General features: G+C 50.9%; 2 protein-coding genes across 3 annotated transcripts; both read right to left on the reverse strand.

Moving 5' to 3' along the window:
* Positions 1-675: 675 nt before the first annotated feature.
* On the reverse strand, positions 676-34573 carry LOC122377512 (furin-like protease 2). The gene is made up of 16 exons (XM_043357600.1): positions 34444-34573; positions 14665-14855; positions 13750-13854; positions 13298-13504; positions 11027-11161; positions 9496-9655; positions 8315-8487; positions 7776-7906; positions 7096-7241; positions 6401-6565; positions 5506-5623; positions 4771-5170; positions 2561-2712; positions 2255-2442; positions 1850-1991; positions 676-1529 (listed from the first exon to the last, which is right to left on the reverse strand). The coding sequence occupies exons 2-16, from the start codon at positions 14848-14850 to the stop codon at positions 1391-1393; spliced, it is 2547 nt and encodes an 848-aa protein (XP_043213535.1). The 5' UTR covers positions 14851-14855; positions 34444-34573; the 3' UTR covers positions 676-1390.
* Positions 34574-52506: 17933 nt separating this feature from the next.
* On the reverse strand, positions 52507-66806 carry LOC122377514 (non-lysosomal glucosylceramidase-like). Of its 2 annotated transcripts, XM_043357604.1 has the most exons (17): positions 66520-66789; positions 63267-63355; positions 62959-63029; positions 62692-62721; positions 62310-62424; positions 61942-62066; positions 61604-61721; positions 61325-61448; positions 60679-60804; positions 60398-60514; positions 59983-60136; positions 59617-59716; positions 59252-59337; positions 58736-59054; positions 58273-58391; positions 57465-57650; positions 52507-52855 (listed from the first exon to the last, which is right to left on the reverse strand). In XM_043357604.1, exons 1-17 carry the CDS (start codon positions 66630-66632, stop codon positions 52649-52651), a joined length of 2199 nt encoding a protein of 732 aa, XP_043213539.1. In that variant the 5' UTR covers positions 66633-66789; the 3' UTR covers positions 52507-52648. The 2 variants fall into 2 exon arrangements, with proteins under 2 accessions (XP_043213539.1, XP_043213538.1); XM_043357603.1 differs by having other exon boundaries at positions 62692-63029; positions 66520-66806.
* Between the last annotated feature and the right edge of the window lie 4797 nt (positions 66807-71603).

Below are 71603 nucleotides of genomic sequence, written 5' to 3' on the forward strand. Positions count from 1 at the left end.
CTCGGTAGGATGATCTCACATTTATTGGGGTTCACATCAAGACCAACCCGAGCCAAGGCAGGGATCACACGCTCCAAATCTTGGCAAACCGTTTCGATGTCACCTCCGATAACCGCATCGTCCAAGTACCATATGTTAAATGGAGACACCACTTCCTTTGACGCTGCTTGCACAGCAAGGGAGAAAACGGCTGGACCGCATGGGTCTCCTTGCTGCAGTCCTGTGGCCGACTCGATTCTGGTGGTGCCAAAGTACAGGGAGCTCGGCTGAGAATAGGCTTGCCACATCAAACGATACAGTGACGGCGCGTGTTGTCTGACGGCGCTAAGGAACTTGTCGCGTCTAACAGTGTTGAACGCATTCCGCATGTCAATCTTGACGAGTACTTCGTTATCAGGCAAGTTAGCTGAGAAATGCCGTACTGCATGCACTGCCGCTTCACAGCCACCAGGGCTGCCGTAGCCGAGCTGAATCGGCCTCAGCTGCTGACCTAGCTCCTGTGTAATTGACCTCAATGAGTTTAGACTTTAGTAATGACTTTAGTAAAGAGAGAATGAGTTTAGATGCAGATAGGTAGTAGATATGCATGGCATAACGCGTGTCTTGTGGCATTTCGGAAATTCGAGTGACTCATCTGAATCGGAATTTAAGCATTGCGCTCGCATCATCACAACCTTTCTCCTCTTTCACGTGTATTGACATTTAAACGATCAACAGCGAAACAATGCACGAAAACAGTCGACGTCACTACAATGGCCACCACCATAAAAATGTGTGGCGATGTATTACGACCGTTCTAGCCCGGCTGTCTGTCTGGTAAACAATGCGCAGAGTGGAGTCGGTCACGACCGCTGCCATTGCACAAACATTTGTCTGGCTGGAGGATCCGCCCTGTCCCACGCGCGTCCTCTACACCGCGGGCGCGCACTAAAGCTTGGATCACACAGCGGCCGGTGGCAGCACGGCGGGTCACTAAGCGCCGCCACTGAATCACTCAGCACAGCCGCGCCAGGATTCAGACATTCACAGTACTGTCCGACCCGGGTAGACTGCGGCCGGCGGCGTTTGTTGGCTCCCGGTGGTAGCGACTCTGACGCCCGCCGGTAGTCGCGGCGAGCACGGCGCCTCGTGATCAGCTCCGTCCGCCGGTCGGTTCAGCTCAGGGGCGGCCGTCGCACAGCCGCGGTCCGTGCGCTGCCGCCGACACCTTTCGTCATCGATCACCAGCCGCGCCGACAGACCTCCGTGGCCAGCCTCAGCGCGGCCGCCAGCTCTCCCTCCCAGCGGCGGCCAGCTCTCCCTCCCAGCGGCCGCCCGTGCTGTCCCGGTGTGAGCCGGGGAGGCCGCAGTCGGCGCCGGCGCTGCTCCCTGCGCGGTGACGAGATCGTGCTCAGGTGGCGCACGGCCGGCCGCCGGAGCAGACGGCCACACACCGGCCCCGGTGGGGCGCCAGGCCCGGCTGGCAGCGCAGACAGTCGGAGGCCGCCGGGCCCAGGCAGCTCTCGCAGCCGGCCGCACACGGCTCGCACCTGCCGCGGTCACCCGGTCAGACGGAGACATGAACAAACGCTTCACACAGACAGTGGCGGGAGAATGGACGGGTCAGGCCACAGTGGCTCAGTGGCTCACACAGCCGGCCGGCTGGGTCGAGACAGGTCAGGGTACCTCCGCCCATACGGTAATCTTTTCCAGCTGTTAACTGAAGTAAGACCCAACTTACAGCCCTCGCGACATTCAACATGCTATTATCGCAGAGCTCAAAAAGGCAAAAAATAAGACAGACTGTGACTAAATGTCAATACCGGGCTCTTGGTGTTGGAGCGCCCACTGCTCCCGCCACCTGACTGACCTCTGACTGAGCTGGAAGGTGCGCTCCGGACAGGCGGGCCAGCACTGTCCGTCGTGCAGCAGCAGCCGCGGCCCGCAGCGCGTGCACCGGCCGGCATCACAGGAGGCGCAGTCGGGCCGACACGGCTCACAGGCACCGCCCTCTGAAAATCCCACACACGCACTGTGACTGCCGCCAACCGACGCTAGGTAGTACACCGAACGAGCATCCAGGGCTAACCACTAACGGAGGGAGTAAGTTTCCATTACATGTGCCTCTAAATGTTTAACTGATACAGACTGCGTCAGTAAAATCCCCTGAGGGCTTAGAATAAACAGGATTCGGTAATTCCGATCATCCAGAATTAGCTGCGGTCCTTGGTGTTATTTGTCGACCTCTGAGCACGCTGCCCAGTATGCCACTGACCGTTGAAGTAGCCCTCGGGACAGCCGCTGGAGCATACCCCCAGCTGACGGACCAGCACGTTGGCCGGCGCGCAGCCCGTGCAGTGGGTGGGCTCGGGGCCCGTGCACGAGCCGCACGACTCGTGACAGCGCAGGCAGCCCTGCTCGCCGCCAAAGTACGAGCCCACCGGGCAGCTGGGGACGCACGAGCTGCGGCCGGACAGAGGAGAACGTCACCGAGACATAAGCGTTACATGACACCAACACCGGCCCGACGGATCGACACATCGCGCACATCATTGTAGCGGCGGGGGACTGGCGGACTGACCTTTTGTACTGCTTGCGGCAGCGTCGGCAGCCGGCCGCCGAGGGGTTGTCGTGGCACGTCTGGCGGCAGGCGGCGTCGCAGGGTCCGCCGTCGACCACGGCGCGGCCCTGGACGTCGACCACGGTGGGACGCAGCACCGAGCTGGAGCCGAACTGCGAACAGCGGGGCGACCGTCAGCTCTCGGGAACGGCGCGGCGAGGAAAACCAGCCGCAGACGGCGAATGCGTGAAGTTGAGGGAACTGGCCAGTAGGGACTTGTACACTCGGGGGCAGATTGATGTTCCACAACTCTTTATCTACCGGGTTCCTATGGCTCAGCATTGGCAGCAGCCGCCTGGTACCGGTAGACTGTGCCGCTTCACTTACTTGTCAAGCGGCACAGCCTACCCACCTGTATGACACCGGTCTGGGTCGGTGGCTGGAAGGCGATGTGGGCCGCCTGTGACGTCAGCGCAGCGGTGAGGGCCGAGCCCGGAGGCATGGCTCGGGTCGGCGCGTCGCGGCGGCTGGCGAGGACTGGGGAGTGAGGTGGGGTGGGAGCACGGACATCGCGTGGCTGGGCGAGTGTAGTTAACTTTCGCGTCTCAAGGCGCCAATAATTCTACCTAACAATTGTGCTAAAGCAGTTGTTAAAATGTCCTATCCCCAAGACAGCGCCTATCATCATACTTGCAATGCACATTACGACACACTTAAGCGTGGCAATGGGACAGCCGATAGAACTTATGTCACTCGTGCATCGAGGTGCGGAGCTATATTTTGTATAACATATTAGTATTAAGCCTTTGATTGAGCAGATTGGTGTCTATTGTTTCGCACGGCAATCGTCCAGAGACGTGGGAACTGGGGGTTATGAGTAGTGCCGCAGCCAACGCTCCAATTTAAAGCGATTATTACTGTTGCTCTAATATGTGGTCGCAGCCTCCAATAGCAAACCGTTCCAACTAGGAGCCAAAAAGTCGGCCATTCAGGGGGTTCGAACCGGGCTTCTCCCACCGGCCAATTCACGACACGAGCGTTCATCCACTGAGCTACCGAGAATGGTCCTCGTCTGCACAAAACAAAATGACATTCACCCGCTGACCGCCAATGACAGTATTGTGACATTTGATCGCGTTTGACCGCGGCGGGTGGTCGCTGGTTTCGGCAGCTCAGTGGATACAGGCTAGCGTCGTGGGGTGACCGGTTGGAGAAACCCGGTTCGAACCGTCCCAGGTGCGTGACTTATTTGTTCCTAGATGGAACGGTTTGCTTTTGGTGGCTGCGACCACACATTAGAGGAACATAAGAGTTGGGACGCCGCGCTATCCAAAAACCCCAGTTCCCACGTCTCTGGACGATTGCTGTGCGAAATAATAGACACCAATGAGCTCAATCAAGGCCTTAATACATATCTGTTAAAAACAATGTAGCTCCGCAACTCGATGCACGTGTGATATAAATTCTATCGGCTGTCCCAATGTCACGTTTAAGTGTGTCGTAATGTGCATGGCAAGTATGATGATAGGCGCTGTCTTGGGGATAGGACATTTTAACAACTGCTTTAGCACAATTGTTAGGTAGAATAATTGGCGCCTTGAGACGCGAAAGTTAACTACACTCGCTCAGCCGCGCGATGGTCCGTGCTCCCACCCCACCTCACTCCCCAGCCCTCGCCAGCCGCCGCGCCGCGCCGACCCGAGCCATGCCTCCGGGCTCGGCCCTCACCGCTGCGCTGACGTCACAGGCGGCCCACATCGCCTTACATCCACCGACCCAGACCGGTGGCATACGGTGTGGGTAGGCTGTGCCGCTTGACAAGTAAGTGAAGCGGCACAGTCTACCGGTACCAGGCGGCTGCTGCCAATGCTGAGCCATAGGAACCCGGTGGATAAAGAGTTGTGGAACATCAATCTGCCCCCGAGTGTACTAAGGGACTGGAGCTATAACTTGGGAACAGTAACGGTCTCCTTGCGTCTAAAACACACATAAATATTTACTCGTTAACACAGTTGACTGAGCAATCCTGGCACGCCCATTAGTCAACAGTCAGCCTTCGGGTACACTTTGACCGACCGTTGAGCAGCACCCACCTGTTCCTGCTGACCGTTCAGCAGCATCCGCCTGCTGAACCCTCTGACCGTTCACCAGCACCAACCCACCTGCTCCTGCTGACCGTTCAGCAGCATCCGCCTGCTGAACCCTCTGACCGTTCACCAGCACCAACCCACCTGCTCCTGCCGTGGCCGCAGCTGGATGGGCTGCGTCTCCGTGCCGTAAAAGATGAGCTGCCATTCCTTCAGCACGCCCTTGGTCTTTGGCGCGCGCGTGTGCGTGTTGATGATGGTCAGGTTCCAGACGCCCTCGGGCCGCTCGCCCCAGAAGTGGACCGACATGAAGGGCCACCGGTCGAAGCTGCTGCCGGTGACGTCGCGCGGCCGCTCGAACAGCAGCGTGGTCACCGTGCCCGACGGCGATGTGAGCAGGATGCGCAGGTTGCCGCGCGGCACGTAGTCGAGCGTCACCTTGCACTGCACGTGCTCCAGGTAGTTGACGGCCTGGCGCGAGTCGCCGCAGGCCGTCACCGGCATGGAGACGCGCAGCTGGCCGCCGTACTCGCTCGGAATCATACTACCGAGAGACGCGACGGTGCCGGGTTAGAGGCAGCAGAGCGACAGACGTGTGGGACTTCACGTGGAGTTTGAAGTCGGATTACACGCAGGACTGCTGAAGCGCGTCGAAGGGTTTCTTTACCGTTACCGTTACAGTTCCGGTGTGCCTGCGGTAGACATCCCAAATACTTGCGCTGGCATGTGCCTATGGTCAAAACTAACTTAGCAATCGCCTCCTCAGTATTCCAAGACAATTGTGATCATGGTTTACCAAGCATCTCCGTTATCGCGCCCTTCCCATTTATTTGGTCCTAGCATTTAGCCGTCGACGTGGAGGGTGGCACTGGGGCTCACCGCGGGGTGTCGTCCATGGGTGTAATGCAGATGTGCTGTGTGGGCACTGGCTTCCAGCGCTTGGCGAGCTCCACCATGGCGCCGGCGTCCATGAGGCCATAGCCGAACTTGTGGCTCACTGAGGAACATCAGACAGGGATTAGGCTATACGACTCTGCCCAGGCGATCGGAACCTCCATGCTGGCGTCAGCAGGGGATGAAACTCTTCAAAATAATGGGCCCTATCTCACTGCATTTTATCATTGCAATCACTTGCGGATCCAGGAGAGAGAGAGAGAGAGAGAGAGAGAGAGAGAGAGAGAGAGAGAGAGAGAGAGAGAGAGAGAGAGAGAGAGAGAGCGAGAGAGAGAGCGAGAGCGAGAGAGAGAGCGAGAGCGAGAGAGAAAGAGAGAGAAAGAGAGAGAGAGAGAGAGAGAGAGAGAGAGAGAGAGAGAGAGAGAGAGAGAGAATGAGAGAGAGGAGGGTCTGGATCCGCCAGTGATTGCAATCACATTTGCTGTGGCGTCTTGCTATATATTGCATTATCTATTTATTGGTTAGCCCGATGTGAACTTGCCTTCTTCCATTTGTCCGAGTCTGACGTAAATGCTGGCTTACCGCATCATACAAATTGACTGGTGGGCACTGTAATGCTTTTTATCCATCATGATCCTATACTAAGCCGTATTTGATCTACCTGCGCTACTCGAAAACTACTTACAACATTATCATCTAAGCCAATTCATCCGGAGTACCTACAACGGAATCTTCCAGTGGAGAGTTACACAACCATCTGTCCCACTGACGCACATAGTGCTCGCGTTAAGCTCGCCGTGCCCAAAATTCACCACCGCCCACCCCTCTGAGACCTCTGGCGACATCTCGTGCCCGCGGCCGGTCAGGCGCGGTCACCGACCTTTGCGTCCGACGCCGTTGGTGAGCCAGCCGAGCTCGTTGGACAGAGGCTCGGGCCGTGACGTCATCAGCACTATATACTGCATGTCGCGCCAGGTGAGCGACGGGTTGGCCTCCAGCGCCAGCGCGCACATACCGGCCGCCAGCGGCGCCGACGCCGAGGTCCCTGCGCGGGTCAGGGGGGGGGGGGGCAGGGGAGAGGTTAGACCGGGGTCAGGGTCAGATCAGCGCTGGGGTCCCTGCGGAGGAACAGAGGGGCGACACTAGCGGTCACACGAGTCGAAGCATTCCCAACAAACCTTGAATGAAAGCCATTTGCGTTATTTTCACGACCTTGAGCGTATCACCCATGACACTCACGCAGCTACGAGTTATCCCGTGTCGCATATACCCGTATAGTTACCGGCGTATACTTGTCCACCTGCACTGCTCCCTGCGTGCTTCCCGAGACCGATCCGTAACCTGTGTGTGACACGGTGCAGATGTGTTTGGGCCGGAGGGCGGCGTCTATAACAGAGACTCGCTGAGACCGCGCCGTACCTGTGTGTGACACGGTGCAGATGTGTTTGGGCCGGAGGGCGGCGTCTATAACAGAGACTCGCTGAGACCGCGCCGTACCTGTGTGTGACACGGTGCAGATGTGTTTGGGCCGGAGGGCGGCGTCTATAACAGAGACTCGCTGAGACCGCGCCGTACCTGTGTGTGACACGGTGCAGATGTGTTTGGGCCGGAGGGCGGCGTCCTGGTCGCAGGTGGCCATCGACTTGTCGTGCAGCGGCGTGCCCGAGCTGTACGTGGTGGCCAGAGTGGAGGCGCACTCCTCCAGGTACCACGGCTTGTTCCTGGGGATATCGGAGAGAGGGTGGGGTTACGTTCGGTACCACGGCTTGTTCCTGTGGGATGTCGGAGGGGTGGTGTTCGGTACCACGGATTGTTCCTGGGGATATCGGAGAGGGGTTTAAGTTTGTTATATTAGCCTGGAGCCACAGCTACGGTGGGATGCAGAATTGTAATAGAATACACGCCGATGAGTGCAGACCGTGAACATATAATTGCAATCAACTCCTCGTGGCTTTTAAGCGCTTACTGTCATGTACCCATAATCCAAGCAGCCAACGACTGTTCGACGGGCGCAATATCTGCCGTCACCGGCTCAGGCCAGGCACACGAACGCGGCTCTACATGTGTCTGTATTCCTACTCAGCTACCTCAGCCGTCGCCCAGCTCATCCGCCCCTTGCCCCCTCGCCCCGCTCATCCGCCCCATCTCCTCGCCCCCAGCTCACCCGCCCTGCCCCCGTCCCTCGCTCCAGCCCATTCGTCCCGTCCCCCAGCTCACCCGCCCTGCGTGCCCCCCCCCCCCCCCCCCCAGCTCACCCGCCCTGCGTGGCCGATGAGATGGAGAGCGTGAAGATGCTGTTGGTGTAGCCGTCACAGTTGCAGTTGTCCACGTACTGTCCGCCGTTCCCCGAGGCCCACACGAAGATGGAGCCCCGGCCTTTTCTTCCCTGCAACGGCCGTAACGGTACCGGTCAGGCCAGCGGCGGAAACGTTATAACTTCCGGGTCAATGGTCTGGGAGCGAACATACGTTGTCTAGAGATATGATAAACGTGCAACTGTAACACTGACAAATATCTTGAGTCGGCCAGGTGGGATTATTCAGGTTATATAACGTCGATTAGGCTCGGTAAACAGGTCACCAGGCGGTGTTTTATGTCCGGCCTGCTCGCAGAGTAGGTCGGCGTGCGTGCAGAGTCAAAATGCTCGCACACAATGCGGGTAACAATCCCTTAGTTACGTAATCAAACACGTCTGCAGCGTATTTTTACCTCCAGGTTCCGCATGTGACACATACCAGTTACCACTGGGTCGCTGCACTATTAGCGGGACGCCGGGCCGGCGCTGGGTGCCCACCTTGAGGACGCCCTCGATGAAGGCGCGCCGTGCCAGCGGGCCGGGCCCGTCCACCGTCTTGCCGTCGTCCTCGGGTCCCCAGCTGGCACTGTAAACGTCGATGTGATTCCGCCGGAAACTCAGCGCCTTCGCCTCGACGTAGTCGTTCACACCCCCGTCCAGCATACGAACGCCTGGCGTCACACAGGGCATGTTAGAGACGAGAGAGCTTGATAAATATGGCGATCTATCGCTTTATTTCGTTCCATTTTACTCCTTTATAAGACTCCTCCATGCCGTTGTGTGTGGTATTGATTAACCCGCCGATACGGCACAGAAGATTGACGAATTGTATAGCATAACGCACTGTGGCCTTGCACAATGACAGTACGACAGGCCAGCACGCACTGAACCGCACTGACCCAACAGCAATGTGCGTAAAAACACTGCACGCTCGCGAGTCTTGATGAGAAGTCATGGTTTAGCATCACGATTGAAGCCAGTATTCGGGAATGTGGAACAAGTTTTTGGATTCCCGAGGTCGTCGAGACGATAATTGTGCAAGCGGTTCAACCGCCAGTGAATATAGAACATGTAACGAGCAATCGTCCAAAGCAGCCCTTCTGGCCCGCTCCTGGACCAGACCGGCTGGGAAGGGGGGGGGGGAGTCCCAGGCCCGCGCACCCACCTCCGATACTGGCGTTGGGCGCCACGCCGACGCCGGGGGGGAGGAGTCCCAGGCCCGTGCACCCACCTCCGATGCTGGCGTTGGGCGCCACGCCGACGCCGGGGGGGAGGAGTCCCAGGCCCGCGGGCACCCACCTCCGATGCTGGCGTTGGGCGCCACGCCGACGCCGGGGGAGGGGGAGGAGTCCCAGGCCCGCGCACCCACCTCCGATGCTGGCTTTGGGCGCCACGCCGACCGGCTGGGAAGGGGAGGGGAGGAGGGGCCCGTGCACCCACCTCCGATGCTGGCGGGGGGGGGGGGGAGTCCCAGGCCCGCGCACCCACCTCCGATGCTGGCGTTGGGCGCGGGGGGGGAGTCCCAGGCCCGTGCACCCACCTCCGATGCTGGCGTTGGGCGCCACGCCGACGCCGGGGGGGGGGGGGAGTCCCAGGCCCGCGCACCCACCTCCGATGCTGGCGTTGGGCGCCACGCCGACGCCGGGGGAGGGCGAGGAGTCCCAGGCCCGCGCACCCACCTCCGATGCTGGCGTTGGGCGCCACGCCGACGCCACAGACCGTGTTGCCGGCCATGGCGGCCACCTCGCCGGCGCAGCGCGTGCCGTGCCGGTTGGTGCCGTCGTCGCGCGGCGTCGGGTCGTCGTCGTTATCGTTGATGTCGAGCGACGCCAGCGGGTCCTGCGGAGAGCGGGTGAGTCAGGTCAGACTTGGGCGTTTTGGTGGGGGGAGAGAGAGAGAGAGAGAGAGAGAGAGAGAGAGAGAGAGAGAGAGAGAGAGAGTCGGGCAAGGTGATATGATCCGCATAAGGTTTTGAAAGCGTTTCACCAACACAACTTACGATTGTCTTTAGTTTGAGGTGGCCTGTTTTAAATTAGAATTCCGGATGACCATCAATTCTATTGCAACATATGATGTCGGGGGTCAAGTATTCAAGCAATGGTATCCATGATCGGCATGCGGTCCGCTTCAATGGTGATTTTTCGTTGTATGGCTTGTCTGTAAAAATTTCCACGACCGGTTGAGAGCGTGTGTGGCAATAGTGCGAATTGCGACATCAATATACGTTGGTGTGTATTATTCGTGTACCGTTCATTCAGTTAATGTAGATTAATCATCGCATTCGACGCGGGTGGGCGTGATTTGTGTGATGGGTGCCGAAATAAACAATTTTTATGCTAAACGTTATAAGCGATCTGTGTTTACATTACAATTTGGTAACATTGTGTGGATAGACGGCGAATAAAGACAACGCGGCCTAATGAAAATGAAAAAAACTTCCGCCATGCCGAGGGAGAACAGTTAAAAGTAAGAAATCGGTTCTCACGCCAAATGCGCCGCTTGTCATCCTGCCCAGCGCACATATAGAACAAGGTTCTAATCCTAGCTCTAGCATTATAAAACTGGCGGTCTGTTATTTATCTGACGGGTTGAGTCTCTCGGACTAGCGAAGATGCTGCGGCCGCGTCCGGGGTAGCGTGCAGGCGCTTTGACGCTGTCCGGGGCTCCGGGGCCGTGTCCGGCGCTCCGGGCCCGTTCGGCGGTGTCCGCTGGGAGCCGGTGTCCTCGGTTTCGGACGGCCGCAGGTCCGGGTAGTGTCGGCCGGCCGTCTGGGGACCCGCCGGCCGCCTCTGACACGGCCGATGGAAAACCCGGCGCACCCCGCCACCGTAGTGGCCGTCAGGGACCGGCGCGGCGCCGGGCTGACCAGTGCTGCACCGAGAGGCGAGCGGAGACGGACAGCGGACAGTTCGGCACGGCCTCAGAGTGCGTGCAGTCGGCAAGGGACGGATTGGGTCGGCAAAGGGACGGATTGGGTCGGCAAAGGGACGGATTGGGTCGGCAAAGGGACGGATTGAGTCGGCCGTCTGAGCGTATTTGGCGAATAAACCACCGGAAGTTCAACGAGATCGGGGAACATAACGGGAAGTGCCACCCACAGCTGCACGGATGGACGTAGTTGAGGTCAATTCAGGCGGTTTGGCCCAACTGTCTGTGGTCGCGGACTGCGGAGTTGCGAAGAGCCTGTCGCTGAGCAGCCGTGTAACTCACGTAGTTGTCGATCAGGTCCGGGTGGTTGGGCTGGATCCCGTCGTCGAGGATGGACACCACCACGCCCTTGCCCGAGTAGCCCTGCTGCCAGGCGGGCAGCACGTTCATGTCGTTGCCGTCCTTGGCGCCTCCGTTCTGCAACACAAATCATAGAGGCTGTCACGGATACTGAGCCCAGCTGGGTGCCGTGGGGCTCACAGCTGCGAGCCAGTGGCAGCTGGCGCGGCCACTCAGTCTCCAGAAACACCAATGGGCACAGATTGACCGGATAATGGCTTTAGGATTGCGCAACCTCCACTCGGTCTTTAGCGCGCATGGCTGAACAGAGAACAGAGGTGAGTTGCAATGACTGCTCGATACGATCGGCGAATTCACGCAGTCATTACAAGATCAAGCTGTGAAACAGAGAGGTGCTGCAGCCTGCAACGCTGCCGTGTGGTGAAATAGCCGCCGGCCTGGCGAGCGTAAGAAACAAACAGTACAATGATTTTCAACTTAATCCTCACAGTATATACACAAATTATACAAAGGTTTGAGGTTTGAGGTTTGAGGTCTGAGGTTCACGCAACAATCGATCTCCCATAGCTTTATAGAATAACCTAATAGTTGTAGGTAAGTGTATTTTTTTTTCGTGTGGACTGTAACATAATAACGGTAGGTACCTACTACCTACAAAGCCTTCTTTAGCATGGTGCCACGCCAAAAATTATAGATCGAAATGACGATTCCTGCTATTTGTTGTTGAGCATCGTCGGGTGTGCTAGTGACTTTGTAATAGCAGATCATAGCCAGGAGGTTAGACGTACCTACCTATCTGCGGCTAGCCTAACTGAGAACCGCTAATATTAACAAAGATCCTGTATTGACATAGAGGAACATCATAGACGTGCGGACTGCGGGGATGCTATGTCGGCTCGTGTTTATAGACCAGACGCTAATATAAACCAGACACTATAGTATCGGACACTGGCTCGGCTGGAGATGTCTGCAGACGAAATGGCATCCGATTTATCAATTTCGAACAAGTGGCATGAGACTCTTGGGATTAAGTGACCTTTTACACTCACTGTGCATGACTGACGTTCATTTCTACACGGAGTCGTGGGTCGGACTGATAAATTTGACTGTATGATGTAAATCAATAGTGATTAGTAGTATACTGGCTAGGAGCTAAAAGGCCTGGCTCTGATGAACAACATGGCTCTGAAAACATTATAGGTATGTAAGTTTGCTAACTCAATGCTGCCATTCACGCTGTCTCTCGGTCACTATCCACCCTCCCCCGTTCAGCCCCCCCCCCCTCAAACGGTCGAGGTCAGCCCTGTAGATCAGTGTCGCCGCCTGTTCGGATCGTCACTTTCCCTTCCCGAGTGGCGACCGGGGGTTTGCCCGCCCCCCCACCGCCGCGGCCAGCGGGTCGTGACTTTTCGCAAGGTCTGCCGCGGCGGGCGCCGCGCTGCAAGCCTGCGTGAGCATGGGCGGGTCCAGGCCATGGCGACGGGAAGGCACTCCCGATAAGCAGATTGTGAAAGTGGGGTGCGTTATGTTGTACATATACTGTATGCTCTTTTTCGTAGCATTCTTACAAAGTTATAATGCGAAGCAAGCGAGATGAATATTATGGCGAGAATTAATACATGTTGAACAGCGCAAAGATGGCACATATACTAAACAGAAAACGGGATAAGGGTAGCATGATCGCAGAGATGTATGAGAGTTAATGATCTCCGAGCCGAAAGCGACGATGTTTGTGAAGGCAGACAAGGATCTGCTCTGATTGATAAGAATTTCCACAAAACCCCAGTGAGTGGGAGGAAACAGAGTACACACACGACTGGACAACTGCACACTCACAAGATGAATAATAAAAACGGCTCTTTGTAAACAAATTGACCTACAAAAGAGACGTCTTTTTACCAATCCTTTTCTTACCGCTAAAGGATAATATGACTGGTGTGTGCATTGAACTCTTATATCAATTACTTTGCAAACATTTAGGTGCTTTTTTCTGAGAGCTTGTGATGCTGCTCAGATAGGTAAACAGATTCTGGACCATCTCCAATGTCATTGTAACTCTTAGAAAACCAACATATCATGACTGAAATGAGTTCTTAATAAAACAAACAGTTAAAATGAAAATAAAATGTATAGTAGGTATGCATGAACATTTGCATGTTGTGTGGTACCAGCATGACATTACTACATAAAATGACATTACGCAACAATGTCAAGCGCTAGGTTTGTAACAGACTCGCGTCCCGCGCAACTCACCAGGTACCACTGCTCCTTGAAGAGCGGGTCCTTCCAGTAGGACTGGGTCCGCGGCCGAGGCGGACTGCCGTCGCCGCCGTTAAACTCCGAGCCGAACCCGGGCCCGAACGAAAACGGAAAACCGTTCTGGAACAAATTGCTGGGCAGAAAGCCGGCGCCATCGCGCTTCTTTCGCTTCTTGTAATATTGCTGGTCGGCCCAGATAATCTACAAAGAGGGACAGAGCGTGAAAAAAAAAACGGATAGAGCGTTAGGGTCTGGGTAGCTGTAATTAAGTGCCGCTTAGCTGCCTTCGAATCTATGAAGCGCCTTAATTATGGCAATAACGCTTTTGTAAATACAAGTAAACCTTCGTACTTGATGTGTGAAAAGCATTGTTCATTAATCTTTGATTCCGAGACAATATGTATGTACCTAAGACAGTCATTTGTACCTTCCGCCATCATACTCACGTCTTCTGAGCTCCTGAGTTTTGTAACATGGTGATGTGAGTGCTCTGTTGAACGTTTATGAATTCCATGACATTCTAATAGATAATGATCTTCTAAATCCCCTATCTGAAAGATGGAACAAACACAATGTGTCAGGCACGCCCGGGTCATCCAATTAGCAAACACAGCACGCGTCTTCACATTCCACAAGAATGGAAAACAAGCAGCCGTAACCTTGTGCTCAAACTATGTATCAACCTGTCCCGAATCTCCGCTAAGAACAAGGCCATGCAATACGAACAGCATGACTCGGAACCAGTTATTCCACTGTGACACTCACGGGTGCCGGCTGACCTTGACCAAGACACCGGTGACCTTGACCCGGTCAGTTACACTGAGTCAACCCCGTTCAGCCCTGTCACGTGCCGGAGGGAGGGGCTGGGAACAGCTTCACTCTCCGAGCCGACCTCGCTGTTATCGAAACATTTCTCAACGAGGCGGCCGGGTCGGCAAACAGGGGACACGGGTCTCCCTCGGACGGCGGCGGTCGACGGAGCGGACGGCTGGTAACGAGGCCAACGCGATAACGGCCGTGTCAAGGCCCGCACTCTTTGTTGAGTGCGTTTTTCGCCGCAGGGGACCAACAAACTCCAGACAAAGCTCCACATATACACTACAAACACATTGGCACACACACAAATGGAAATGCATAGTAACGCTGGCATGAAACAGCAGAACAAAGTCGAGGTCAGGCGAATGTTTCCCAGCATACAGCCTGGACAAGCTCACGCGGTCCCCGTTCGACCTCAGCACCCCGTGGGAGTTGGCTTGGTCACTGCCAGCCCCCCCCCCCCCTCCCCGGTCGGCACTGACAGAACTGCGGGGACGTGTCACTCGGGCACGCGTCTGACGTCACGGCCGTGACGGCCGCCTCACCGTGTCGATGACGGAGCAGTGGTGCTCCTTGGCGGCCCTCTCGGCGCGCGCCCGGCCTCCGGGCACCTCGACGGCGAACTGATTGGTGTAGTGGCCGTCATCGGCGGGCTGGCCGCCGGCGGCCGCCGAGCAGGCCGAGAGGAGCGCGCTAAGGGCGGCCAGCGCCCACTGCCGGCCGGCCACCATCGTGTCTGCCGCACACAGGAACACACAGATCTGAGACTGGTGCATATGAGGTTATCGTCACGGCCGCAGGGAGGTCAACATGTTAGCCCGGATTTGGCAATGGGCCGGCACGCATGTTGGGCAGCTGCAATATCGGTCAACAGTGACGAATAACAGACAGACTTACTAACCAACTGAGGAAGAAAGTCACCTACGCGATGCTGATATGTAGGTAAATAACCATCGCTTTGGAGACCTTTCATTGCTATATCTAAACAATTTGTCTCGCGGCTTTCAACATTATTCCCGTGGGCGGTTTGATGCAGACCCGGAACCTTCAACTCTGCACAGCACAATATCCGTCCTGTGGCCAAGCGTGATATTGCAGGTTGACGACCAGAATTTATTTACTGCACAACACAGCAGATGGTGTGAGGAGACAGAACTAGGCTATTGTCTCCTTAGAAAGTCGAATATTTCTGAAACATCTTCTGATTAAGGTGGACGGACGGTACAGGAATCAGTTTATTTTCAAGGACGCCCATAAGCTTGGTCTTATGGTGTACCTATTGTATTTGTGCGATCTTGATAAAAGACGACGGCAGCTGCAGAGATGCAATTATTTGCCTCTGGCTGAGTCCCGTCGTTGAGATCAGGATGCAAACCCAATAAAACTTGAGTTCCCTTGGAAAATAGGTATATTTGTTCTGTTGTATTTAAATGCTGCGAAGTTGTAGGGGTTCAATAGTGCTGTTATTGTATGACAAAACACGACACAGCTAAAAACTTTGTGGAGCTAGACAGCGCAATGAACTTCAGCATGATTTAAAAGGAAAAAACTAGTTTCAACGGCAAACAATGCGCTGGAGACAGCCGAGTCATCCCAACAGTGCACGATGACGACTCTTACAGGTTAATGCGCACTCAAATTCCAGCGATGGTGCAGCCAAACGATCATCATCGGGTCGAAACAGGTAAAAACCGGACCATTTCACAACCCGAGTCGAGTCGGGCCCAGCCGGTAATTGTCGTGCAAAAGTACCGGTCGGGGCTCCGCGGCCGAGCCGCACAACGCGTCTGGCTATCGGCAAAAATCGGCAGCGTAGGAGACGCGACCACTGACTGAACCAAGCCGACGGTGACGGCGGATTGGCGGCGCCGGTGCAGTATTGTGGGGCCGAACTGCAGCGGGAGACGAGAAAAAGCCACGACGACGTGAAAATTGGCCATAGAGACGGTCAACGGATACTTCTTGGCTGAGCTGACGTCGCGTCGGCGATGGCTCATTTTACTCAGCTTTGAGGATGATGACGATGTTTTTGCGATGCAGAAATTGCGGTGAAATATGGTGAAGCTAGCGATGTTTAGGGAGATCGGAGTGTGACGAATGGCTGCTGGATTCGGTGATTTACCTCAACAAGAAACCTGTCGCCGATAGGGTCAAAAATTGAAAATCGACGTAGTATACCTGTTATAAGAAAACAAACACCAGTAGGCGGGAGAGCAGCCTCGCAGGGGCTCGCTCGCCGCCGCCACGCGGCTCCGCTGATTGTCAGGGACACCTTCCGGTGGCATCCGAGCGCGGATCCAGAGTTCCGGACCGGCTGACCCGAGCTGAGCCGGGGGCCACAGATTGCGGCCGACGCGCCGCCACCAGTCGTAATCCGACGACGACCCTTGAGCGGCAATATCCGCAACAGTCGGCGAGCCTACCGGCCACCTCGGAACTGGGGCTCAGCACGGTCGCGATCCGGAACCAAAGGCGCCTGGTTTCTGGGGAGGGGTGGGAGCTGGGAACTGTACTGCAGCCGCAGTTGCTGTGCAGCTTCACTGGAGCTTGACTGCGGCTGAAAGCTCCCACGCTCTGTGCCGTTCACAGAAAGGGGAAAATCTCTGGGGCTGAAGCTTCTTAAGTATGGTGGTCGGAGCGGAACAATCGGATTGAAAGCCTGTTATTGCAGACGGCTGCGAGTTGCGAAAGCTGCACAAGTCGGGAGCGGCGTGGAGGAGGGCTTAGACACCGGCACCGCAACTCCAACAACGAGTAATGCATTTGTGAAGAGGGATATTGAAAGCCCTCGTCGACAACTTCGACCCGCAGCGCGTCGACAGCTTCAACAAATCCCCGGCCGGCGACCTAGCATCCGGTAGCAGAACGATGCAACTGATGCAAATCTTGTCAATCCTCGTCCCAATGCGGGCATACAGATCTATTGACAACTGTTGCGCGAACAAATGCCATCGGCTTTCACGCGTCTACATTCCTGTTCAGGATCAACATTTTCCGACACCGTGACGAGGAAGACCATTCCGCTGCACCGTCTGGTCGCTTTCCTCCAGCCGCCTGTGTGTATGTCTGTCTGCGCGCTACCGGCAGCCACCGGAGCGTGCTCTCCTGCCAATGTCAGTCCCACGCACAAGGGGGAAAAGCTCAAAAAATTGAGCGCTCAAAAAATTGAGCGGGCCCCATTATGAAGGAATAGGCGAAACGATGGTATTTTACAATGCCGTTAGCGTCACACTACGGCAAATATCGTATCCAAATAAGGTATCAATGGCAAGAGAGAGCAACAAGGTTTTTTCTCTAACACCCGCCGTGATAATTCATATCGGTGTTTTTGGAAAGAAAATGCCCTAAAGACGCTCAACTTTTTGAGCGCCACTTGTCGTTCGGGACCGCGATACTCAATAAATTGAGCGCCACGACAGACGACAGTCAGCTGGCGCTCAAAAAATTGAGTGCCGGCCAGCATCTACACTCAATTTTTTGAGCGTTCTCCGTGACAGGTGAAGCCGGTACTGGCTGCCATTTTTGATGTTATGTTCGTTGAAATACGTTAAACTGAGTTGAAACAGAAATGCAGTAAGTTGAATGCTACGTGGTACCTAAACTTTTCACAAACCCATGGCATCATGTCACATTTTCCGCTAGTAGTTTTATCGGTCGCCTTTCGGATTCGGCACACCTCAAATAATTATACAGGGCTTGAATAATCCGTATGAATACTGTATTGATATTCTCTCACTGTACTGGGAGAAGGGAATACGTGAATACAGAAAGATATCCACCCACGCTTGAATATTGGAGAATTATAGCAGGAAAAACTGTATTGCCACGGTTACAACTTACAAGGCTATTGGCCGCAAACAAACAAAAATACTATACAATGTGGGTTAGATTCACAAACATCATCAAGTGTGGAACACAGAGACGAGCAAAACAACATCACATTATCGCATGCCAGCCCGACCACATTGGAACCGGGTGACCTGCGACCGGAACCTGCGTCTTGCCAGCATACATCACAAAAGCAGGAGGCAGTGTCGTACTGCTTTGATATAAACGACCTAAGCTCGGACTAAGCTAATCATTATCAAATCCTTAACATGTAAAGGACGAATGGAAACATCGAGTCTCAGACCAGCAGTAGCAACCATCACAGTAGCAACATCACAAAGAACACGCGGCATTTTCAGACAGCCGTTTTGTTATCGGGCTACAGGCGGCGACGGCGTGGTTGCAGACCAGCTGCGAGGTAGCGGCGTGCGGGCAAAAGGCGCGGGCACACCTCCATGTGGCCGTGCGGACAGTGCGCGGTCGGCGTCGCATAGTGGGCGGCATCGGGCTGTCCCGGGGCCGTCGAAGCCGCACAGGTTGTCGGCGCATGTGGGCGCGCGCGGTCACCACGGCCAGCTGCTCACCGCCAGCACAGACTGCGCAGCGTCGCCGCTCCGCCGGCCAGAACACGCAGACAACCCTTCTTGCAGTCGCACAACACGTCGCCAAACTCATTCACCTGCTCCACCATGTTGTTGATGTCACTTAGTCGTTCAAGTTGTGGCTCGTGCCGTCGAGCATGACCTGCCCGATCGGACACGGGTCAGCGGCTTCTGCTCCAGCGAAGTCTTCATCTTGGTGACGTCTTGCTGATCTCCACAAAGGCTGAGCAGATGATCTTACCCACAGGGACGGCCGACGTCCTCGCCAGCGACCGCTTGGTTGTGCAGACCTGCCAGAAAAAGAAAAGCTGTTTGGTGATCTCAAACGATTTTTTTCTTTATGCAGTGGAACAAAATGAAAAATACGTCATACAACAGGAACTAAAAAAAGATGCAGCCTAGGTCGTCTAAGAAATGGGTGCAACATTGATAAAATTCTTCATTGAATGAATTCTGCAAATACTTTTGATACAATGTGTGGTGATTATAAGGAGACCACTTTACTATAAAATTCCTCAGGATTCCCTATCTGGACCTGTCAAAAAATCCTGACTGCACACCAACAATGAGCATTAAATCCGAAACCTCTACCAGGTACCTAGGGATAATTAAATTCTGATTCAGAAAATATTTCACATCATACAAATAAAAAACCTTTACTATATTGAAACTGAAAATGTGATGCCGATCCAGTGACCTAAGGGTCTCAAAGTATAATAATGAATTAATCTATTATAAATTTGGTGGTGACTGCCGACTGGCGTCTGGCGGCCTAGACCTTCAGGCTTAAAAGTGGCCTTCCTTTTCCGTTGACTTCGATCCTCCAGATGGAAATGATATAAAGGATCATTTTTATCTTATTTAATATGAGCCAGTCAGCAAAGTGGCTATCCTGTTTCAGCATTCACACACACAATAGTTGACTGTCAGTCTGTCATGCTGTCAGTGTTGTGAAGTAACGAAGGAGTTGAGTTTTGTTGATTATAAATTGTGATGTTATGTAAAGGACTGGAAAATGAATGTGAAAACTATGGAAACATATTGGCAGAGTATTGTCACTTACTATCAGGACATATGGATAGAGAATACACTCAAATAAATAAGAAATGCCAAATATCAAGGTATTCAATCACTGATAGCAGTGGACTATCATATGTTTTAATGTCAATTATATGAAAGTTAAGACTGAAACTACCTTTTACCTCATCATACCTAATGAAAAATTGTGTGAAGAAAACATTCACAGCCTCTTTGAAGCACTTAGACCACTATAAAACAAAAATTTTCACGTAAATATGTTGTGTCTCCTTCCTTCAAAACATCATATCGGATGGCGCCACTTTCGTCGACAGTTACTTATCTGCACGCAAATCGAGGAAAACGTGAATTGATTGACGTTTACGTGTTTCCAAATTTAAAATCACAGCATATTCAAACTTTTCAGTGTACCTTTTAACATCTAAGTATAACTAAAACGATAAAAACTTACCTTCAACACAAGGACGACGACAACCACGCGACCGGAGACGTCGCGACGAAATAAACAAACGGCGCCGCCAAATGAAAAATATTCTCCGATATGGGTAATGTGAAATTGAGTCGCAATCATTTTGGGTAGTATGAAAAATGCTCTTTCCAACAGAACCCTAGTAAAAAACGTGAATGGACAAAAAAATAACTTTTATTTCGACATAAATATTGGCCTGTTTTTAGGTCATCCTGGTATGCCGTAAGATTTCGACCTATAAATTGGTGTTCCCCCAATCATTGAAGCTTGAGCAGTGAAAAATATGAAAGCCTAATCTGTTTTGCATCATTAGTGATTCTCCTAGGGTGTTGCCATTTCTCCCTAGGTGTTGCGAGTTGCTTTTGCAAAACGTGTTCCTGAAACGGCTCAATTTTTTGAGCCCTCAGCATTACGCCTATGGGAGCCTCTGACGTCACACGCTCAATATTTTGAGCGCTCAATAATTTGAGCTTTTCCCCCTTGTGCGTGGGACTGATGTGTGCTCCCCTCTCGACCCGGCGCGCGGAGACCGGCGCGGAGGTGAGGCGGGGGAGTGGGCGGGCCGTGCGGCGCCGCCGTATGTCCTCGGGGCCAGCGTTGTGCTCCGTTCCCCGCCCTCGACCGGCGCCCGGTAACAGAGCACTAACGTCCGGCGGCTACTGCCTCTGCCGTAACGTTTCCTCGACTCGGAGTGGCCACACGCGCCAGGTGCGGCGCCACGCCCGGGCGACAGCGGTGGGTGCGGCCGGCCGCTGCACCGCCTGCTGTCCAGTGTCCAGTGTCCAGTGTCCAGGGTCCAAGGACCGGGTCAGCTGGAGGTGCTGCAGAGTCGGAAGGCGGCGGCTGGAGGCGCGGACGGAAGGCGGAGCTAAGGAGCTGGAGGGCGGAGGCGGGGTTCGATCGTGACTACATTTCTCGTGCAGCAAGAAAGGAGCGTGGGAATGCGAATTGGGGCGTTGTCCTCGGCTGGAACCCCGCTGCAGCAAGTTAGCTCAGGTAAGGGTACGCGCAGGGCTCTATCTATTTGCACACAAGCTACCTCTTGAAGTCAAGATTTGAATCAGTCTGCAACAATATACGAGTTCTTACCCCCGAGAGAGGCTGCAGTCCGCACACCAATCAGTTTTCGTACGCCGCAAATTATCTCAACTCAAGGCCAGGGTGACCCGCGATTATTTGGAGGCTCTAACAAAGAACTTGTTTACTTGAGCCCGGGCTGCAGGATTGTTGCCAGGTGGGCGACAAAAGATGTTACGCAACGCTGCAACTTCACTTGTGGGTTTGCAATGCCGTTCAGGGACGTATATATGACGCTAACCACATTATTCTGCATTGCTGCACCTATGTTAGCCATTTCAGATAAGTAGCGCTGCTCCTTTCTGAGGTGCCATGTGCGGCACAGGAACCGGACGCCAGATCGAAATCGACGCCGGCCGTAAAATGTCCCCATGTTTGGAGCCCCGGATACCGTGGCAAAGGAGCCGGAGTTGGACCCAGACACGGCATGTCCAGTTAGTCGAACTGTAACGTAACAATGCGCGGTAACCACGACACGGCGGTGGAACGTAAAGGCGATGGAGATGTCGCAATAGAAAAATACGCGGTGTGTACCGAAGCGAAGCGTCGACTCGACTTCTATCGGCGAAGCAGAGCGGAATCGAACCAGTTTCAGCCATCGTTAAGTTTCGTGAGGCATAATTGCCTTTGGTATATTGTCTTACGTTAGACATGTATGTAAATACACCTGGCTTTGCATCTGCAAGTGTGCCCAACCAGCACTAAACATTGTCACGTAGGTCAAGAGAGAAAAATCAAAACCCAGACGGTGACAACAGTTTTATTTCATAGTACCTATTCTTATAGCACAGTTGAAAGGCAACGAAACGGTAGCAGCGGCTCCGTACTGAGCGAACAGAACAAATGACAACCAATTGAGACCGAGCGATAGCTTGCTGCATGCCGCTCAAAATTCCAAACCACTATCCAAAGCCGCATACCTAACTGCCTTTTGGTGAGCATTATAACCCAGCAGCACTCAATTTGGTTCGGTGGACATGCAATTACATGCCTTAAATGGAAAGGGGTGGTTCAACCAATGGCCATACAAGGGGCCGACTGTAATCAATGTTTCTGTGAGCTGTAATTTCACGCAAAGATATGACGAATTTCATATAGTCAAGTTATGTTGTTCACAATGCTTTCGAAGCACATAATATCTGGCACGCTGTAGGTGATCATTTCGTTTACACGTGTCCGCCCGCACCAGCGTCTGCGGCCGAATGGCCCCTTCTCGCATGGTCCTAGTGCGCGCTCGGGCGCCTCGCGCAGTCGTCCACACCACAAACGTCATGCCCGCTGACCGCGCTCATTTTCGACCGATAAAGGCCTATACAGGTCTACGATACTCGAGTCGTCACTCTCCGTAACTCTGAAGGTGATCATTTCGCTAAGCTCCTTCGGTGTTTCGTATGGCTACACCACTTAGCTACACCCATTAAAGGCACTTTTCGGTACCACGGTGACCTCTAGCGGTGACTTGATATACCGTGTCGCGCCATCCGCGGCGACTGCTGGTCCTGCTCTCCTCCTCCTCGTGTCGTGTCTGTTCACTCACACGTCAGAGGCGGCGGGGCGGCAGCTCAGCCGTCTCCCCGGCGGCGGCGCAGAGCTGGAAAACCCGAGCGACTGGTGCGCCGGGAGCGCGACCGACCAACCGTGTCGCGCGCTGACGAGCTGCGGCGATCGCGGTGACAGCGGCGGCGTCTGCGGCGCGACGGGAAGGATACACCGCGCCACTGGCTGTCCTTGAACCGGCGCGTCCACTGTTTGCTCGGCCGGCCACCGGCTCAGGAACCACCGGACGGCAAACTGCCACCGGCGACGTCCGCGCGCCTGTGAGGCATCACTGCGCCACGGAACGCGCCCCGAACCCGCCGAGGTCACAGACACGGTCTGCACGCACCGGCGGCGCCCCGCGCCCCACCGCCCACGCGTGTCAGCTGGGGCATGGGCGCCATTCCTGCAGCGAGCCCTCGTATCACCCGGAGAACTCGAGCTCCCGGGGAGGGCACAAAGTGATCCCACCGGAGCTTTGCGCGAGATCGTACCGACCACTCAAGGCAACGTGTTGACGTCATAAGCGGATGGGACAGCACCTGAGCTGGACAAAGCTGCCCCAGCAGCGGAAAGACCCGCTTCCGCATAGCACGGATGACGGCGGACATGAGATCTGAACCCGCGTCACAACTGATCTCCAGGTCATTCTGAGCTGGAAGCTCTAACATGCCTGTCGGCTTGTAATGATGTGATTTCGTGGCGGCAAAGCACATTCCCAACTCAAAGTAAACGGCAAGTTAAAACCAGGAACAATGAACCAAATGCAAGAGCGCAAATGTTCTTGGTTTGCCCGACATAAAAGTAAAATGGTACAAAGTACACATGGCTGAAGATATGGCCATCATGGGGACATTTCACGGTTACAAGCCGACACACTCTCTCGTTACCTTTCCATTGCTCACTCAACCGTAGCTCCTCTGAACAGTTAACACAAGCCATATAATTCGCACCTGGCTTCAGCAAAGATCGGGACAGCGATTGGAGCCATAAAGATCGACCCACAATCTATCAATCGCCAAGGCGTGGTGACGGCTTAGACTCGCCATCCGTCATCTCTCTGTCCCCCCCCCCCCTCTCTCCCTGGGCGTGGGAGGGGCGATGAGGCCGGCCGGGTCAGGTGCCACAGACACCTCCGATCTGGGTCAGGCTACGCCCGGCCACAGTCCATTTCACAAGCGCGCGTGTGTTGCAACTGCCCGCGCCCGAGTCGCGACTCCGACTCCGACCCCGACCGGCCGACCGGCGCGCTGCTCGAGGAAGCGGAAATGCTGGCCGGTGCGCTCAGGGGGGTGGTGGGTGTGGACCGAGACGTGCACCCACTGCACACTGCACAGTGCACACAGTGCACACCGTGCACCGGGTTCAGACTGACGTGACACAGCGGGCCCAAACGAAAAGGCTCCGAACGTGAGTCATGCGTCTCGTGCGTGACAGAAACGGGAAAAAGAATGGCTATTCGAGGTATTTGTGAGCGCCGTGCTATTAGCAGCGAGCTGCTGCTGTGCACTAAGCAAGGGTCGTATTATGCAGAACAGCGCGCGTTCAGCACGACAAAGTGCACTGCCAAGTTACTAGCTCAGCAGTCTCAGCCTAGGTTAATAACAGGCGACTTTCGTGAAGTCATGAACTTGGGTCAATACCGCGGCACTCGCGAACGACTGTCCAATCAATACTGCCAACTAGTCAAAGAAACAAACGTTAAAAACCGACTTGACTCAGCAATGCCACTCTAAAATGCCGAAAAATGCAGCTCATAAACGCATAGCATCATATTTTTCGAGGAAAAAGGCATTGGCGGAATCGGTAGACGAGGGGACAGATGAGGTCGCTCTAATTAGTTCTCAGGGATCATATCAACAAACCAATTGAAACCAGGTGAGCGGGGATAGCACTCACACAGGTCAAGTTTCTGCAATGCCTCGCTTTAACATCCTGTGAATGGCTTATTTATAATTTGACAATCATACTGGAAGGATAACAGTTGCCACTTGTAATGTAAAGCACTGCAGTTATGCCAGAATCGGGGCAGAGCCGCCTCGATTTGGCTTCTGTTGAAATCAGCATAACGCCACATGGATCACCGGGGAGGCATTCACAGGCGATGTGAAATGGTGCCACGACCGGAGCCAATTCAATCACCGGGCGTCACGGCCGAGAAAAGGTCAATCCTGGGTTCCTGTCTGGGAAGATATAGATGATACTTTTTGTGGTACACCCACCGCACTGTTCATGTCTAAAACCATTATTATTGCATTGCAATATATGGAAGTCAGTCGCATAAAACATAGTAAGCCTTTTCTTTTATTTATATTTTTATTATATATTTATACTTTATATTTGTGAAACATAAATCACGCTTATTCTTAACTCCGCTGACAGGTGTAGTCTGGAAAGTCATCTGGCAAATGGCCACCGCTCAGTTTTTCCCCATTACCATTACTAATCGGCGACCTTCCCCTCCCCGACATCTCGGCGCCCGCGTTCCCCGCCCCCCTGCGTCCCGGGCGAGCCGCCGGTTGTGTGGCGAAAGGGACGGATCACATCCGATAGTGGTTCGCCAATCACCAATGAGAGCCGCCGACGGCGCTGGCCGTCCTACTGACCTAGGCAGCCGGTCGGCCGGTCGGCAGGCTCAGCGCCGGTCGCTAGGTAAGCTCGGCGGACCAGGTGACCGCTCGGACCGGGCCGGGGCAGCCTCACCCGGCCGCCGCGCGCACCAGACATGGCTGAATGGCCGGTGATACAGCTCAGAGCATGGCTGACCGACCTGGGACACCACTCACAGCTGACCGGCCAGGGACACCGCTCACAGCTCACAGTACGTATAGCCCAGAGCATGGCTGACTGGTGGGGACACCACTCACAGCTGACCGGCCTGGGACACCACTCACAGTACGTATAGCCCAGCTGACCCCGGCGCGGGAGAGAGGTCCGCACGGAGTCGGACGACATGCTGACCGTGACCGAGCAGCATAACTGGTACTGACTGTGTCTGTGAAACAGGTGCCTCGTGGCACAGCGTCATCGGTGATACACTGTGATTTCCTAGCGATTCGTTCAAGCGTAACTGATCCCGCCGCGGCATGTTACGACCACTTTCAGGCATGTTACTCCAACAAATAACAGTCTCTCTATTGGTTTCACTTACATTACATCTATTAACGTCCACTTACAACATTGCATGCTAATCCGAAGCTTCTCTCTCCCTCTCTCTCTCCCTCTCCCTCTCCCTCTCCCTCTCCCTCTCCCTCTCCCTCTCCCTCTCTCCCTCTCTCTCTCTCTCTCCTCTCCCCACTGTTTAGTCTGCAACAACCCAGCACTGACTTGCTCCGTCTCCGTAGATCAAAACCGGTGGTGGCATCACGGTGTATCTCACCACGCTAACCGTGATGTGCATTTGTTAACTCTGAGCGCACACCGACAAAGAGAAAAGCTCTCCTCACGAATAAGCAGGGAGCCTACAGAAGCGATAGTTGATTGGTGGCTGCCAGATGAAAGTAGCCAGCCAGGGCGGCAGAAGACAGGACTCCCTGCCATGTCTGTAGGACATATCGCATGCACCTGCGTCATACATGTAAGACAACATGCATGTCTGCCGGCCAGATCAGACCGGGTAAACGTTGCCGGAAAGAAGTTCGTGCTTCGTATGCAGGCGAACTGCTAATGGTTGGGGGGTGGAGAGTATGACATGATGTACATACACTGTTCAAAGCAATTTCTGATAGTTATTCGGATGGTTTCGAAAGCATTAAAAGATTATAAATCGAATCTTGCCCTTCGATAGAAGAGCTAAATGTAACGCAAGAGGTATGGCTTCAAACGCGCTTGAAAGTGAATGATTGTTGTCGTTCTTTTGATGTACCTAATTGCGATTTAAATCGTCGCCTAAACACTTCAAAAGCGAGACCGTTCGAATCACCTACAGGCTGCAGGCTGCAGCATTTTAAGTTTAATAAATATCTGCTTCTGAACTCTGCCCTCAAATACATATACCTACAAAGAAACCATATATAGGAGTACTGGGTTCCTGCCCCTGCGGCCTTATGCTGCAGGGGTATACCATCTAGCCGAGCTCCGCCTCGCCCCAATGCAATCTGTAAATACCATGATGCAACGCCGTGTTCTGAAAAGGCCGTGATGATGCTCCGTTGCACATCAGTCGTAAATCTCGCAGAAGAACTGTCAGATGTGAGATGAGGAATAGCTTGTATGACCGGCTCCTGAAGATGAGTATCATATACAGAAACTGCACCTCACTGCCCAAACAGTGAATTCACCACCGCTCGTGGGGACAAGCGTCTATTTATTGTTTCAGAGAGCACCATTGTTCTACTGGCTTGTGCATGAGCAAGGCAAACGGTCCCTAGCTGCATGCCTACTGTTAGTGAAATGGCCTCAAATTTGTTCAATATGAACCGATACAATCAACCACTTACTTTTTTACGCAGTTATGAAATGCGTGAGATCATATAAAGATGACTTTTTTAACCCGCGCCCTGGTGGGGTCTGTTTATAACGCGACCTGGTGGGGGGAGGGGCTATTTTTTGCCCCCCCCCCCTCGTATCTCCGAATCTACTGGACGGATCCGCAAAATTCAAACGGCGTTCGAAAGGCCTGTCAAATTTGTTTAAGGAAACCAAATTTCATTGACCTCGGGGTCACCGATGACGTCACAGGTCAGGTCAAAGATGAAATGTTTCACCGTTCACGGGTCTTCTAGGGAATGCGCTATAACACCGAGGAAAACGCATTTTGTCGAGAATCAGCGATAGGGCGTCAGTTGCCTAGTAGATGTGTTGCTATTAGAGGTCACTAACAATACCAGGTTAGGTCACAGGTCAGGTCACCAAGGGTCACGGGTCAGGTCACATGAGCCCAACTTTACTAAGGTTGTGTGATGCATGTTTTATGGCCAATTTTTCATTTCCAACTCAATGGTGTTGGTTATAAGACTATCAGGTACGGCTTAGGTCACTTTCTGGTGAAGTGCAGGTCAAGGTTAGGTCAAGGTCAGGCCAAAAAAGGTCAAATTTTAAAGTTGATAGTTGTGCATAAAATGGGTATTGATTCGATGCAGCTCGTCACGGGGAGTCTAATGGTGGTCTTTGTTTTGCGCTACGGGGTCTAGAATTGCTAGAAATTGAGTTTGAAAATTTGACGTCATCAATTTTGAACAGTTTTTTCGCTATAACTTCGCCAAAAAAAGAGGTATCAATCTCAAATTTGGTATGTGGATGGAAGGCGGTAAGGACTATCACATATATTCCGGTTTTTGCGAAATTCAAAAAACTTTTTGGATTTTTCGATTATTATATCAAAAAAAATATTTTTTTGATTTTTAGGGGTCAAAATCCAAAAATTTCAAAAATCCCAGATAGCAGTTTTGTAGCCCTGTTCATTCTACAGCTTTTATGTCCTTATCATTTTTCTGTATTTGCAAAGCTATAGGCCTGACAGCTCTTCCCGCGAAACCCTTTTTTGGGTCGAAAACGGCAGAACATGACGTCACTCTGACGTCATTTCCGGCCAACCTATCATAGCCTTTGGAAAAATTTTTGGTCACAATGTGTAAAATTGATGTCCGGGAGGGTACTGAAAGTTTGGTGACGATCGGCGCAGCGGTTCTGGAGATATATCGAAAAGTCTGGAGGGGGGGCAAAAAATAGCCCCCCCACCAGGTCGCGGGTTAACAGACAATTTAAGAGGAAACACGCATTCTTTTGTCGTATGCATAGAATATGAATTATTCATCAGTATATCCACGAATATTGTGGGTGATTGATGTGGACCATACACTCCAGTGAATATCATATCGAGGCCCCGTCGATTCGAGTTCAATGTCACTTTCCTGGAAAACCCGGCACAACCAGCTGAAAATATCCGCTCACTTATTCATGCTGGCTTCTTCAGTCAGTCGCCTATCGCTCGGCCTTGACCGCGCCGCCGGCCTGGGGGTCGGGAACCGGTATCTTCGGCCGCCGGCGAGCGCGGCTCCTCGCCGAGACACTCTCCGTGCGTGTCGGGAGTCGGGGTCACGGTAACCGGCTGGGCGTGGGCACACGACACCTCATCAGACAGACATTGAGACCAACGGGACCTCTCCACGGAGAGCTGACGTGACTCCAGAATCGGCCGAGGCCGCGGCATTTTACTCTACACACATTAGACCCAGCAGTGCAGGGCTGGCTGTGACGTCTTGTTTTTACGCCGGCTGGCTTTGAAAGTGCCGCGGCGTGGCACTTCACACCTGCTCGCGGCGCGTTACATTTACCCCGTCTGCCGAAAATCCGTCCGCGATGATCGATGGTCGACCCTGATCCATTAGGTCGCAGCAGGCAGAACGGGCGACCAATGGCGACCCGTCTCAGCCCGGTGACGTCATCTGTGTCCATTAGGTAATGGTATCGGTGTGCTGACGTCATCAGTGTCGATACAGAGCCTAATAAGCTGTGTCCCATAATCAATCTGCTCCCGGAGAAGATTCACTGGGATAACGTAAGGCCGTCTCTGCGGGTATATCGACCAGCCTGTAAGACCGATGCGGCACTTTCGGTCCAGGATACCACTCACCGTATTCGACATTTACGTTGCGGTGTCGGTATCGCTTAGGCTATCACATAGACCACGAGTTTCCCCATTTGCAATTCGTTTGTGTTTGCCGGTCTGAAGCAACGGCGTCGAAGCATAAACGAGGCCGGGATCATGGCATGATTGAAGTGTGACTGGCTGTTTAGTGTTCGTGGCGTCACTTTGCGCCTGATAGCGACACGTCCGTGTCATGTCGTTCGTAGTGAATCCAGGGTTGACCGAGGCGGATCTCGGGTCGCAGCGGGTCGGTGCCTCTGCTTTCTCCTGCATCAACATACCAGCGAGCTCGGTAGAACTCCTCACTTAGAACACCTGTCCGGCACTCTACACGTTCGTCAAGCGTTCATCACACGACCTCTCCAGGGCGGCGAGCAGCAATGACACACCACGGACGGCGGCCTTGGGCTGAGGGTGAGGCGGCCTGCCACGTCACATCGGAAAAAGACGGACGAGGGACGGAGTGCGGGGAACGGACCTCGCCGGATCCGCGCCGGTGGTCACTTTGTTGTGAACGTCTACCACAACAGAGACTTCCCGCCGCAGCTCCACCCTATCCGTGACCTTGGCGCCGAGGTTGCTGGCAACTATGATGGCGGTGTCTGTGGTCGAAGCTGGCGCGCGTAGGTAACGAGACAGTCCGGCCGCGGATGGGTCGCTGGAGGTCGTCTCTCGGCCTCGGCGGTCGGGACAGCTGACCCAGGTTGATGTCGTAACCCGTCCCCGGCGCCAGGCTGGCGCCGACCTCAGGACACCGACGCCATGGTGCTCGGACGGCGGAGGCTCCAGCGGTGGAGGGTGCAGAGACACGTCCCACTAGTACGGCACCTGCTCGACGCCTCGCGTGAAATGTCCGCCAGACCCGGACAAAGCCAGGATGACGTTGGCGCTGCGATGAGCGATGGAGCCCTGGGAGGAGCCGGCGCCGCTGAGAAGTGATTTACACACCATCTGGGCAGCAGGGCTCCGCCACAGCCGCTGCCATGTTGTGCAAACGCCGCGCGGGAGCAGCCACTCGTTTAACAATGGCATGTCACCATTGCGGAATCAGTCACTAGTTACGACCTAAACGTGGGTCTACGAGCTCCGACAGCGTCACAGTGTGAATGACATTGTGCCGTGGAACCTTTCTCAAGAAACGGTAACCGGAAAATGACTTGCTCATGTCTCCTAATTGTTACTGCACGCATGGGAGCGTTCTATACTGTTGGATTAGTGCTAGATTTACCAAAGCAGGATTTTTAGGTCAGCAGATCTCGATTGCCTGTGAGGAACGTCGATTACAAACAAACCATCAAACGATATAGGATGCGTTTATGCTAATCATCGGGATGTTTCTGCGCAAGCAGACTTGGGCGCCATAACAGTTATTCTTATCGACATCATTATGCAAACATCCGAATAGCTGGGAGGGCTTGCACGTGTTTGCAGATGGAAGTTGAGTATCCAAATCGCCGCGAGTTCGCGGGCTACCCGCCGGATGCTTGTACATACCAAATTCTGCGAACAGCCAAGCTTGAGCGACGTGCCAAGATGCCGCTAGGTATTGGATTCAGCAATCCGCCTCCTCAGCTGCCCGCTGTCTAAACACCGTAGCTCCAAAATACATGGTCGAAATGATAAGAGGGACTTTATATAACTGAATCCGTTTTTTTGCAGCTTTGTGAAAAAAGAATGCAGATAACGACTTAATTCTACAATGCAAGCAGCAATCTGTTCACCGTTGCGTACACACGTTTGCCGGCACGTGAGCTGGAGATACGGGATCGCCTTAGCGACGTGTTCGTGCCGTGTTCTCAGGGTCGAGCCGCGTCTGACCCAGCCCTGACGGAGGGCCGCCTCTGGGTCAGTGACGCTCATTTCCCGGAGAGCTTGGCCCCCTCCGGGTCAGTGACGCTCTGCGCTCGGAGAGCCTGGCCCCCTCCGGGTCAGTGACGCTCTGCGCTCGGAGAGCCTGGCCCCCTCCGGGTCAGTGTCGCTCTGCGCTCGGGTCGCTTTGCGCTCGGAGAGCTTGGCCCCCTCTGGGTCAGCGTCGCTCCGAGCTCGGTCTGAATGCCGGGCCGACACCGGGTCACACTCGCCCGTGTGCACCGGGTCACAGTCGCCCGTGTGCACCGGGTCACAGTCGCCCGTGTGCACGTCTCGTGAGGGCTTTCACTTTCTCACCACCGGCGGCAGCGTGCAGCGGCTGCGGGTCGGGCTCGGCACGGCGCGAGGGCCGCAGTGTCCACGGGAGCTGACCGCGACTGGCGGCGGTTTGCGTGCCGAGACGGTCTGGCACGGGGATGTGTCCGAGCTAATGGGTTGTTAGCCGGCGTGTGGGTCGGACAAGGCCGTCTAGGGATGCGCTGAGTGGTGCTCCCTGAGCCGCTGTCTCGGGTTGGCGCGGCGCCGCTCTCGTTTTCAGCGGCCCTTCGCCGGATGTTGTGAATACGGCGCCGTCCGACCCGCGCGTCAATTAGACGGTGGGCGTGAGAGCCGCCGCGGCCTCGGCTGTTTTTACCAGAGACGGGGGAACGCGACCCTCGCGGTGACCGTGATTCCGTGACGTCTCGGTCAGGGGCGGTCAGGTGGCGCGCCGCCCCGCCCCCAGTCACGGAGCTCGGGCCCACCTGCCCCCCCCCCCCCCCCCAGGTCCCCGGTCACGGTTCGCCGCCCGCGCCGGCCCGAAGCCATGGGAGACTGGTGAGCGCCGGCCGCGTCAGCCCGCCAGGAAGCCGACAGTCAGCGGCCATCGGCGAAACGAAACCAAACGAGCCGAGAGAGCACGACCGAAAAACTGACCTTGGGCCGCGCCGGTGTGGCGCCGGCGGGTCAGTGTTTCGTGTCGCGCGCGCGCGCGAGAGAGGCGGCGGCTGGGGGCGGGGTGAGGAAACCGGCCCGCTCGTGGGAAGGTTACGGCACACAGGACCGGCACTGGTGGCCGTTCGCGGAGACAGCACGGACAGCCGGACCGGTAAAATCAGCTGGCCGGACCGCACCGGGCCACGCTGCAACGCCTCGCACTTAATTCGGAGACAGCCAGCAAATGGGCTGTGCTGCAAGCATGTGTCCTTGACGACTTTTCACTCAAATGTCAGCCTTTTAGAGGCATTGTTAGGAATAACGTATAAAGCATTACGACCCAAGTGAGTTCCCACATTTGTGTCGGGTCAGTATGGTCCAAGAATGACCATTCAGATATCGTTCGTTCACATTTGCCTCTTACCAGCTGTTCACTTCCATCCGCGACCGCCTGCCCGCTAAAAGTCGCCCTAACGGCAGTATAGTCGACTACAGAATGATGTTCTACTTTTCACAGGCAATTATTTGCCTGGAGTGGTAGGCTGTGCCGCATCACACGGGCTGAGTTCACAAATTATAGCTTTGTCCCAATGCTCACAATCGACATGCTTAATTGCGTGATAAACGTCACAACTTAGCGCTCCGGTCAACTGATAGCTTCTGAGGAGTGGAACATCATTCTGTAGTCAACTATACATCACTCCAACACGTCACACTAAACATCACGGGTGGCGTCAACGGGGCGGAACGTCAGGTCGGTGGGGTCACGCATCACCGCAGAGTGACGTCACGGTCATTTCCCCACCGCCGGCGGTCACGGTCTCGTCACGATGTTCGCCGGCGCACCGGAACCGCCCCAAGGTTCACCCCGTGACCCCGCTCCCCGTGACACGGCGACTGCACCACTCCAGGCAGCGCGACCTCGCCCAGACTCCCGGAACGGCCACTCCAGCGACAAAGACATGTGACTCAGAGATTCCAAATAGCGCCACTCCAGGGATTTGAGGAAACGTACAGCTCTGGCACGAGTGAACCGAGGACTCTCGAGAACCAAGGCTCTGAGTCTCAGAGCATCCACCTCTGATTCTGTGACGGCTTTGACTCCAAGAATAATTCCTCGGGGGGACTCTGGCGAGCTCCCGTCGCTGCGGGTCGCGATCCCGTGGCCGGCGATCCCTGCGGAGTGCGGATTGGCGCGGCCCGGTCCGTCCGCCCGGTCAGCCGCCAAGCGGACGCTCACCGGCCGTTGCGTCACGAAGGTCCGGATCGGGGCCGGTCGCCCAACAGGTAAACGAGGCCCTTGAAAGTCGCCGCGACGGGTGCTGCTCGCTGCTCGCTGGCATAGAATACACTGCGGGCCGCAGGCTGCTTCAATGGGGCTGAATGGGATCCTGAACGGTAAAAATAGTCACAATATGACCTTCAATATCGCCATCGGTGGCCATTGGTTCCGTGCGAATACGTGCCGTCTCATTTTGCTAAATGTGCTTTATGTGATCCAATATCACGAAGTACGGCTCAATGCAGCTTAGCGTGAGCAATGAACATGCGCGTTTCAACGAGGTCCTTTTAACTCAAATGAGACCTCCATAGCGTTTTGTATTACTTTAGTATGGCTGCAGGCAGGCCAGCTGGCCCAGACGGATGGTAAGCTGACGGCTGACGACGGATGGCGCACGGTGACGCCGCTCAGTCCCCGACCGAAGCGATGGTGTAGGAAAAGACCCTGCGGTGTGCATTATCCTCCCTGGTGGCTCAGACACCGGTTATAGCGGTGCATGGCCTTGTGGTGCCCAGCCGGCCATTTTTCGCCATCAAAAGGTCATGGAGACGAACTACTGCTGTTATCTTACCACAGACCCTACATAGGCGTCCTATACAGCTGATAAGGTATTAGTGCCAGCTGGCCGAGTTACTCCTGTATCTCACCACAAACCTTGCACAGCTGCGTCTTACAGCTGATAAGGTAGGTATTAGTGCCAGCTGGTTATGAGTTCAAAGTTATAAAAATAGCTAAATTGATCTGCTCTAGTGATATGATGGACAACCGGGCGAAGGCAATTTATGCTTGCACAATGCACAATTACATTTGGGTACTTCAATTTATTACAGATGCTTACCAGCCGCCATCAATAAACAGTAGCTTCTGCAAGCTACTATCTGTGCTGTTTGTAGTTATCAACTCTGATGACCATTAGATAAGTGAGCCACCCCGTCTCCGGACTTTGTTTGGAAACATAACACCAGTCAACGCCTGCACAACTATTATGGTTTCACCGGGCCCAGTTACAACCTCTGATCTCTGGAGCCTGAACAGTAAACACTGCCTCGCCATCAGTCGCTATAAACACTGGCTGACCGGCGCCTCTCTCTCTCTCTCTCTCTCTCTCTCTCTACTCACCGTCAGCTGTGAGACCGCCGGCTGGTGAAACGCCGTGTGCGGCGCTGGGTGGCGCGCCTGGGACGGGTGCGGCGCGGCGGCGCGGAGTGCGGCACTGAGCGACCGGAGCGCGGCGCGGCTCCGAACCGACTGACCGCCGCCGCTGCACGCCACTTTCATCCACAGCCGGCGGCAAGGTCGGCGGCCGGCGGCGGGCCGAGCGCGCACCGCGCAGACCGCCCCAGCGCGGCGCTCAGCTCAGCTCAGCTCAGCTCAGCTCAGATCCCCGCCGAGCTCAGAAAACCGCCAACGGGCTCAGCTCAGTGTCAACTGTCAACTGAGCTCAATTCCGAGGTCAGCTCAGCTCAGCTCAGCGCCGCCAGAGCTCAGCGTCCTCTGCTATGATCAGCGCCTTTCAAGCTCAGTCCAGCTCAGCACCCCTGAGCTCAGCTCAGCTTAGCTCAGCGCCCTCAGCTTCACAACTGTCGAGCTCAACTCAGCGCCGAACGAGCTCAGATCAGCACCGACTGCGCTCAGTCCAGAGCCGCCCGAACCCACACGGTCCTAACTGAGCTAAACTCAGCGCTACATGAGGCTCATTGAGCTGAGCTCAGGGTCACTAAGCTGGGCTGGGTTATGCTCAGAGCTCTCAAGGCTCATTCGACTTAGCTCAGGGCAGCTTGGCTGTTATGAAGCTGCTTTCAAATTTCATCGCCGAGCTTAAACTAGAGCTTCGTGGCAGTGAACTTAGGCTGCCCGATAGGGCTAAGTGCAACGCTGCGCTTAAATTTCCGACAGCAAAGGCCACTTCAAATAATTAGGAATTCCATGTTCGTTAACCTCAGTGGCCACCAAAAGCTACAGTTGGAAGGTTGATATAGACTAAGGGCAACTGCCTTTCAGTGAGCAATAACTGTGTTAATTAACTATCCTACCGTCAACCAGAAAATTATACCAAAGCAAAAAATGAGCAAAACCAAAGCAAAGGCACTGAAAACCTTCAATGACAATATCTACATATTGCTATATGACCCAGAGTATAAAGACAACATATGAGTTATGACCCACCTATTCTATTGCCACGCAACAAAAACCTGTGCCATCCAGAGTCCTCGGTGGCATTCGGTGCACGTCGGAAGCGCCACGACGCTGGTTTTTATCTCATTCAACGCCACTGATATTTGTAGTTGTAGTCAATGCCAGCATTAGTGTCTCGGACGGTTGCGGACTGTAGTACGAGCATGTCTGAGTAGCGGAGGCGTGCTCGCTCCGGGAATAAATATCGAGCGTGGGAGTCCCATTCCGCCGACCTCGCGCCATAACATGTCATTTACGTGGTTTCACGCCCCCGGCCAGCGACGTGAAATACCTACCCCAGAAACGCTATTGTTCCAGATCATCAAAGCGATAGTTGTAGCGACTAGCGAATGTGCCCACCAGCTGGGCTGTTCAGGCTTCACTCATTTGTCACACTTGGTCGAACTGGTCATTCGAGAGACGCGGGCTATTCACACGTCTATTACGAATGAATGACACGGTGTGAAGTTGACCGGCATTCCGACGCGGTCTACGCCGACAATCCATGCACCGGGCCAAGTCGATTCATTTTGGATTGACCAATTGGGAATATGCGAATCCTATTAGCTAGCGTGTCAGGCTGAAACAAATTGATATCACTGCTGAATGTATACTCCTTTAACAAAAGTGCCTTTGTATTTATTTCGGCAATCCATTTGGCATTTTAGATAGACATGCACGGTATTATACGGTTGTACCGTAACAAGAAAGGTGACTTTAGTTTGTGACTCTTCTCGGGCTTGATCTCTCAGCCTTAAAAAGAGGCACCCTGGCCTGTCCGTGCACTACCGGAACAAGGTAGCTTTAAAGTGTCGCGCTGTTTGAGGGATTAGCTGCCCAAAGAGCGCCGTTGCTACGGCGCGGCGGCAGAGTCCGCTGTGACGCAGCTGTTCACACGAAAACGAGTGGAAATTTACCGCGAAAGTCTCAAATGAGACACGTTTCCTTTGAACTACACACAAAGATAATTATATCGCCACAGAAAGCCGCTGTGATTTGCCCTTTTAGTTACTATTTTCAATTGTACTTACTTTAGTATGGTAGGGGCATACGCATTGAAGTGAGCATAGCGTAAAAGCTGTGAAGTGCTCGCTCATGCACAGCAATCCTAAGCACAGTCCCCTCACACTGAATCGGAGAAATGAAAGTAACTGAAGCTGAGAAGGCATTTTTTCGACTAAACCGGGAATAACTCGAAGGAAAACTGTGATCAGTCGCTCGGAAACCAATAGTTAGGTACTATAAAAGTGTGTGATGTATGATCCCCATACGAGTGGGACCATCAAAATATTAAAATAGAATCATGATAAATATAATACATAATTTCTGTATGCCTGTCTGTCTACCTGTCTGTCTGTTTGTCTGTCTGTCTGTCTGTCTGTCTGTCTGTCTGTCTGTCTGCCTGTCTGTCTGTCTGTCTGTCTGTCTCTCTCTCTCTCTCTCTCTCTCTCTCTCTCTCTCTCTCTCTCTCTCTCTCTCTCTCTCTCTCTCTCTTCCTCCCTCTCCTTCTTTGTGCCTCCCGATATTCCCCAACATTTTCTCATCTCACTCCTTTTCTTTCTTTATTTTTTGTTCATTAGGTATATGACATCTCTTTACTGCATTTCTTCTCCTTTTTCCGCGAAAAATACGCTCTGCTGATAAACTAGCAAACGATAGACAGCAACGGATAAAGACTAAGTAGTACGATCCTGGAATCAATCCACTTTATCTTATCGGCCTGCAGAACCCTTGTCTGTAGGTAAGTACCTACTTACGACCGAACAATAAGTTATCAGCATACTCACTTATCGCATTGGTAAATACCGGCAGGGGGTGGAGGACCTCTCCTACGCAAGCAGACGTCGAGCCGGGCCAGAAGTTACGTGAGGTCACATCAGCTCTGTGTCGCCTTCCACGGGCCTCGGAGGCAGGGGCGCGGGAACTACTTTCCGACTGGGGGGGCACACCATAATAGAGATTAACCTAGGGTACCCCCAAATCTAGTTTTCTCACCGGTTTTAGGCCACTTATTTTTCACCCCTCGGCTTTTTCAACAAAAAAAGAAAACATTTGCAAAAAAAGTGTGGTATTCCGTCTCAAAGCTGTGGGGGCACCGCCCCCACGGCCCCAGAGTTGGGGGGGCAAGCTGCCCCCACTGCCCACCCGGCTCCCGCGCCTATGCTCGGAGGGTACTTGTGCTGCGGCTAATCACTTGCAGGCTGTGTATATTGTGATAGGTATGCAGGTACATTTTCATTTTCATTTCATTTTCATTTCATTTCATTTTCAACAGAAAAAGACAAAATATGAACGTGAAACAAATAGGATTGGTGCAAAAGCGTAATGCTTAAATCATACTTAAGTATAGCAGGAAGTAAAATTATAAATCAATAAAAATATGAATAAAATATAAACCACAAATAAACCGAAATTAAAAAGATAGTGAGGACGTGTCAACCCTCTCTGCTTTATAATGTGTCAACATCATTATAGCATAAACATGTTTTTTTAATGATCGGTGAAAAAGTCGCCATCATGAAAACATTTACCATGATTAATGTTCCCAAACAAGCTATAACAAAGTAAGTACAAAAGACTGCACCTGATTTGCCTGATAACCCTTGCCGTTTACAAATTCATAAATTTGCGAAGAGGGTGATTAAAAACGCGCGATATGCAGGACTGATTCGATTATATACTTCTAAGCTAGCCCTGTAGGCATTAGCTCATCAACGAATTCAAAATGAATGGCAAATGTGTGCGATGTTAGCATGACCGATAGATTTTAGGTGAGGTTGGGTGTTTTTCAGTGTTAAACAGCCTGCATATCTTCACTGAAAAAAATCGGGGAACCCCATTTCTTACAATCTGACACCACATACTCCAAAATACTCCTAAATTAGGCTCCGTTTTCATGATTTTAGGATGTCATGGGTGTTGTGACACCCGACACGGGAGCCCCATTACCTTTTGACGCCGCAAAAATGTACATGACCCCCTTGGGAGAGGTTCGGCTAGCGAACTCCCCAAAAATTGCAGGCCAAAAAATTGGAGTGTCGCTGAGACACCCCCGTTGAAACCCCTCTGGGGTGTCATTATCCTGGAGTGACACCCCGTGTTTTCTGCTTCAAATCCTACCGATAGATGGCGCAAACTAAAGTTGGTAAAATCGGGACCTGTTTTTCACGAATGGCTGGTGCATGTTTGGAGCTAAGGCAAAAGCGTGCATAGCGTAGAGTGGCCAACTATATCATGATGATATCTAGACTGATTACCGTGTCATACGTTGGTCGTGCACACTACAGGGCGCCGCAAGGCCGCGAACGGAAAGAGTAACTCCTCACCCGCTTATAAATATAGTCTGAGATTCTCGTACCAAAGGAGACCTCGTAGCCGGGTGCAGTGGGTGCTTTGAGGCGGGGTGGTCTGTCCTCTGGACGGGCTCGGCCCCGGCGATTCACTGGGGTGCCTGCCCAGACCAATGTCTCCCCCTAATTCCTATCATCCATCCGGCTCTGCAATGGTCTTGTCGACCGAAAGTGTCTAACCCAACAAAACAAAACAAACAAATTCCGAAGGGCATTTAGTCCTCGCCGGGAGTTTTTCGGAAGTATAGGGGAGTGAAATTTCCCTGAGAGATTCCCTGCTGAAGGCGCGCGGTTCCCCGCGTGGGGGTCAGGAACAATATGGGGAGTTATATCAGAAAAATAGGGGAGTTGAGCTGCTATATTTTACACCCTAATTTGGGAGTTTGACACCCTGTCGGGTGCTTAGGGACCAAAAAGGGGTGCTCGGCTGATATTTGAGGGGTGTCACCTGCAGTCTAACGGAACCCCATGTGGGCCGGCGCTGACCCCCCTTTAGCGGCTGCGACTCCCCACTATGCGTCGAAACCCTCCTGGGGTGTACGCCAAACACCCCATTTATAATAGCTCAGCGACTCCCCTCAAAACACCCCACTCGGGTGTTATTTTTGACATGACCGTCAATACCCCGTACAGGGTGTCATTTTTTCTTTCAGTGTTCAACTACATATTTGTGGGCTGTAACCTAATTTCGTCCGGTCGGAAACCGCCCCGACGTCCAAAAGTCCGACCACTTGTCAGAGCTTCAAACCGACCCCGTCTTACCTCTGCTGTGTTTGGGTGAGCGGGTTCTCATAGCGCATAGCTGATATTCTAAGATAGAGTAATTACGTACCGGTTCGATTTGTGATGAAGATGCTGGCCGTGACCATTGGGGCACTGGGGCACTTGGTCGGTGCCTTTTTATCACCACAGGTCAGTGTCAACCGCCAATACACATATACTCGCGTACACATAACACAGGGCCGGTAAAGCGTTCTGCTGATGGAGACCGGAACACAGCGGGGTTGTAAATGCACGCCGGGAGTGCGCTGATGGCATTTGTCAAGACGGACGACTGTTTCCGAAGCATGGACGCACAGCACCTTTTGAGAATGAAGGTCTCTCGGTCGGTGTCCTTGGTGAAGCCTGGCGTTTACATAAGAAATGTTTAGCCCATAAGCCGCGGAAGAGTTTTACGGGAAGTTGTTAAGCCACTTCATGAAAAGCCATTATTCTACTTGAATTCTGGAAAACGGAAATGTAGGCCTATGGCTCGAAAACATGGCAAAAAACAATTTCTCGTGATTTTGAAAAGGTATGAAAGCAAAAATGTACGTACATTTTCATAGGATAGGACTATAATCAATTTGTAATATTTTCGAGCTTTTTGAATTTCTTTACAAACAACAATTCTGCCCTTCCTGAGAAACTGTGTCCATTTTCCACGTAGGTATCGTCATCGTGTCATCGTGTTTTTAAATCTGAGCAACACAGACCTATAGTACGATTTAATCGGTCAAGCATGCTCACATAAAGCTTTAAAATGACACAGCGAATGTATGCTAGTCTAAACTCTGGACAACCAATAATCCTTCCAAACGACGGGATAAACCTCACAATCAGAACAGTAAAAAATTACGTAGCTGTACGTCTTAACTCCTCTGTGGATTGTGGAACAAAGAACGGGCATGTTATCCGAGGCGCTCCTGTGTTCTGATGACAGGTGCATTTGAAGGTGCGGCCTGAGCCGACATAGGCCGCTCCTATACACTACCGTGGCGACATCCGCTGTATTGACCGATCGACTAGGGGCGGTGGGGTTACATTTACCAGTCCGTGGTCACGAGCCATCGGACCCATGACACTCCCTATTTGTGGCCTGACGCCATCAGAGGATATACCCTATACATTACCTATACAAGACAGCCCCCCTTGCTTTCCCCGGTACCGAAAGTCTCCCGCAGTTCGACCGCTAAGACGTTTTAATCGGACGTCCCCATCCACCGCCCGCATCCGTGCTGTCATTAGTATTTAGTGGATTTGTGACGTCAGCAAATTTGTTAACATCATCAGACTCAATCACAGGGGAACGAACGAATCTTCCCCGGATTATCGATGGTCATATACATGTTGCAACTTAGCACAATGAATAATTTTAATGCTTCGAAGATTCGCCTTCGATAAAATTAATGGCTTGCGACTTTTCCTATTTCGTCTTTATTGTACCCGCGCAAATTAACCCTCGCATGTGTGCGGCGTTTGCCAGCTTCTAATGTGTAGGGGGGGGGGGGTCGGTTGGACCCCCCCTTGCCGTTTGGCCCCTGATCGAGCTAGAGCTTCGCGGAAAAAACGAGCGTGTTGCCCGTCACGAGAGGAAGCCGATGATACCCAATTTTAAGGTCCTAGGCCATTGGTTGACCTTCCAGATCAGGTCAATGACCCAAAGTCGGGAAAATCGGGACCTGTTAGAAAGTCGTAAAGTGTGGCTGCTAAGGGGTTTTTCGGGGTGCTGATCACGAATATCGTGTTAGTTTTGATCACAGATGATGTCTTGAAGCATTTAGACCAGGTCGGGTCAGGTCAGGTCAGGTCAACCAGTAGGCGTCGTGACGGGTATTCGTAGTACGTGTCAACCGCCTCTGACAGCTTCGTAACATGTTACGAAGTCACCAAAACTACTTCGTAAATGTTCAAATGGTCGCTAAATTCGAATTCAGCTCCAAAAACTAGCCTAGAAACATGTAAAACTCGAAAAAGTGAACCGAGGTCACCCGAGGTCACCAAAGGTCAATGACCTGACCTGACCTTTAGGTGACCTTGACACACACGGGAGTAACATCAAATCACATGTTTGAACGTTTGAAACCACGAAAAGCTTGCAAACACGCGGCTAGTGCGAGCCGACATACGCGAAATCGCGATTCCGGCCAAACATGGTCTCGGAAAAGAGGTCACAGGTCAAAGGTCATTTGGGTCAGGGTCATGAAGTTTTCAGGGTAGGTGTAAAATTGATCAATGCGAGGGTACTGAAAGTTTCGTCGCGATCGGCCGCTTTTTACGCGAGTTATTCGCGAAAAACCATGGGGGGGGGGGTCCATCCGACCCCCCCCCCCTACACATGCGAGGGTTAAACCGTCACCGTGATTAAACCCATACACACGATGGCCGTCCCATGCCCATGGAGTCCGTGTTAGTCCCACTCCCAGCACCACACGACCCACCCTCCGCCCCCTCTGAGCACGTGCCGACGTCGGGAACAGACGTCGCCGCTACCTTATTACCGGGCCGGTGGCTATTTCTCGCAGGCGGCGCGGCGGCCCGCGGTGACAGCCGCCGGCCCAACCGACCGACTTATCGCCGACTAGTGACAGTCGTCGGTGACGGTTGGCAGTGGCAGTTGTCCGCGGGGACAGTTGTATGTGACAGTGGTTGGTGATGACAGTCGTCGGACACTGGTGACGGTGTTGGTGGCAGATGCCAGCGACCGGTGACCGTTGTCTGTGACAGTCGTCAATGACCGGTGACAGTCTCAGACCTGACAGCGGTGGTGCCCCACTGACAGTCGGTGACAGCGCTCGGTGACAGTGCTCGGTGACAGCGTTCGGTGACAGTGTTCGGTGACAGTAGTCGGTGACACTGACGCGCGCCACTGTGGGCGGGCGACGGCCGTCGGGACGCGCCGTCGAACGTTACGCCAGCCGGTCAGAGACGCCGCGCCGTGGGAGGGCGATCCGTTCAGCATGTCCCATCCGTCACTGACGGTGTGGGGAGGACGAGTGAGGTGTCCGAGCACACTGGCACTGGTGACATTTGAACGCTCATATAGGGGAAGTTGGGGCAATGCCGGAGTTGGGGCAAAGCCGAAATTCGAGATATTTCGAAAACCGTAAGACATGGATGCCACCTGTCAGTGATGCTCTGAAGCTTAAGTGACTACAATTATCGCATGTTTGTTACGAGTCGTCATTCGGAATACTTCGACTGTGAGGGCGCCAAGAGCGTTTTCAAGGTACGTTTCCCTTGTACTACATGCGCCTTTGAAGCTGCATTTTTTACTCATTATGCTACCGTTTGTCTGGCCAATTCGGTCAAGTAATCTTTAGCATGTCTTTGGAAAGTGTGCTGCCTATTTGAAATTTATACAGCACGTTGAAAAGTTATGGGCCTGCAAATGAAAGTATGGCTGGCTGGGGTAATGCCGAAAACGTGCGATTACGCACGTGTTAAAAGCACGCTACGTGGACTTTACTGCTGTAGAATAGCAACGCGTATTTTTAGTCACACAAATTACACTTTCAACCGACACAACGGCCTGTTACCTATAAGGAATGATTTACCTGGCATTTTCTTATTATATCACACAATTATAACTTCCAGTGTGCACCGCGTCCTCAAGCTCTTGAAACGTGTGTCAGCTTTGATGAATTCTGGATAAAGTTTGAAATAAAATGGCAAAACATCAATGTCGGCATTCCCCGTAGATCATTTCTCCCATTTTCGGCTTTCCCCGCAGTCCGGGGCAACGCCGAAAAAGTCACTTCTTTGATATTTTTAGTTTGTGCGCTTAACGGTATGCGAATTCATCAAATGCGCCTGGTATGTTTGAAAGGCAAAAGACTGGCCTCTCGAATGACGCCAACAAGAATAGCGTATGTTGTCTACCTTGCGTGCTACGGGCGTCAGAAAAAAGTCTTCGGCGTTCCCCCAACTTCCCCTAATAATATTGATGTTGCTAATTATCTAATTCATTTTTCAATAAGTGCCATACTGTAATTTAGGTACTTGAAAATTGGGCGCAGACAATGCAATATTCTTACGTATAGGCACGATATTTTAGCTTCGTTCTTTGATTTTCCCACATTTACTGATAACAAATTTTGTCGGGCTCCGCTTCTAGTGCAAAGATGGGCCGACTTCTTCTTGCTTTGATTTGGTAACTGTATGGTACCTACAGGGTGTCTCAAAAGTTCGCTTACACATTTCCCATGTCAATAAAGCATATAAGAACCGGCCAAAAATCTAAGGTTTTGGCGTCCGTGTGTACACTAGACAAATATGCATGCTTTGACAACTGATTCGGAAGGTTGGAAACCAAACCCTTTGCTGTATCTCCAAAAATATTTGCCCATACCGATTTTCGTCACTCCGTCAGCTCCCGGAGGCTGATAAAAGGTTACCAGCTTTCAAGCTCTTGTAGGGGAATCCCCCGCAGTTTCTGCGTCGGATTTAGGTTTGACGAGCTCCCCGGCAACATCCGCTTCTCCCTGAAAGTCGATAGCTTGCATCGACACCATCCGTGAGTATTTTGTAGGTCTTCTCTGGCGCTAACTCCTTCATGAATGACTGGCGCCGACCTCCCAAGCACCATTTTCCTTTTCAAAACAACCCCATTCCTAAACAAATGGGAAGTGCCAGGGGCAAATTTTTCGCAGCATATCGTAGCAGAATGTGTCGGCCATCTGTTTCTTAGACACATTTTGCAAAATTTGCAAATCCCGAACGCTCGTCATTCCCAATGCCAAGACCTTCGCTGGGTTCCGGAGTGTTTTCCTCAGGAGAGGTTCTGCTTTGTAAACGGCCAAAACCTGTCCATCGTGCGGTTTTGTCCGGATTTTGTGTGTAAAAGAAAGCTATTTGCTCCAGATCTGCCTCTTGAAACTTCGTTAGATAAAACTTTACATTAATTGACACTTTTGGAGGGTCACTTGTCCTCGGCATTGACGATTTTCGCATTATTTTCCCTCAAAATTTAGCGTTATAGATATTATAAACAATTTTAAATGATATTTTGTCTTTATTTTATGATGACCTGCAATAGGGTTGGGACCTATCTGCATGCTCTGTATGTTTTGGTAAAATAAAAAAGCTCAGAATTTTTAATGATTTAATTTAAAATCACTTTGTTAAAAAAATGCCTAGTTAGTTCAGAAATTAATTATTTGTGGCTGAAAACAACTTGCTTCTGATTGGTTGGGCTAATCATGACGTCACATGTAGGTATATAACTGTCTGTATATTTGGCGCAGTTGAGACATACATTTTCTATGTATTTTCCTATGGTAAATCGGAGTGATTGGTCGTGTTTTCAGTGTTTCTTTATTTTGCGCTGGTATTGCGTGGCTAAGAAGTTTTATCAAGAATGGCATATACTAAAATGTTCCTTTAATAATGGAGCTTCAATATCTGTGAGTTTTATTGGCAAGCGAAAACTGATTTCGCTGTTATTTTATCTGGAAATTACTCATTTTTTTAGTTCAATTTTCAAAATATTTTACGGGAACAAGTTGGCACTTTTCTTGATTTTTGCACTCAAATCGCGTGCGATTCAACTGTATTGGAACTTGCAAAGAAGCTTGGTGATAAATTAACTGTGTTGTTATGGCACTGTTTGCAAAGCATGGATAATGAAACTCTGCCAAAGACTTAGCTACATAGCAATGCCTCAAGTAATACGCAGGAGGGACAGAATTCAGAGTCCGATCGAGAAGAATCGGTGCAAATGCTACGAAGACCAGGCAGCTCTGATACAATAGCTAGTCGTCTCACTACTCTCACTCCATTAGACCAGCTGATTCCTGACAGCACCGACTCGGATGCAAAGATGGAGCTCATCTTCCAAGCCAGAAACCAGTTCTTTGATGGAAGATGTGATGCTGCCTCTGTCTCTGCTTTGTTGGCCACTTTGGACGGGGCGGAGCTCCGCTCCTTGCGTGAGCGGCTATTCGCCTGTCATCCAGAAATAGTTCCTTCTTTTGCTGGCCGTTCCCTGATTAGGTGCAATACGGGGAGCTGTAATCAGGGAAGTAACTTTCGATATGAAAGGGGTGCAGGTGCACCCCGTCCCCCATCCACTAGAAGTGCGCCCCCATAGGCTAAGCGGCGCCCCACACGCCGCCCCACACGATTAGCTCTAGAGCAGATGGCGAGGGTGATTTCTCGGCTACATTCCATCTCGGCGTCGTGATGCTTGTGGGCTTTGAAAGCGTCCAGTCGTATGTAGGGTAGTGTAGGGGTAGGGTTGAGTTCAATAAGGTCCTTACATTTGAAAGGTTTGAACAACCCGCAATCAGCACAACATACCACAAGTTAAATAAAAAACTACCAAACTCCGCCCAACTAATATTAATAAACATTACAGCCAAACCAATGGCCATAAAAATATATCTCAAATCCTAACAGTTATCGCGGGTGATGGCGCCATGAGTTGCTATTATCCAAAACAGATGCAAATAAACATGCTTGTATGTCCTATGTATGTTTGTTTTAACCCGCGCCCGGCTGGGGGTCCTGGATTTCCACGCCCTGCTGGGGGGGGGGGGTGTTTGAACACCCCCCTTCTAACTCGGCTCCTGGGCCACGTAGCGATACGCGGAAGGCGGCGTTCGAAAGAGCGCTAAAAATAATGACGAAATCACTTCGGTCACTTTTTTGGTCAGGTCAAAGGTCAGGTCACCAGAGGTCATTGAAGGCAAAATTTCGCCGGTTTTCAGGTCGAATGTCGACAATTTCCAAGAAGCCAACGCATAACTCGGGAACCAATAGAGCTACAGCGCCGCGGAAAAGCGCATTCGATAGCCCTATTAACGCTCTTTCTGAGTAATTCTCTCAGATTTGACCTATCGTCAACGGTTTTGCCTGCAGGGGGCAAAAGTTATTCGCGATATTAATATATTAATAATAAATAAAATATATATAATAATATAATAAATAAAATAAAATATAAATAAAATAAAATAAATAAAATATATATAATAATATATAAATATATATAATAATATAATAAAATATATATAATAAAATAAATACCTATATTAATAAATAACATATAATAATATATTAATTAATATATGTTATTCGCGATAATATTAATAACTATCAAAAGTTATTCGCGAAAAACTGTTAGATACCATTTGTGACCTGAGATGACCTCAGGGGCATACACAGGGGTCACAGATACCATTTTCATGTTCAGTGTGTCTTAGTTACTTGTTATTCAGTGTTTGGGAGTGTTTATAATGGCTTTCATCCAAAAAAAGCGCCTTTCAATTTTCTCCCATTGACTCATAATGGGGAGGTCGCAAAATTGACCTGACCTTAGGTCATCGATATCAAAATTCTGAGATATACATTTTGTACATGCTATTGCTCTTAGCAATCGCTGAAAGTTTCAAAGCGATCGGTCACTCGGTGTAGCTATGGCAGACATTGAAACTTTTTATGAGGTGAGGTCACTTCAAGTGACCTGGTGACCTGACCTTGAACGACCTTGGTCTGAAATTTTCAGAACATATGTAGAATTGATGTGTGATAAGGTATACCAAAAACGGCGGCGCTCCGCGCCGCCGTTTTTGAGATATTCGCGAAAAACCACAGGGGGGGTGTTCAAACACCCCCCCCCCAGCAGGGCGCGGGTTAAAAACGTTGCAGCGGCGCTGGGAACTGCAGTCTTAGATCTGGGTATGTTTGGCATCTGCAACTCTTCATATACACATTAACCCTATTTCGGACGGGGAGACCTTTCAGGATTTTCTTGTACAATTGCCAAATGCCGCGAGACATTCAGCTCATATTTGGTGACTTTTCCTAAATGGCTCATTGCGCACATCTCAGCAAAAAAAAAAAAATGCCGGGTCAGGTCAGGTCAGGTAACCAGAGCGGGTTTGTTGACCCCACCTCAGAAAAGTTTGCAAACACGTCAGAGCTTGAGTTTTTCACGAAGTTATTTCCTCTCATCAAGTCTTCAAAATAGTACCTGCAGTATGTGTCGTTTGTATATCTCAGAATTTTTTATCTGTGACCTGAGGTTAGGTCAGAGTCGTGACCTTTACATTGCAAGCCTATGGAAAAGTATTGAAATGCGACCTGCACCTCGAGTAAACGAGTCAAAACCACCCAATTCTTTAAGAATTATGACAAATTATCTTATCTGTAATGATCCAGGTGCCATTTACTGACAGGGACACCGGAGAGGGTTATCTGAGCCGAGATCATGTGAGGTGATATCTACCATACATCAATGCTCACAATACTTACAATATTGACAATGCTTTTGCTTACAACACTGACAATACTTACGATGAGACCAGCAAGCACTCTGCCGTTACAGTTCTAACTTCTGTTTCGAAAAACGACGTTACACACATTCGCTGCCAGCATAACATGTATTGTTTGACAGTAACAAAATGCAATTGACATCTGAACACCAAACGGACCGCCATCCACTCAAATTTTATAACCCTGACCGGTCAGGGGCGAATGGAGGTCATTTCCTGGGCATTACACTCAGCCCTTGCACAAAATATCTCACCTCACAGTGATCATTACAACAATAGCACCGACTTGATAGTGGATTTCAAAGTACTTGCATCAGCTCTTCCTGCTATTGCAGACGATCATCTCCTCAGGGTAATGTTGTTCGGGACATGAACGAAGATCGTTTTCGGAGTTTCATAAGTGCTACTGCAACAGCCTGGCACAAAACAGGACTTGTACGCTCAGGGTATATTGAGTGACGGGTAGGACGAACTTTGGTAGGCATTTCTAGTATATCTACTAGAAAACCTACTATATGTGGTCGGGACTAGCAAAAAGTTAGTTCAAACTAGAATATGGTAACGCTTATGGTCGGCAGTTGTGACGCGCACGTGACATTCATTTCTCATATTTCTAAAATAACAGGTTTTAGGGGCCGATTAGTGGGCAGATACATTCTATTAGCTATTCATAATTGATTATGCAAACATTCAAGAATCTACATCATTCGATTCTAGCCGAAATCACGCGGCGCTCCCAGGATTCGAACTCACGACCCTCGGATCCGTAGCCCGATACGCTACCGACTGCGCTACCGAGGACCGCGCGCCGACGATCGGAGAGGCGGATCGCGGGTGCTGGCGTGCAGAGAAATCTTTACCCTGTACGCCGTAGAAGATCGGCTGGGTTTCGTGAAAAATGGTAGAGGAATTGTCGAAAGAAAATTCATCGATCTATCATTGGAGACTAAGAACCATTGATTCCTTCAAAGGTTGACCGAGATATCGCTCGCTGAAAACAGGCCATTTAACATGTAAACCCTATGGGCTGGTAGGAAATGTACGCCGTGGAGCAGCAGTGCTACCAACTAACTTCGGCGGGGGCCGTGTACGCTCTTCTCTGCACTTTGCCCTTCAGTATATCACAAAAGAATTGTTTAGAATCCATCTTACGCTTCTTTCACAGTCTCCCTTGCCACCGTAGGGCGTAGATAGATTGCTGTTGCTGGTAAGTTAAGGCACGGTAGATAGAAATTACCTCGGTTCTCAACGTCTTAAGTTATTTTCATAGAAAAGAACAAATAAATGATCAATAAGATGACAGGAATGTAAACATTTTAATCGTAAAGTAGTCCAAATATTGGAATGAGCTTTTGCTTTTCAGCATCCTCCGATTCATCATCTTTTTCATTTGAAAATTCGAGGTACATAAAATGTTTATCACGCGCTCATGTTAAGTGGGAATATAGTACACGGCAGACACATCAATTTTTGACACTGAACATTTCATCCGTAAATGTTTTAGCATAATTTAAAGTTAAAAACAGCGCGAATGGCAGAGTGAAGCAAACAACATCTTTCACCCATTGATATAACATGTAATCTGTGGTGCGCCAGATGCGCCATTATTTGTCAACCGCAGAAGGTGACATGTGACGTAACAGCATCAAGAGCATCTTTTTTCAAGAACTTTTCAAAACAAGTTTCCTATCTTTCTTCCCCCATTTCTCTCAGCTTATTGATTTTACGAGGCAATGGTATGCACCATAAATTCTGTGAAAATAGTTTGATCATTTTCATGCATTCTTAAAAAATCGAGTTCCCAACCCCATTTTTGAAACTGGGTAACCTCTGTCTGTGAGCTTCTAGTAAGTTTTCAATAGTTAGGACTGCATTTTCAGCTGCTTTCCGGAGCACGAGTCTGCTGCGGTACAAGGGTCGTTCAAAGCGCTGTTAGTCTCGCATGGTTTTGTCCTTCAAAAATTTTAGCCACCGTTTTTATTAGATGACCATCATGTTGTACTCATCCTCGCCGACACTTTGCCATGTGTCATTTCCGACCTAACCATTCCCATTACTCGTGAAGCAGAGAGTTTCTCAGCCGACCCGAGTATGCGACCTCCATTTTCATGCCTGATCCATGGTCAGAGGTGAACCCTTTTTGTGAGCTCATGAAGGGTCGAATGCGCTTGAAAACAATGAAGCTGCTTGAGGAAGGTTGTTACCAATGCCCATGCAAAATTTCGACTGTTAATTTCCTGTTGATTCAAAATTATTGACAAAAAAGCATGGCTGGTACCTGTAAGCGAACTTTTGAGACACCCTGTACAAGCCTCCTAAATCCTTTTTTCTGAACTTCTTGTCGCATATTTATGGTGATGGAGAGTGGAGACAAACTGGCTCGTGTGTTGTGGTGGGCAGTGTACATTGTACAAGCATTGCCAAAGAAGCGCACAAGAATGACAAAAAAAAAAACGATTGTTTGTGGCAGAAGGCACATCCATGCATGTTGTTGCGTCGTAAGCGTTTAGTTCAAGTCCAACTAACCGTTTAGTTCGAAGCCTCGTAGTCCCTGAAGGGCGGTACTGATTCTTTTGTAGCAATTATGAAGTAGACAGTTGGAAATCACTGACAAACTTGAACTCTGGACGGGACGATTCTGTATGAAAACAATTGACGGGAAAACACGACACTTCTACTCTGAGGGTGCGGAATGAGGCAAGCAGTTAGGTATTGACCTACAATCCAGTTGACTTACAGGAGGTCCGGCTCAGCCATAGACGGTGAGTACGCGTCCGTTAATGTGCCCGTTATTCTCGGTAAAGTGAGTGACGGCGCGTAATCCGTTTCTTTTATGCTCGCGAGCTAGGACGCGAAAAACTGACATCATTTTCCGTCGATAGGAACATTTAATTTGTACTTGTAATATTCGCCCCCGCAGGTGATACCACACACATAGTACCTGCAGACACTCCACCGACATGTCTAGGGAGCAGCTAATTACAGTACAGCTTCAGCGTTTATTGACCAAGCACCTGCAACACTGGTAAAATCACCGCTATAATATCCGCAGAAAATAGCGTAACCTGGATATGGGCCGTCCTGGAGCACACGCCGACGCTGGAGCGACGCTGGCCGGTTACCGTAGCTCCAGAACGGCTGTAACCGCCCGGCAGCCGGCGGTCCGGTCACCTTTCACAGACACAGACTGGCGCAATGTGCACAGAAATAGAAAACAATCACAAGACCGACCAATGGCCACACGGTCCACGCGAGGACTCGTCCTCAGACCGACGGAACAGGACAGACGCACGGCGTGAGGCAATGTATGGAAAAGCTGCCACCGGCGCAGGTGAAGCACACGGCACTGGCCCAGCCCGGCTGGGCAGACGGCGCCCGGCGGGCGGCGACTTAGCTCGACTGACTTGCAGGGTTGTGCTTGACTCATGAGTCGAGTCAGAAATTTGACTTAACTCTGACTCAAATGAGTCAGATTTGAGTCGAGTCGGATAAAATGTTGAGCTGTTGAGTTGAGTCAGAGTTGAGTCGGACAAAAATATTAAGGTGTTGAGTTGAGTCAGAGTTGAGTCAGTAAAATAACTTTTGACATTGAGTTGAGTCAAAAACATTTAGGAACATGAGTCAGCTGACTCAACTTTCTAGAAACAATATATAGTATAAGTTTATCATTCTTCCCCCGCTTAACAACTTGGGCCTGGCCCTGATGCCGGATTTTTTTACCCCCCCCCCCGCTCAACAACTTTTTTATCTGAGTCAATTTTGAGTCAACGCACTTGACTCAACAAAAAATTTGAGTCAAGTTTGAGTCAACTCATATTTTCATTGAGCCGCTTGAGTCATGAGTCGAGTCAAGGGAAAAAAATCAGCTCCTTGTTTGAGTCAGAGTTGAGTCAGGGCATTCTGAAGTTGAATGATGAGTCGAGTCGGCAAATTTTTTTGAGTCGAGCACAACCTTGCTGACTTGGGACACATAAAGCGACACACGTGAATGAGTGACTCACCATTCGCCGCACCCAGAGCACAGCGAATGAGGCGCAGCGACCGCCATCGGTGGAGGCAATGGTCTGCAGAAACCACCCTCAGGCCCGGGAAAGGGTAACGCCACGACACAGCAGAAGCTCACGGACACTGGCGCAGAAGCGTCGATAGGCAGAAGACCCGACACAGGCGGCCAGTCAGAAAAACGTCGAGCTCTGAACAAATGAAGTACGTCGGTCACACGCAATGGCCGAGGAACGCAGGCAGTGTAAGGCACTTCAGTTCAACACACACACACGGCCTATGGAAAACAATGTACGGAAACAATGAGTGGCTGTGCAGAGGAATAACGATATTTTGATTGTGGTGTAATTGGGCTGTGGTACCTACTTTAAGAGGACTATTGCTCTTTTCGGCGTCTTTCTCACTCTCTTTGAATTCTCTTAACAGCGTACAGCGATCACGTACAGAAACAGAGCACAACCACGATCACCAATCAATGACATCAATCACATGCTCGATATTTTCTGACAGGATACCCGGCTTGTTCGTCGTTCCTGACGCGTAGCTAACTGCGATCGGTACCTATTGGCCCCCGAAAATAGGCTACAGAAAAATCACAACTGATAGAAAAGCGTTCACTCGTCCTGCATGGTTACATATGACTAGTGCATATTACACAAAGCGATTATATCATCAACCAGCAATCCGTAACATCAAAATCACACTCTCCAGTGCTCCAGCCTCTCCCCGTATCACGGAGGCCGGGCTCGCCGCGAACTAGTGGTTCTACTCCTGGCCACTAGGTGGCAGTGTGGCGCGCCGCTGCTCCCAGGCCCGCTGGATGGCCCAGATGCTCAGCGGCCGCATGTAGCCCACAGCCCGGTAGTGTTTCTCCGGATAGAGCGCCTCGGGCGTCTCGAAGCCCTGTCCGATCCGCTCGTAGACGGTGCGGTAGATGCCCTCGGCAGTGTGGAATCCCTCCTTGATCATCCCCTGGCGGGCGGCCGGACCGGGCATCAGACACAGACAATCCGGAGGCCGGACTTTACCCCCGACAGCGGAGCCCGAACTGACCTCAGTGAGATTACGCACAACAAAAACAGACGTCACCATTCACAAATACTCAACAGAAATTGATCCGGAAGCGCCCTACCCTCGGGCAGACGCATTTGTCTAATGATAGTGATAAAAACAGCGCACTCAGCCATTCATACATAAAAAAAAACAAAAAGTTCCAGACTCATTCGCCATTCTGAATGATATATCCGTGATCGAATTCGTTACATATCAAAAGCTCCTACGAAACACCGACGTCTATGAGAAAACAACATTAAGGCTGGGGGGATCCAGAGCGTCGTAAGCCTCGTCGTAGCTGCGACGTGTCGCAAGTTGTGTAGTAAGTCGTTTTTGAAGGGATCAATTGATGAGTAGCGTTACTTAAGTAGTAAAGTCTATCGCAAATAGCCTGATTTGCGACACAACTTACAAATTTGAAATAGCAGTCGTAAGTTGTGTCGCAAGTTGACCTTGCCTTGAGGAAGAGGTCACAGGTCACAGGTCATTCGGGTCATGGTCACGAAATTTACATGGTAGGTGTAAAATTGTTTAAACTTTAGATCCTGAAAATTTGGTTGCAATCCGTTGACGCTAACGCGAGTTATAGAGCTTGAACTGACGGGTCGTCTATGAGGCCTCAATCGGTGCCAGCGAGAGTGTTGAAAATGGTGCATAGTATGTTATATTCACATTTATTGGGGTATTCGGGGATATGAAGTAGCCTAACATCATTCCAGCAACTACTGGCGAATCCAGAAAGGCAGTCTTGGACGTTGCAAGGGGCATCTCCCAAAATATTCTCCCAATTCCACAAACGACGTGTCCCAGCTGACCCCGATGACCTCCAATGAGCTCTGTGATGACCCCAAGTTGACCTTTTTGACCTGGCCTGTCCCAGATGACCTCCGTGACATCCTATTGAGCTCTCTGATGACTCCAAGCTGACCTCTGTGACCTGACGTGTCCCAGATGACCCCCATGACCTCCAATAGAGCTATGCGATGACCCCAACATGACCTTTGTGACCTGACGTGTCCCAGATGACCTCCGCGACTTCCAATTGAGCTCTCTGATGACTCCAAGCTGACCTCTGTGACCTGACGTGTCCCAGATGACCTCCATTTGAGCTCTGTGATGACCCCAACTTGACCTCTGTGACCTGGCGTGTCCCATATGACCTCTGTAACCTCTAAGTGACCTCTATGATGACCCCAAGCTAACCTCTGTGACCTGACGTGTCCCAGATGACCCTCATGACCTCCAATAGAGCTCTGTGATGACCCCAAGTTGACCTCTGTTACCTGACGTGTCCCAGATGACCTCCGTGACCTCCAATTGAGCTCTCTAGTGACTCCAAGCTGACCTCTGTGACCTGACGTGTCCCATATGACCTCCAATTGAGCTCTCTGATGACCTTTAGTTGACCTCTGTGACCTGACGTGTCCCATATGACCTCTGTGACATCTAAGTGACCTCTCTGATGGCACCAAGCTGACCTCTGTGACCTGACGTGTCCCAGATGGCCCCAATGACCTTCAATTGAGCTCTGTGATGACCCCAAGTTGACCTCTGTGACTTGATGTGTCCCAGATGACCTCCGTGACCTCCAATTGAGCTCTGTGATGACCCTAGGTTGACCTCTGTGACTTGACGTGTCCCCAAGTTGCCCTCTGTGACCTGACGTGTCTCAGATTACCTCCGTGGTCTCTAATTGAGCTCTGTGATGACCCCAAGTTGACCTCTGTGACCTGATGTGTCCCAGATGACCTCTGTAACCTCCAATTGTGACCTCCATCTACAACTTTCTTACCTCTCTGTGACCTCAAACTCTTGGAACTCATTTCTTCTAAAGCATCGATTCTAGATGCCCTATAGCCACGAATCTCCTGTGATCGATCCCAAATTTTATGGCAAATCACGTGAGCGTTAGCAACCACAAGTCACCCAGTTAATACAAAGCTTCAGAATCAGAGAACATGCTTGACCTTGCTGTCTCATAAGCTCGCAAACCAGAAAGGCGAATGTTCCTTTATGCGTGATAGAGTTTTCGACCTTACTGACGTTTACTACGGGATCAGCTGATCGTGTAGCCTTTTAAATTCTCGAGTAAAGCGGGTATTTAAGCCTCGTCGCAGCTACGTTCTGTCGTATCCTCCGACAAACCCCTCTTTCCTCAACATCCCTCCTTTTTCGCTACGACACAACTTGCGACGGGACATGTGTCGTAACTTGCGACGTGTCGTAGATGGACTTGCGACGCCCTGGATCCCCCCGGCCTAAGGGGGATACAGAACGTCGTAAGCCTCGTCGTAGCTGCGACGTGTCGCAAGTTGTGTAGTAAGTCGTTTTTGAAGGGATCAATCGATGAGTAGCGTTACTTAAGTAGTAAAGTCTATCGCAAATAGCCTGATTTGCGACACAACTTACGAATTTGAAATAGCATTCGTAAGTTGTGTCGCAAGTTGACCTTGCCTTGAGGAAGAGGTCACAGGTCACAGGTCATACGGGTCATGGTCACGAAATTTACATGGTAGGTGTAAAATTGTTTAAACTTTAGATCCTGAAAATTTGGTTGCAATCCGTTGACGCTAACGCGAGTTATAGAGCTTGAACTGACGGGTCGTCTATGAGGCCTCAATCCGTGCCAGCGAGAGTGTTGAAAATGGTGCATAATATGTTATATTCACATTTATTGGGGTATTCGGGGATATGAAGTAGCCTAACACCATTCCAGCAACTACTGGCGAATCCAGAAAGGCGGTCTTGGACGTTGCAAGGGGCATCCCCAAAATATTCTCCCAATTCCAAAAAAGACGTGTCCCAGCTGGCCCCGATGACCTCCAATGAGCTCTGTGATGACCCCAAGTTGACCTTTTTGACCTGACCTGTCCCAGATGACCTCCGTGACATCCTATTGAGCTCTCTGATGACTCCAAGCTGACCTCTGTGACCTGACGTGTCCCAGATGACCCCCATGACCTCCAATAGAGCTATGTGATGACCCCAACATGACCTTTGTGACCTGACGTATCCCAGATGACCTCCGTGACCTCCAATTGAGCTCTCTGATGACTCCAAGCTGACCTCTGTGACCTGACGTGTCCCAGATGACCTTCATTTGAGCTCTGTGATGACCCCAACTTGACCTCTGTGACCTGGCGTGTCCCATATGACCTCTGTAACCTCTAAGTGACCTCTATGATGATGACCCCAAGCTAACCTCTGTGACCTGACGTGTCCCAGATGACCCTCATGACCTCCAACAGAGCTCTGTGATGACCCCAAGTTGACCTCTGTTACCTGACGTGTCCCAGATGACCTCCGTGACCTCCAATTGAGCTCTCTAATGACTCCAAGCTGACCTCTGTGACCTGACGTGTCCCAGATGACCTCCAATTGAGCTCTCTGATGACCTTTAGTTGACCTCTGTGACCTGACGTGTCCCATATGACCTCTGTGACCTCTAAGTGACCTCTCTGATGGTACCAAGCTGACCTCTGTGACCTGACGTGTCCCAGATGGCCCCAATGACCTTCAATTGAGCTCTGTGATGACCCAAAGTTGACCTCTGTGACTTGATGTGTCCCAGATGACCTCCGTGACCTCCAATTGAGCTCTGTGATGACCCTAGGTTGACCTCTGTGACCTGACGTGCCCCAAGTTGCCCTCTGTGACCTGACGTGTCTCAGATTACCTCCGTGGTCTCCAATTGAGCTCTGTGATGACCCCAAGTTGACCTCTGTGACCTGACGTGTCCCAGATGACCTCTGTAACCTCCAATTGTGACCTCCATCTACAAATTTCTTACCTCTCTGTGACCTCAAACTCTCGGAACTCATTTCTTCTAAAGCATCGATTCTAGATGCCCTATAGCCACGAATCTCCTGTGATCGATCCCAAATTTTATGGCAAATCACGTGATCGTTAGCAACCACAAGTCACCCAGTTAATACAAAGCTTCAGAATCAGAGAACATGCTTGACCTTGCTTGCTGTCTCATAAGCTCGCAAACCAGAAAGGCGAATGTTCCTTTATGCGTGATGATAGAGTTTTCGACCTTACTGACGTTTACTACGGGATCAGCTGATCGTGTAGCCTTTTAAATTCTCGAGTAAAGCGGGTATTTAAGCCTCGTCGCAGCTACGTTCTGTCGTATCCTCCGACAAACCCCTCTTTCCTCAACATCCCTCCTTTTCCGCTACGACACAACTTGCGACGGCATATGTGTCGTAACTTGCGACGTGTCGTAGATGGACTTGCGACGCCCTGGATCCCCCCGGCCGTTTAAAACATTGTTCATCAAAACAATGTACGAAGTACGAACCCCACAATAGTCCTGGAGTCTCTCTGATATCTCGTATCCACTACCCTCTCCACCACCGACCCCTTCCAGTCTGCTGCCTTCACGCAGCCCCTGCCGCGCTGTGGAGCCCACACAGTTACTCCGCGGCGCCCCGCTCCGGACTGTGGAGCCCTCAGTTACCCCGCGGCGCCCCCGACTGTGGAGCCCTCACAGTGACCCCGCGGCGCCCCGCTCCGGCCTCACCTCATGTACCATGGTGGCGGCCAGCGCGTACGTGACGCCCGTCCACGTTTCCTCACTCTGCAGCGTGGTGGTGTTGCGCCGGCCGTCGGGCAGCATGCCGTTAATGGCGCCCCGCCGGCCGCCCTGGAACAGCAGCACGTTGTTCTCGTAGATGGTGCGCAGCGCCTCCTCCGTGTAGCTGAACACCTGCAGAGCAAGGGCAGGGGGAGCGAGGGAGAGTCAGAGCTGGTGTATAATACAGGGCTCAAGTTCGCTCCATTCAGAACCATAGATGCAGTTATATACGCGCATAGAAAGCCGTATAGCACCGGCTATCCGAATTCATTACTTAGTAATGTTACAATGTCGCCGGCTAAAAGCGCTGGTTCTCTGATTGTCGTGCCCCCGGACGTTTCCTGGTTACCTAACCGCCGGGTTCCTGGTAACTGTACAATGTACCGGGTACCCCCTTCTCCCGGTTCCCTATTTACCTGGTCTGTGACTCCGGCCGACCTCAGGTACCAGTAGCCGCACAGCTGGTCGGTAGGGTTACCCGGTCCCCCGGTTCCCTAGTTACCTGTTCTGTGACTCCGGCCGACCTCAGGTACCAGTAGCCGCACAGCTGGTCGGTAGGGTTACCCGGTCCCCCGGTTCCCTAGTTACCTGTTCTGTGACTCCGGCCGACCTCAGGTACCAGTAGCCACACAGCTGGTCGGTACGATTCCCCCGGTTCCCTAGTTACCTGATCTGTGACTCCGGCCGACCTCAGGTACCAGTAGCCACACAGCTGGTCGGCAGGGTTACCCCGGTCCCCCAGTTCCCTATTTACCTGTTCTGTGACTCCGGCCGACCTCAGGTACCAGTATCCACACAGCTGGTCGGCCATGATGCAGCCCCCGTTGTCGCCCGGCGAGGTGTCGAACTTGTAGTAGGAGCCCGCCTTGTTCACTGCGGATGGAGAGCAGCACCCGTATGTTAGAGCGAGAAATGAGGGTGGACGTGAGAGACTTCGTACGGAAGATAAAGGGGAATTGCACGATGAATTATGTATTCCCCAAGGCCAAGTAGAGAGAGAAAAAAAAACAAAACTGCCAATGAAATGCGTCTGCAAAAAGCAGCTGACAGGCGCGAAATGAATACAGTCCAAAAATACAACACGGCACCAGAACAAGGCGCTCAATAAAAGCCAACACAGCACTTTCCTCGTTCCCCTACGCTGCAGCCTCACCCACGATCCAGACTGTCAGCTCCCACCGCAGTCCACTCCCCGTCCCCACCCTGTTCCTCCTCACCTGTCCACAGTTTCTCCACGTAGACCTTCTGCGCGCGGGTCAGCAGCTCGGCGTACTCGGCCAGCGCGGGCTCGTCGCCCATCTCGCGGGCCATCTGTGCCATGGCGTACAGGGCGGCCAGCCAGAGGCCGCCGCAGTAGGCGCTCACGCCGCTCATCACCCACGTGTCGTACGTCTGGTCCGGCGCCCCGGAGTTCTCGATCATGCCGTCGCCGTCGGTGTCCCAGCGGCGCGCCACGGCCATCACGGCCTTGCAGGCGGGCCACATGGCCGAGAGGTAGCCGGTGCCGGCGCCCACCGCCCGCTGGTCCCGGAACGTCTGCCGGCGGCGGTAGAGCGGTCAGACGGACACGGCGAGGCGCAGACTCCACAGCTAAACTAGGGAGGCCAGGCGGGAAGAGCAAGAGAACGCAGGCCGGGCTTAAGGCGATCTTTAAACAAATTTTCTTACAGAAATATTAACTCGTTATCAACGGAACAACCTCATCTCACAGGACGTTCGTAGACTGCACACACCTGCAGCACGAACTTCAGGTTGAGATCCTTCCAGGCGGATACGTCGTGAATCTGGTAGCTGTTGATCTTCACAAACGGTATCTCACCTGAAACGAACAGGGATGCGAATACCATATTACTACAGTGTATGAAATTATAAACGCAGCTAATATCCAGTGTCCTGTTGGCTGTTATCTTACGCCCGAAGTCGAGCCTTGAGTCGACAGTCGTGACTGATGGTTCCATCGCACCCGACCCTCCCCATCAGCCGGTACGCCAGTCTCAGATCCGACCGATAGAGTGCGCACACCCTCACCGGGGTGCCGTGCTGGACACCTTCTGTCTACCCTACCCTCTCACAGTCAGAGAGAAACTCGCGCCCTCACCTGGCACGCCGGGGTTGCCGACGTCGTGCGGGACCGTGTTGGCCACCTTCCTCACTGCCGTCTGGCCCGTGTAGAGCATCTTACGGCGCTCCAGGTCCTCCTGAGAGGTCACAGACGCAGGGGGGACGGGACACGGGGTACGTGTCAGAGTAGAACTATCAGCCGGGTGGTTCTACAGACAGGGAAACGATCTGCCAACTTGTCGAAAGATGATCACCAACAAACGGGATGAATAAGTGAATAAAAGGAACGTACTCGAGGAAAGACCAAATCATGACTCTTCAAACGTGATATCACCAGTAACTCCATCATTGAATCCCTATACGCACCCCGTTCCAGTCCAATAAGGTCGTCACGCCCACCCACCTGTGTGACAAACTCGGCCATGTCGTACTGCAGCGAGAGCTGCAGCTGCGGCCACAGGTGGACCAGCGCCGGCGACGAGTAAAAGTGCACGTCGTACGTGTTGTACATGATGTACTCGTGGGACTCCAGGTACCCGAACCGGCCGTACTCCCGTCTGCGAGGAGGGAGGGGTAGAGGGGTCAGCGTGCCAGGGGTGAGGATCAGAAGAGCAACGACTAAGATTAAACTAAGTGATTGCAGCTGCTAGGGATTCTGTGGCAGAATTCGTAAAATCCAGACGGTCAATCACGGTCAAGTAATTTTGTGATGTTTCTTGAAATGGCATCGACGTCCGTCTGAAGGTGAAACCAGATTTTCACTAAAAAATTTGCACCTCTCTAATTTGTGTCATTGTCACGAGGTCAGTGATGCTCACCTGGGGTCCGAGTGGGGCAGTTTGTCGGCGTCCGCCATCTCCAGCCACAGGCTGCCGCCGTCCGAGATAAAGTACAGCTCGTTAAAGATGGCCGACTTGTACCAGTCCGGCAGCTCCCTGCGGCGCGGTGGGAGAACATTGGGGTCGTCCAGCATCACAATGACAGGAACGATAGATGCATATGTGGACAGAGTGATATGCCTTTCCTTACCCGATTTGCTCGGCAACCTCAGTCGCCACACCACACCCAGTTCGCTCACCACCCTGTCTCCCCCACTCACGGGTCGTCGAGCACGGGCTGCTGCCAGGCGTCGATGGCTTCCTCCCAGCGCCGGTAGTTGTCCAGGGCGTACTGGCAGAGTCGCTCGGCGCCCTGCCGGCCCGCGGCGAACCACCGACTGTAGTACCTGAGGACGGCCGGGACACAGGCGTTAGAGAACGGCAATACAACGAATCCACAGCGATAACATCACGCTTTATATCGCAACGACAATACGAGTAAATATGGAATAGCAGTGGTTAGCTCGTCATGACGAGTGATTTTCGATCACCGCAACAATAAACTGTCGTAAATGTAAATTGTGTTGCTGATGGATGGTGTAAAACGACTTTCGTTTCAACACAAATACTGTGTTCATCCGATAAAACACAAACCACAACAATTATCCGAGAATGCCTCGCAAGTCGCAATGTTTCAGATGTCGCGCCTATCAGAGCCCATCACAGCGCTCAAAATCCGCAGTGTGTGCGAGCAATATGGTGACGGCTGTTTTACGACAGCACGCCCACATTTCTGTAGTGAAATCACAATGAACAAAACGCTTAATCGCATTAAAAACATCTAACTCGTCTCGGCTGCTCCTGTTCACAACCAAACAGCCAACGAGTGACTGAATTTGCACCCGGCTCGTGCCCACTCCGACTGACCTGGTGACGGGCTGGGCGGCCGTTCCGAACCGCACCTCTGGCATGTGCCAGGCCAGGGCCATCTCCACTGAGCGCTGAGAGCCGGCCGGTACCGTCACCCGCGCGCTGACCGCCACACCGGCCTCTGAGAGGGTGGAAATAAAACGTGTTAGGTAATATAGTGCTCGCATCAATATCCGAAATCCAGTAAAACACACATTTTAGCGTACACACTCACCGTTACATGACAATAAGCAGTACCAGCGGCACGGTCTGGCCACACGCCTGATTACGTCATACCTGAGGTGTTGTTCTGTTCCAGATTGAGGGTGAGGCCTCCGTCCGCAGCCAGCTGGTTCCAGAGGTCGAGCCCGTCTCCCGAGGGCCGGAACGTGCTCTTACTGACCAGGACTCCCTCCTAGAAACAACCGTCTCGTCAGGTCACCGAACTCGCGACTCATCCATTAAACAACAGACGATTAAACCGCTAGACCTCTGGTACCGCGCATCATCTAAATAACCATCACACCTTTGCAAAACCATACCCCAAGTCCCAATACATTCATTTATCGTTTTGAACCAGTGACGATTCTCGGATCCAAACTCCCCGGTGTCAGAGCCCATCATGTGCAGCCCACCTGGGTTCTGGCGGCGATGACGTACTGACAGGGTACGCCGCCGATCTCCTGGTCTATGGTGAGGCCCGATACCCCGCCGGCGGCGGCCGGCTCCGGGTCCAGGGACGACACCACGCAGTTCACACCTGGAGATCACAGACGTCAGCGAGTGTGTAACGACACGCCGCGCAGCGCTGAGCGCAAAGGTCACAACGTAAACATGTGCTGTTATCAGTGAATGAAAACAACTCAGGGTCTCTAGATCGATGACGAAGGTGGGTGATTTCAAAATGTGATGACATAAGTAGCGAAACAAAACGTAAAAATGATAAACTGGAGAAATCAAGCTACACAGAGTTTGTGAGCCAGAAGGGTTTGTCGATTCGTACTGGAGTGTTTCCTGCCGATGCCGTTCTCGAAGGTGAAGGTGATGCTGACCGTCCTCTCCTCCGTGCCCGTGTTTTCCACGTCCCAAACGAACACGGCGCACGGAAGTGAGGTGTCCTGAAAACAAACATCGCAGCTGGCTTTCAAAAACAGTTTGGTGTTACCGCACAGCGTCAGTACTGGGAACTAATGCTAACTGTAAAACATAAGAGATCGTGGTGCAGTTATGGCCGAAATGAAAAAAAAAAAATCGCTCGAAGTCGAGACGCCGTATTTAACCAGGAGAGATGCAGCCGATAGTTATTGGACGGGCATTCAGGTACACAAAACATATATAGATGGCCATGAACGAGCAACCCCGTAGAGAATGTTCCGTGTCCGTACCTTGTAGTTGTGCGGTATGACTGGCGACACCTGGCGGCAGCCGAGCCTGAGCCGCTGCTCCGGCAGGCGGTAGTCAGTCCAGGCGCGCGGGTACAGGCCGCGGTACTCGGCCTGCGCGCCCGGGAACGACCACCGCCAGCCGGAGAGGTGGCCGCCGGCCGGCGGGCCGCACGCGCTCAGCACCTGACTGTGGCTCTGGGCGCCGTGGACGGTGACGATAAACTGGTCGGCGGCGGCCGTGGCGTACTCGTACAGGCCGGGCCGTACCTGGAACCGCGTGAACTGGCCGCAGAAGCCGCGGCCGATGGTGCCGGCGCCGATACCGCCCAGAGGCACCCCTGACGGACACACCGGCGGTCTCAGTGCCGCTGGTACTCACAACTGGGGCCACACCTGCTCGCGACTGGAAGTGGAGACAATGTTCACCTACCTACTGTATGATCCAACTTTTATTGGTTTTCAATTGAAATATGATAAACTTGTCCAGTATGTATCAGTGACCTAAATCCATTTTCTGATTATGGTGGAATGATTGGCAGCTGGGCAGATATTAGATAAATACAGGCATTACTAACCATATATTTGTTTTCCAGACACGGGGTTGAGCTGGTCAATGAAGGGCTTCTTTCCTTTGAACCACATTCCAACATACCAGACCAAATATCTGAAACAAAGTGATTAGGTAGAGTCACATGGGTCAGATGAAAGCAGTCCAAAGCATAAACCCTGCACATTGCTCTCAGACTAAAACATTTGTCTAATACAGGAAAGAATGATAAGTGCAAAAAATGGAAGCAATATTTAAATTACAATTTGAGGCCGCTTGAGCCCAGTTAGAGGACAGAGGTAGGTACCAGAACTCTAAGGTTATAGATGTGCCATAGATGAGAGATATACAAATTCAATTTTAAGTGCATCAAGAGATTGAAATTCAGCCCCAATCTCCAAGACAATATTTCTTGTTTTGTTAAGTGAGCACAAAGAAAATGAATGGCTGAGAAGTTCTCCTTTCCATCAAGAGTCTGCTACCTTCAATAGTAGGGTGGTCCTTATTTCCATACAAAATTTTAATTTGTGTTTTTTTTTTGCGCTTGCGCCCCCTCAAATGATGCCGTTCGTCTAGAAACGTGGAAAAAGAGCAAAAATAGCGAAATCGACAGATGTTTTTTGGTGGCTCAAAGCATATTAACCCTCGTATGTGTAGCGGGTCGGATGGACCCCCCATGGGTTTTCGCGAATAACTCACGCAAAAAGCGGCCGATCACGACGAAACTTTCAGTACCCTCGAGTTAATCAATTTTACACAAACTCTAAAAATTTCATGACCCTGAACCAAATGACCTTTGACCCCTGACCTATTCCTCGAGACCATGTTTGGCCGGAATCGCGATTTATCGTATGTCGGCTATAGTCTTTTTGCGATTATAAACGTCCAAACATGTGAAATGATGTTCGTCCCTTGCATTGCGGTGGGTGTCAAGGTCACCTGAAGGTCAGGACAGGTCACTGACTTTGATGACCTCGGGTCACTTTTCCGAGTTGTACATGTTTCTAGGGTAGTTTTTCGGGCTGATTTCGAATTTAGCATCCATTTGAACATTTACTAAGTAGTTTTAGTGCCTTCGTAACATGTTACGACGCCGTCAGTGGTAGGCAGTTGACACCTACTATGGATAGACGGCAGGACGCCTAATGGTTGACCTGACCTGACCTGACCCGACCTGGTCTAATTGCATGAAGATATCATATGTGATCAAAACTAACATGAAATTCATGATCAGCACCCCCAAAAACCATAAAAGCTTCACTTTACGAAGTTTTAGCAGGTTCCGATTTTCCTGACCATTGGGTCATTGACCTGACCTGGAAGGTCAACCAATGACCTAGGACCTTAAAATTGGGTACCATCGGCTTCCTCTCATCACGGGCAACACGCTCTTTTTTCTGCAAAGCTCTAGCGCGATCAGAAGTCAAACGGCAGAGGGGTCACCCCCCCCCCAGGCCCCCACACCCACCCACCCACACACACGTTAGACGTTAGACGTCAGCGGAAAGTTGCGGCGTGATGACAGTGGTTCGACCACGCTTCCGGGATGACAGAGTGACTGTACCCATGCTGGGATCAGGTCTCACGGCTCCGCGAAGTGGGGACGATTCGGAGCTACTCGAGGTTAAGCTTTCCAGATCCACTTGGTCGGCTGCCACCCGCTCCTCCTCCGACGCCTTGCTCCTCCTCCTCTCTGCGGCGTCATCCCTCCTCCTCTTCCTCTTTTCTTGGGAATGGAGCGCCATGCCTGCCCCTGTCATTCTGTCCCGTCTCCCTGGCTCACGTTGGGCGAGAAGGAAGGCGCGATCTTCCGGGATGGTTATCAAGGACATTGCGTCACCGTGGGCGATATCAAAGATGTCTTCCAGACGTTTTTTGAATGCGCCCTCGTTGCCTGTCTGGGTGGCGGAAGTCTTGTTCTTGTTCTCTTTTAGGCGTTTCCACTCGTCGAAGAGAGTTTCCACCTTCTTGACCGCTCTCCCCTTGTCCTGGGTGGGAATCCTAGCCCTGGCCCAGAATTCCTCTACCTTCTCTAACGTCCGGTTGGCCGCTTCCCGGACCGTTTCCTTGAGGATTTGGTGGCGGTGGAGGAAGTAGGCGAGAGATTGGCAGCGGGATGGGAGCTTGCATAGACAGCTGAACGGGTTGATTGAGCGGGTTGATTTTGTCATTTTAACATTAGCCCTATGGGCGTTGCATGGAAAGAATGGGACCAAAAGTCTGCAGTGCCCTCCCCCCCCCCCCTCAATTGAAGGTGTTCTGCCACTACTGGGAGCTTGGAGCCAAGGAGTTCATCACTGGGGACACAATGTACCCAGAAGTTTGCGTCGTAGACATCGTTACCACTAAGGAAGAGGGAACGAACATTGATCGACGAAACGGACATTGAGCGAACATTGACAAACGAACGAACGTTGAGCTACCAGTAAATATTGAAGTAGGGTTCTGAAATTTTGACAGACAGGTTTTTTCGTTAAACGGCACCGATTGAAGGGGCGCAAGGTATCCAAATACGATTTTCGAAAATAAGGACCACCCTTTTCAATAGCTGTGGAACAGGTAGATAACGAGTTATCTGCGGGGCAGGTGCCACCAACAGCTTTCTGTTGGATCCAGGCAGGGTTTACGTATTGTTGGGCCCATATGCATGTAACATCTATGTGAAATTACCCACAATGCTTGGACTCATTGATGACTTCAATGGTGACCAGAGTATTTGAAGTATGTAGAAACCTAACTTCCTAACCTAATCTAACCCAATCAAGTCAAACCTATCTTTATTTCATCTGACACATTAGGCTAAATTAAATTTAGTGAAGCTGGCAGGTTAGCTTTGGCTACAGTAGGCCTGGTGGCTGGTTAGAGTATGTTTGGTTAGGTTGTTTAGGTCAGGTATGTTATGAAAGATTAGATTAGGTGGCATAGGTTAGGTCTGGTTTGTTTAGTTTTGATGAGTTACAAAGAATAATTGGTAGAAGATAGATGAAAAATGCTTAAAAAATTCACAAATAACATCATCAACATGCTCCAGTATTGTGGGAAATCTTTCACAAATGGCACATGCATACCGCCCCATTAATATACCAACCTTGTATGTTTACAACAGAAAGCTATTGTTGATGCCTACCCAACCAATACCGATAACATTAAGCCCTGCAGTACTTGGAGGTAAAATCTGCGAACCTTCGAAGAAACACTTGATTAATTTAAAAGTTTTGAGCGACATGAATGTACATTTCAACCCATAAAAGGTTGAATAACATTTTCAGCACAGGGCTTACCTGAGGCCAAGAGGAACCAAGTCCCAGACCTGACTAAGGCTTGGAACGATATTTCCATCCCACTTCTCTGGAAACTTGTGGTCCAACTTTACTTGAAACCCATACTTTGTCATGGCTTCAACAGTTCAAGTTCAGAGCCTGCTGAAAAAGCAAAATTCGACCGACTGGTGGGCCAGTGGCATTCACCAAACAGAAATATACGTGACGGACAGGACCAAGGCCCTAAACCATAGACAGGACCAATGCCCTATATGACAGGACACCAAATCCACAAAATTGCAATTTGCAAAGCACATGCCGGCCCGTGGGTTGGCATCTCAATAAAAAGTTGGAAGTGCAGTTTTTTCCAAACAGTTGTTAATCATGCGTTAGCGCAAATTACCCAATGCAATTCAGCCTCAGATAAAATTACGTCATCAAGCTATTTCTCATTGGCTCTAATTCGTCAGCGAAATGTCTGCGTTCGAAGCAGCCTGTCTTAGAACAGGATGATTTATGTCTTTGCTGCGCCAGTTATGAAATATTCATAACGTTGATCAATTCGGCGATGGCTTCAGATTCCCACTTATAACTACCTACTTACAAATAATTTTGCCAATACACAATGTGATGCTGCGAACGCATATGCGAACCAAATTATCAATTACGCCTTCAGGAGGTGATAGCAATACTATCCAGCAGTCACGAAGCATGAGTAGTGACGAGTAGTAAAGTAATCTTGAGTAGTGACGAGTAGTTCGTATGCAAAAGTACGTAGTGTAAAAAGTACGTATGCCAAAAATACGCACGGTTCGTATGCCAAAGTATGTAGTGTATAAAGTACGTATGCTAGAAGTTGGGTATCGTAGTGTAAGTTGAGCCACTTTTTCTTTATTGCTGCTCTGTTGCCATACTACAGGGAACTCATGATAAATTCATATACCAAATAATATAGCTTTGTCCATTTCGCCCATTTACTCATCGAGAAATTTTGCTATGCCTTGTAACAAATGCTCATTAAATAAAGAATAAAAAGGTATTACACATTGATCAACTTAACCCAAGGAGGGTTCTGGGGAAAGATCCGGCTTCTGTTAAAGGAAGACTGCCACCTTCAAAAAGTTTTCTCAGATCGGCCTATGATTTATTCCCTGGACAAAACAAAATTTTAGAATTCACCTGACAAAGTATCATCACGTGAATCGCGAAAAAAATTGTCGATTATCATACAATTATCAATCGGTTAATGTCTAGCGACAATGTTTACACATCACTAGACTTCAAGGTCATAAGATTATTATATTTTATTTGAAAAAGTAAGGTATTTTATGATTTACTAATATATGATTTCATAAGAAATTGGCCATGTTTAATTTATTTTGCATTTAAGTTCGTAAAACATTTAAAAATCATGGCTCATTTGGAATGGGTCTGGCGCCCATGTTAAACCCCATTTCCCACACTTTTTTGGAAAAAATGAACTACTGAATATATAAGTTTAACTTTTATTTTGACACTCCAAAATTCTTCTCTGATCTCGAAACAATCAAAGTTTTGACATATATTTACCAAAAGATAAGAAAATTCATGTTTCAAAGTTATCGATAAACAGGTAGAGATGTCGGTTTTCTTGGACTAAAAAAATGGCATCAAACTGAACTTTGGTCTCCGATTTCTCGCAAACGGGCTCGAATTTCGGAAAACCGACTTCAGTCTGGGACATAGGTGGCTCAGCTCTAGTGAAAACCGTTTTGTGGAAAAAAGGTGGCAGTCTACCTTTAAATGTGCACTATATGAGCATTATATGGGCAGACTGGAAATAAATTTTGATAACTCTCTAGGGAGATATAGCCAAAAATGTGTTTTTGGAGTGATTTTTATGTTTGGTTGTCTGATTATACATCATCGCGTTCTTTTGTGGTCCACATCAGGTTAACGACTTTTATGTACGTGTATTTTGAACAACTGTTGTCTAACGCTTATGATGCCGGGTTGGTTCGTGTTAAATTATGTCTTGCTGGAGCGCAAGGCGTTGTTCGCTGACCGAACTACGTGATGGGGTAAAACGCCCCAGTGGTCGCGGGGTAAAAAGCCCCATGGGGCGTTGTACCTCATGTGTTGTTCGGACTACCCACTTCCTAATGTTCGGTAGCTGGCGAACAACAAGTTTCTATGCATTTATATGTATTTTTCTCAGCAACTGTATGGCAAAGGAAGTATATTGTTAACTGATATGCATTTATTATTTGGCCTTATGAGGCAGGTGAAAAACATGCTCATACAATAGTGTTATAGCTGAACACTTGATAGGATGGAAGGTGTTACCTTCAGTGCCGTGCCTCCAGCGGTCTAACGGACCTCTCATATAAGATTTAGCCAGCTACCAATTACCATGTTCAATCTTTAACCCGGCCGGGCCCGGGGGGTAATCCCAACCACCGCAGCCCGGGGAGGGGCGTTTTTCGCCCCCTACGTCTAACTCCGTAAATAAGGGAGCTACGCAAACAAAAGCGATACCAAACGAAAGGTCCTTCCGAGACGATTCTAAAGCACCCAACATTTTTTTTTTACCTCAGGCCAATTTTCAAGGTTAGAGGTCAAGGTCAAAGTCAAAAACCGGCACATGTGTAGTGACCTCAATGTGAGCGTTCTAGAGGACGGCAGGATGCATAAAACCGGCAAAATTGGGTATCAAACGAAAGAAGAGAATCTGAGGATTCCGAAAATGTGCTCAGCATCCAAGGTCAAGGTCAAGGTCATGCTCAAAATTGACCTCAAACTTTGCACTTTTTCGTACATCTTGCGTGTCAACTTCCAAGATGTTTTGAAATGTTTTGAGGCTTATCAGGTCCCTATTTGTGGTTCATCTTACGATACATGGCTGCTCAAAGGTCAAGCTCACAGAAGAGAGTCCTTGCTAGAGGCTATTTCACTGATTCAAGGTAGTAATAATAAATAAGACAATTTTGCCATCCGGAGGCTCTAAATGAAGGCTTAGAGGAAAATAGATGCCAGATTCGTGATCAGCGGATACGAATCCATCATATACGACTTTTGATGTGTTAAAGTCAACCAAAGGTCATTCCAGGTCACATGAGGTCAACATAAAACTTGACCTTTTCCAAACAAAATATATATCATTCGACGCGGCTTGACAAGGCAAATGCGTTGCTCGTAATTTAATGCATTGCCTACACAACCGTGCTCGTAATCTGTCTTTATCTCTAAAACTCTATTTTTAGCAGCCATTTGAAGTTCGCGTCTGTGACACCGAAGTTTGCCCTGCAGGAGTCTAGAAAAATCGACTTGGTGACGTCATCAATGGGGCTTGGTCCAATTTTTTTACTTCAGAAGATGTCAAATTGATGGGAGAAAAGGTACTGAAAGTTTCGCTTTCCAATCCCTAAGCGTTCGGGAGCTATCGCAAATATTCGCCAGGGGGTCGAAAAACGCCCCCGGGCCCGCGAGGGTTAATCTAGTGTATGGGGCTTCTTGCCTCAGGCCGTGGGGCGTTTTGCCCTGGGGTTGGGGCAAAATGCCCCATTTGCAGTTGCTTCACAAATCACTGAGTCCGATCATAAGTGAATGAATTTGAGGGGTGGAATTGAAAGTAAAATGTCCAAAGAACACATTGAGCACAAATTTGGCCTTCCAGGTGACGTGAGACAAAAGTAGGTACTTACCTATGTAGCAAAATAAATTATCTGGGGCGTCTTGCCCAAAGCTACCCTACTTTAAACCCTACGTACATTTGCTATACGTAGGCTTTTGTACGTGACGTACTTTTGTCCATACGTACTTTATACCCTACGTACTTCTGCGATACGTACTTTTGTCCGTGACGTACTTTTGTCCATACGTACTTTTTACCTTACGTACATTAGCTATACGTACTTTTGTCCGTGACGTACTTTTGTCCATACGTACTTTATACCCTACGTACTTCTGCGATACGTACTTTTGTCCCTGACGTACTTTTGTCCATACGTACCTTATACAGTACGTACTTCTGCGATACGTACTTTTGTCCCTGACGTATTTTTGTCCATACGTACTTTATACTGTACGTACTTCTGCGATACGTACTTTTGTCCTTGACGTACTTTTGTCCATACGTACTTTATATTGTACGTAGTTCTGCGATACGTACTTTTGTCCCTGACGTACTTTTGTCCATACGTACTTTATACTGTACGTACTTCTGCGATACGTACTTTAATCCTACGTACTTTTGCTTACGTACTTTTGTCCTACGTACTTTAGCGATACGTACTTTTGTCCGTAACCCCCCAACCCCCCAAGGCCGTATCCATGCGCGATTCAACACTGCTGACTGCTGCCCTCTGGTGAGTGTGGTGATCATTGGACTGTTGCAGAGGACGCCACCTTATACGCTTTGCTCAAGAGCGATGCCGTAAGAACGACGCCAGTGGAAGTCAGTACCCAGTCATGCAAGGGGCGTATCGTTTAACCCGCGCCCTGCTGGGTTTGTGTTTTTTCGCGAATATCTCAAAAACGGCGGCGCGGAGCGCCGCCGTTTTTGGTACACCTTATCATAGGGTAGAGTGGGGCAAAGCGCCCAGGGCGGGTCAAACGCCCACCCCTCTTTTTTATGAAGTGCTCGACTTTTCGAAGAATTCTCGATAGCCATTTTCAAGAACGAGCAGGAATCTACTTTTGCCCCCTTTTTCGGTTCTACAAGTTGGTTGTTCTGGACGTAAGATAAAGATTAGTTTATTTCAGACAATTTTTAGATATTACATGTTTTCATACTACTAAAACTTTGTCTGACAGAGATTAAAGTAGGCAATGAAATTTAGCTACGCAGAACCTGCGGATTTAAGCTGCGTTTTGAGCATTTACTGGTTTGCAACACAATCGTCACACGCTTAATTTTGGTGGACTTCGTTTTGAATGTGCTGTTGGGGTAATACGCCCACTTTGGTGTGGGGCAAAACGCCCATCATGGGCGTTTTACCCCTAATGGGAGTTATACAGTACGGGTATTTGCGAACATTTTTGGCTGAAAGTGAGTGTCGGGATACGTTTCTAATGCTCAGGATTCTTATGAAATATGCAATATACTGGTTAGTATCGCCTGGAAC

This window comes from Amphibalanus amphitrite, unplaced genomic scaffold (genome assembly GCF_019059575.1).
Source record: "Amphibalanus amphitrite isolate SeventyFive unplaced genomic scaffold, NRLGWU_Aamphi_draft 000046F_arrow, whole genome shotgun sequence".
In the NCBI taxonomy this organism is placed as follows: domain Eukaryota; kingdom Metazoa; phylum Arthropoda; class Thecostraca; order Balanomorpha; family Balanidae; genus Amphibalanus; species Amphibalanus amphitrite.

Coding starts and splice junctions, on each gene's coding strand:
- LOC122377512 (XM_043357600.1), bottom strand. CDS start 14,850: ATGGTGGCCGGCCGGCAGTGGGCGCTGGCCGCCCTTAGCGCGCTCCTC. Junction 9,656..11,026: donor CGGACCTGATCGACAACTAC/GTGAGTTACACG, acceptor CGCTCTCCGCAG/GACCCGCTGGCGTCGCTCGA. Junction 7,907..8,314: donor TCATCGAGGGCGTCCTCAAG/GTGGGCACCCAG, acceptor CGGCCGTTGCAG/GGAAGAAAAGGCCGGGGCTC.
- LOC122377514 (XM_043357603.1), bottom strand. CDS start 66,632: ATGACAAAGTATGGGTTTCAAGTAAAGTTGGACCACAAGTTTCCAGAG. Junction 62,425..62,691: donor TCATACCGCACAACTACAAG/GTACGGACACGG, acceptor GTTTGTTTTCAG/GACACCTCACTTCCGTGCGC. Junction 59,717..59,982: donor TGGCCGAGTTTGTCACACAG/GTGGGTGGGCGT, acceptor GTGACCTCTCAG/GAGGACCTGGAGCGCCGTAA.